The sequence below is a fragment of the Pseudorca crassidens genome, chromosome Y (genome assembly GCF_039906515.1).
Source record: "Pseudorca crassidens isolate mPseCra1 chromosome Y, mPseCra1.hap1, whole genome shotgun sequence".
NCBI classification, from domain to species: Eukaryota; Metazoa; Chordata; class Mammalia; order Artiodactyla; family Delphinidae; genus Pseudorca; species Pseudorca crassidens.
Window position 1 is genome coordinate 7342454 of NC_090318.1, and position 64972 is coordinate 7407425.

Below are 64972 nucleotides of genomic sequence, written 5' to 3' on the forward strand. Positions count from 1 at the left end.
TTGCTGAGGGGTGCTAGGGGAGGAAGGGGGAAACCCAGCACCTCTTAGCCAAGGGGATCGCCCAGTGTTTCGGTAAAAGGACCCAAGGCCACACCACTGAGTCCGGACCGGCCTCTTTTTCTTCGGGCAGTTGGTGGTGAGATTCATGTGCCGTGAGCACCGCAGGGAGGGTGCAGGCAGACGTGAGCCTGAACTTCTGGGAGGAGCCCTGCAAGCCAGGCCGAGAGCCCCGCGGTCTGACTGCTGTAACAGAAACCTTGAACCCGGGCCGACACGGGCCTGTTTGGCTTTTAAAACGCGGAAAGGGCTCTACCTTTACAGCTGTTTCCCGTCCCGCGCAAGTCAGAGGCCTGCCTTGCTCTGCGTCTCTCCCTCTCGCTGCCGCATCCTGCCCGCGACACCCCACATCGCAGGCCGGGCATCCTCCGGCCACGTCCCTTCCGCTGTTAAGCGCGTTGACATCAGCGGTGCCGCCTTCTAGGTCTCAGTGGCTGTGCCTTCCGCCCTTGGTCCAGGCTTCACGGAACGCTGGCCTCCCTGTCTTGCTGCAGGTTTTTCGCACTCGGCGTTCACGTTCGGTATCGAGAGCCACATAAGCCAGTCCAACATCAATGGGACTCTCGTGCCGCCGGCTGCCCTCATCTCCATCCTGCAGAAGGGCCTGCAGTATGTGGAGGCCGAGATCAGCATCAACGAGGTACGTGCACCCCCGGGGCGGGCCCAGGCCGCGCGCACGCTGCATCGTGCGCGCGCACACCCTGGATCGCGCGAGCGCTGGGAAGACGCGTCACCTTAGCACACGGTTCCCCGCCATCTCTCGCGGTCGGTTAGGGTTCCTTCTCTCTTTGCGCTAAATACTTTCTTCAGTGGGGGGTGGCGCTTCCGTTGTACCCAAGGAGCAATCTTCCGAGGCCCTTTAGGTGGTTGTGTCGTTTTCCATATCCATGCGCACATCGCCAGCTGTGGACTGACGTCACACTACGTTGCCAAATGGGAAAAACACGCAGCAGATCCGCAGCTGCTTTATACGCTCATCCCTGGGTATGCACCGGGGATTGGTTCCACGACCTGCCGCAGGTACCAAAACCCGTAGTGCTCGGGTCCCACAGTTGGCCCTCCTGTATCCGCAGATTCCACATCCGCGGATTCTACCAGCCGCGGATGGTAAACGTAGTAGTAAATGTGTTGGGAAAAAAAAAAAAAATCCACGTATAGTGGACCTTGCCAGTTCAGACCTGTGTTGTTCAAGGGTCAGGGGTGCTTCAGGACAGGTGTGGGCCTTGCACGTGCACAGAAAACGCCCACCCCCCCGGAATATTTTGAGCAGTTCAGTCGAAGAGGGATCCTGGGAAACATTTGCCTAGAATCTGTGCTTCGTGTGGACCCGACAGAGGGCACAGCCAGAGACCACGGAGGACAGATGAGGACTGTTGTGTTCGAGAGGATTCCAAGGGATGGTCTTGTTACCCGTTGAAGAGCTGCAGAGGAAGGGGGCAGTTGTATCCATAATTATAAATTTAAGTCACTCCAATTTGTTTGTGTCCCCTCCCTCTTTATAGATTGGGGCACAGTGTTCCCTCCCTCTTTATAGATTGGGGCACGATGAGTCCTTGGGCCAACTTCATACCAATTTTTAAATGGGCTCTTTTGGTTGAAAACAGTGCCCGTCTCCCCTGTTCTGTTTTGCTCTTGGGATCGTACTGTGAAGATACCCGGGGCCTCCTGTGATGTCCGAGGCCTCCCTTGCATCTCGGTCTGAGCCCCTCTTACTTTCACCGCACTTCCCGCCGTCTCTCCTTCTTTCTGCCCTCGTTTCTCCCACCTCGGTCTGGCACGCTGCTCTGCCCCAACTTCCCGTCTCCTGTCACGGTCCATCCTGCACAGCTGACGCCGTCCACTGCCCACATGCCCCTCTTTACCACCAAGTGTCCCCTTCCCGGGTCACACCACCCTCGGGCCCAAGATCTTCCTGAACCCTTCCAGTTTCCTCCATCCCCTCTCCCTCTGAACTGCTCTCACCCTTACAAGCCTGTCTTTTTTTTTTCTTTTCTTAACATCTTTATTGGAGTATAATTGCTTTACAATGGTGTGTTAGTTTCTGCTGTATAACAAAGCGAATCAGTTACACATATACATATGTCCTCATATCTCTTGCCTCTTGCGTCTGCCTCACAAGCCTGTCTCATGCATAGCATTTAGCTCCACTTTCTCTTCAGCTTTTAAAACTACGGAAGGAATGTGTCTTGTGTTCTGTCACGTGTATTCCTCTGCTGTTTTCCAAAACCCCACATCCTTAAAAACACCTGAGTGTCTGCCTACCCTGTGCTCTTTCTTGCCTAACAACGGGCAGTCTCCTCTTTCCTTGTCTTACATTGGGTGCCTGGGATCTTCCACCAGCAACTTGAGGCCCCCTCGCGTCTCTCTTTCCACAAAACAAACAAGTGTGGGGATAGGGTTACAGGACCCCAGAGGCCCCACCGGCTCTCAGATTGTGTGATGCTGAGTGAGATTGGATTTCCCTTCCCCCTGCCCCTGCGGCCCCCTGCCCCAGTTTCTACGTCTTTCATCCGCGGAGAGGCCCCCATACCTCTCTCTCTCGGCAATTCAAAGTCCAGTGTGTCCAGAGGAGAACGAAAGGTCATCTCATTTGTCACTTAGGTTTCGGGTAGTTAAAAGTGAGACAGTGTGCTTTTAGAGCTTAAACTAGAAGGTTTTTTGTCACCCTGGGCAGTTACAGCCTTTTGCAAAATCATCATCCACTTGGGGCTTGAATATACGAAGAAGGAAGGTGACGTAGAAGCCGGCTGACCAGTTGGTCAGCACTGGCCCCTCCATGGCTGGAACCCGGGCAGCTGTGAGGTGACTGGCTCCTTTTCCCCGTGTTCTCTGTTATTTTATATTGTTTCCCTGATTTTCAAGTACTGTGTAGTAACCTGTAGTCAGCTGGGGTGATGTTTCATTCACACGCTGTGTTGCTGAAACTTAGGTCCTTCAGTTCTTCCTGATTTATGAGAAAACAGGCTAAAACGTGTTTGCACGTCCCGTAGACACACTGAGAGGCTCTGAGTTTCGTGTGAGTGATATCTGGAGCGCTTTGTAAGGAAGGAACTCCCTCCTGCGTTGCTAAGTGTGTATGGAAATGTTTTCATTATCCACGGAAGCCAGAGACTCCGGGGAAGTTCGGAAAACAGGAATTGTAACTAAACGATGCTGTTGTTAGAGTATCGTGGCCGTGTTAGTCTGTGCGCTGATCCCAGGAAGTCATTTCAGATGGTAGCAGACGTGTGTGTTTTAGTACATCAGACGGACAGATGCATTAGGAGTCATGTCGTGAGCAGTGCGGGAATGTCTGATTTGGGCCTGCGGTCTCCGAAGAGACGTCTGTCCTATCAAAAGGGAGCAGTTCCACACCTGTCAGAGCGCCTGGGCGGGGTTTCCCACCCTCGGCACTCTTGACACTTGGGGGCCAGATCATTCCTTGCTCCAGGGCCGTCCTGGGCCCTGGGGGGTGTGGAGTAGCGTCCCTGGTCTCCACCCGCTAGACGCCAGGAGCACCTCCACAGTCATGACAACCAGAAATGCCTCCAGACTTGACCACATGTCCCCCGAGGGGGTAGAATCGCCCCCCTGTTGAGGACAGCGCGTCAGGGGTAGCCCTGTTGTCATGACAGGAAGTATCCGGATGCAGGTTGGTATTTACCGAGTGCTGGGTGCCCTCTGGCAGCAGCAGGCACACCGGGCCCTCCATGGACGCTCGCTCTTGCCGGCCCCTACCCGCCTGCGCGCTCTGGGATCCCTTGCCCTGGCTCAGGACGCCCGGTCCGGCCCCGCCTGCTCGGCGGCCCCGCGGCTCCCGGGATCCTGCGTGTCTGTCCCCGACGCGCACCCGTCTCGCTGGGAGCTGACATCTGTGCCTGGGCTCTGTCCGCAGGACGGCACGGTGTTCGACGGCCGCCCGATAGAGTCGCTGTCCCTGATTGACGCGGTGATGCCCGACGTGGTGCAGACGCGGCAGCAGGCCTTCCGGGAGAAGCTGGCGCAGCAGCAGGCCAGCGTGGCGGCCACGGCGGCGGCGGCGGCCCCGGCGGCCCCGACGGCCCCGGCGGCCGTTTCCCAGCAGAACCCACCAAAGAACGGCGAGGCCACGGTGAACGGGGAAGAGAACGGAGCGCATGCGATAAGTGAGTGCGGGGCTCCAGAGCTTCGCGCTCCGGCAGCTTCTCCCTCGTCTGAGTCTGGGCAAGTCCTGCAGACCCCTTCCAGACCTGCCTGCTGGGCGGTGCGTATGCGGCAGCGTCTAGGACTGGCTTGTTCTGTGGCCAGGAGGGCTTCGCGCTCTGTTCTCACTGAGATCCTTGGACGCAGCATTCTCTCAGCTTTAGGAGGTTGTGCTACTCTGAGGACTCATTTGTTCCACCTGTGATTGCTGTCGGGCACAAAAAGGAGGCCCCTGCGCCGTCCTCCGGCCTCGCGGACGAACTCTGACCTGACACTCGGAGCTCACGGTCACTGACAGGGCACCCGGCACAGACAGCAAGTGCCGTCTTATTTGGTGGTTGCAGCAGGGTCCCTGTTAGGTAATGGCCCTGAAGCGTCCGGCAGACGAGTCGGAGAGCATGAACCTTTACCCAGGGAGCCTGCCGGCACTTTGACACGCGGCATATCAACTCGGAGACGGCTTCAGGGTCTGAGCTCAGAGTGTGTGTGCGCACTGCGCACGTGCGTGTGCGTGTGTGCGTGCGTGTGTGTGCTTCCTCCTTTGAAAATCATTTCCCTCCGAGCAGCCATGCCGCCCCTGCGGGGGCGGCTCACCCCCCGCCCCGGCACAGGCCGTCTCCCGCTAGAGTCGAGATGCAGCTGCAGCGCTGCGCAGGAAGCCGGGGCAGGCAGCAGCGCGGGTTATGTTACAGCAGGGTGGCCTGAAGCCCATCTGTCTAGCGTCCGATGAAAAGACCTCCCGCCGGCAGGCCCCATGATCACTGTTAACGAGGTCCAAGATGACGGGACAGGGAAAGAAGAAGAAAAAATAGGTGGCTTGTACCCACAGGTCATTTATGGGCTGCCCACTCCCGTGGGATACATCCCTCAAGGCGCCCAAAATAAAGAAAACAGGAAGGAGGTACGTGTCCTTGTCTTTAGGCTTCCGCCCCAGGCAGCGATCCTAATTGGTGAGCTCTGAGAAACCTCTGTATCCGCCGAGACAGAAATTTTGCAAACTTATAAATTGCACCGTGTATTTTAAATCTTAACCTCTAAGGGAGTGTGGCCACGTGGAGACCGTCGCATGCCTTAAGGAACGCCGGTGGCTGGCAGGCCTTTGTTTCAGGAGTCCCTAAGCGTTACTTTTCACCCGAGGGCTGGCCAGCACCCCATCCCACGTACACCGTCCGGTGGTTTCCGACTCTCACCTTGTTCCGGAAACTAGTCCCACCTGCTCTTTGCTCCCATCTTGCTACAAGGCAGGCTGTGGCCTGAATGGAGTCTCTGAAGTGATCGTTCATTCTGATCTTCAAGAATCTTTTTTCTTGTGCCACAGAGGGGGAAAACGGCCACTACCCAGGGGGAATCTCTTCCGGGTGGCACTTAGCATGCCCTGTCACCCTTCCAGAGCCTGGACCCTGTGGGTTATATGGAGGGAGGACTGCTTGGGTTCAGAAACCTGGTGGTTCTGCTTGGCTTGAAAAGCATGGTACGCAGACGACTCCAGTCAGAAGATAGCACTTGAGTCCCAAGACTCTGAGGGGTTGAGGGTAGCAAGCTTCCAGCAGAATGATGGCCTGCCCCCGTGGTAGCTTCATAGGTAGGGCGCTTCACAGCTAAGCACCTCACAGGGTGCTTCCGGGTAAGACCCGTTGTCCCGTCAAGAGAAGGAACCTTCCGCCTGCTCAGGAGCTGGCTGGCTGTCATCTCTTCTGTCCAGTCTTCTTCCGGCTGTTGTTAGAAATTAGCCTCGCCCTAGTTATAGAGAGTAAATACCGGTTTTTATTCCTCTGTCAAATTTGGAGACTGTCAAGAAATGTCACGTATCTACTAAATTACACAGAACCCATGATTTGGTTGTCATCGCCATGGGTGACAGCAAAGGAGGTTGTTTGTAAAACCCACGCGCCCTGAGGATGTTTCCTTGGTATCCCTCAGACCTGTGTCTTTCCCTGTTTCCTGTGACAGATAATCATTCGAAACCAATGGAAATAGACGGAGACGTGGAGATTCCACCCAATAAAGCCACCGTCCTTCGGGGCCATGAGTCTGAGGTGTTCATCTGTGCCTGGAACCCTGTCAGTGACCTCCTGGCTTCCGGGTAAGGGTGTCCGGCTGGGGGTGCCCAGGGTCTGGGTGTCCGAGTCCTCCCTCACAGGACATGCGCTCCCCCTCCGTACCTTGTTGGTGGCATCTTCCCAGTGAGTGCAGACCAGGGCTTGGGGCGCCCCGAGTACCTCAGGCTGTGCAGAAGTGCCCGGTCCAGCCGTTTTCTCAGCGGGCTGGGGAGCAATGCACAGACATTTCAAATCACTAAGTGCAAAAAAAAGGTCGGGAAGAGAAAACCACTGTGAGTCAGCGATATCGAAAAGACGGAGGACCCCGTGCCGAGGATGCCCGACCTAGCCAGACAGCAAGTAGTGATGAGCATTGCTGGCCCTGGGACCGGAAGCTGAATGCTGTGTGTGTTCCTTGCACAGATCTGGAGATTCAACCGCAAGGATATGGAACCTCAACGAAAACAGCAACGGGGGCTCCACGCAGCTCGTGCTGAGGCACTGTATACGGGAGGGGGGGCATGACGTCCCCAGTAACAAAGACGTCACCTCGCTGGACTGGAACGTAAGCCTCCGCCACCGCCTAGACCCTTGAACGTCTGTAAACCACAGCGAGGGCCGCCGTGGTGCTGATGGAGCCGGGCAGACGCAGGAAGGGGGCAGTATTGTTGGTCAGCCCACCTGGGGGGCTGGCCCCCGTTTCTGAGCGCTCCTCCCGAGGCCCTCCGTGTTGGCGGACCTCTAGCTGGGTGTTCCCTAGCCACACGTTGGCAGGATGGAGTCTGGTGGTTTTATCGGGGAACCCGTTCTGCTGGCGCTCTGTGAGTTGTCACGAAGGAAAGATGACTTTCCCCCCTGACGCTTCAGCACCTGTGTTACGTGCATTTAACACGTGAGAGACACAGAGCTCTCTGACTTCTTTTTTTTTTTCTGATTGGAACATCTTTTGATTTTCTTGCCCTTTATCCTGTTTATGCATATTCTGTCATTTCACCACTCTTCCCCATTTGCACATATTTTTAAGAGCTCACCTAAGTCTCCAGGAGTCTCACGCTAACTTTTCGTACCGTATTTTCACGGACGTCGTCAGTGGTGAGGGGTTGCAATCTGTTTTCCTTGCCCCCTCGCCTCCTTGATGGTTGTATACGGGGAGCCTGTTTGGTCGCACGTTTTCATTGAAGGGCAGTGCGAGCTAAAGTAGGCCAGCGTGACTGATGAGTCTCGTGACTGGGAACCTGTTGTTGACGTCAGGTGCTGCCGCCCAGGGATAATGCGAGGGGCCCTTTTCCACTGCTGCCCCTACTAAGCTGCTTCTGTCGCTCTGTGTTTCTCTCTGGCCTGCAGAGTGACGGCACACTGTTGGCTACAGGTTCCTATGATGGTTTTGCAAGAATATGGACGGAAGACGGTAAGTCCTGATGCCCTTGTGTTGGGGTCGGAGAGGAGGTGCTTGGCCTGTTGTCATCCGGGGAACAGACTGAGGCCCGGAAGTCACCCCGCTTGCTGTGTTTGTGTTTTACGTACCAGGTAACCTGGCCAGCACCTTAGGCCAACATAAAGGCCCCATCTTTGCCTTGAAATGGAACAAGAAGGGGAATTACATTTTGAGTGCTGGAGTAGACAAAGTGAGTGTTTGCTTAAGATACATTGCTGTCCTCTGTAGGTGCCTGTTTATGTTTAATCTCAGATAACATCATGCTTTCTACGAATTCTGAGAATTCCGCCTCCCGTTAAGAAATCAGAGGGATCTGTTTTGTTTGCTCCTGTGGTTTTGGTCTTAGTGTTCATTTCTAGCACATCGTGTCTTCATGTACCGTAGACTGCTCTACAGACCTTTATCAAAGCTCTCCCCCGGCCCGTCACACCTTTTTCCTTGAGGTTCATAGTTCACTGATAGAAAGAAGAAAATCCCCAAATTGCGTTTGTCCGCTGCTTGAAGAAGCCCACTGGCGTGGGGTGTCCTCTGCATAAACTTACCCCACCCGCCCAGGGTGATCTTAGGAACACAAACGGTTTTCTCTCCCCAGGCTTCCGTTTTCCCAATCTGATGACTTGTTGCATCGCGCTGTAGACCGCAGGCTTCCCTGAGGGCAGGAGTAAGGTAGACACCCGTGCGAGGGGCGGGGCTCACTGGGATGATGTGGCCCTTTTCACAGAGGGGGAAATGGAGCCCCAGAGAACTTCACTAATTTGCCTCGGGACACATTGGTATAAAGTCGGATGGGAGACTCAGGCCCTGGACGCCAATAACAACTGCCCTGTAGCTTTCACACTCTGCCAGAGAATTCTTTGCATCTTCAGGTCCTCCCTGCCCCTGAGGCCGTTTTTTCTAATCATTTTGAATTTTCTACCTGATTATCTTCTGTTTCTACCAGGCGATGAACTGGATGGTTAGTGGAAATGCACATTTGGAATTCTAGTAGCCTCTGAGTCAGACACTATCTACCATGATTAGTCAACCGTGGCAGGAATAATAGTTGCTTTCTGTAAAGTGATACGTTCTCGGGGAGGAAATGTAATTTAGGGATGTTGACTTTGACCTTCAGCGTGAGCTTAACCCAAAGTGGCTAAAGTGTACTTCAGTTTCTTGAAAGCTTTTGTGTAAGGAATACTTTCTTTTGCCCAGTGCATATTTAACGTTACAATTGTTGATGGTAGTAGGTGAAATTGTATCAGAATTGTGGAAGGGTTTATATGTTCTCTGCCTTGCCAGATTTGTGAGTGGCTCAATTAAGAAAAACAGTTATACTCCATCAAACAAAAAATTGTTGGGAATTCCCTGGCAGTCCAGTGGTTAGGACTCCGCACTTTCGCTGCCAAGGGCCCGGGTTCAGTTCCCGGTTGGGGAACTAAGATCCTATTAAGCTCTGCGGCGCAGCCCCCCAAAAAAGGCAAACTGTTAATTGGTCTGGAGCTGACCGAAAGTTTCAGAGACACTCATTGCTCTGAGTACTTCCTCTGAAAATTACTGCTGTCGATACGAAATAGAACTAGTTCTTCTTAAAGTAAAATCTTTACTAAACGTCATTGACAGGGAGGTGTCCAGGTTCCAATTCAGTTGAAAATTCCAGTTGATTAAGAACTAATTCCAGTGGTCTTCATCGAGCTGCCAGATGGCTTCTTCCCTAAGTGTCTCCCAACATTAGTACGTTCTTAAGCATTTGTGATTTACTTTGTTTTCCGGGGAGGAGATCTTTTTTTTTTTTTCTCCTTATATATAGACCAATAAATCAGTGCCAGACCCCAGTGTAACCCAATTCTCTACTCTGTCTAGTGATCCCAATTCACGGAGTGAGTGACGGTCAGGGGAATTTTCAGAAATACCCATTTCTGCAGCTTTTCATTGGGAAAAGTGCCAAAAAGGTGTTTATCGTTACAGTTTTTTCAATAGTTTTTCATGTTTGGGGATAAGGGGGATTTCCCGCCAAAACTGGTAGTTTTGCGAATATCAGTTCCAGCTGCTGTGTCTGGTGGAGTAACCAGCGCATGTGGCCAACTTCATGAGTGTGACCCTCCAGATCGTTAAGTGTGTAAGAGACACCCTGGATTCCAAAGACACGGGTGAAAAAGAGAATGCCAGACATCTTGTTGATACGAGTATATGGATCTTATGTTGAAACGATAATATTTTCGCCATGCTGGAGTGAAATGAATTTTGTTAAAATTAGTTTTACTGGTTTCTTTTTTAATTTTTTCGTGTGGTGCCTGAACATTTTAAACTCCCTGTGTGACTTGCATGCTATTTATATAGTGTTGATTGGACAGTGCTGCTTTAGAAAAAAGAGGGGCTCACTGCATTTTCTTATATCATAAATTTTACTAGAGAAAACTTTGCAAGAAGAAGAGTAACTAACTTTTTTTTTTTTTTTGCGGAGCACAGACAACAATAATTTGGGATGCCCACACAGGAGAGGCCAAACAGCAGTTTCCGTTTCATTCCGGTGAGTATTTTTTTAAATTTCCCTTTTTATTCTTTGTCATTCAAAAATAATAATTCAGAGTCCTAGGAGGTGTCCCTTAAAGTAATGGTGAACGCTTAGAGGATGGCAGGCACGGAATATAGCTGGTAGGGAGGAAACCCTTCTCACAGGAAGCACTGCTCTTGAGGCCTCCAACATACAGATGCCCTTGGCGCTCGCTCGCTCAAAAGTTTCATTGCAAAGCTGCGAACCAGCCCCAGAACTGGTGTGGGCTCCCTTCTGCTGCTGCCCCAAGGGCGCTGTGTCAGGGGCGTCCCTAAGACCTCGCCCGGCGTCAGCAGTTCACCCAGGACGACTCCCAGGGCGTGCAGCTGAATTCATAGCGCAGATGTATTACAGTAAAAGGATACAAAGCAATGTCAGCAGAGGGCAAAGGCACATGGGGCGAGATCCAGACCTTCCAAAGGTTGTCTCCTGATGGAGTCGCGTAGGACGTGCTGGGTTCCCCCGGAAGCAGGCGGTGATCATGCGTGTGACAGGTCGTGTGAAGTCAGCAGAGCCTGTGCCCAGCATTTCTGGTTCGTAGGCACCCTGTGCCCGCCTGCACCCGAATGCTTCACTCCCAGGAGGAGCGTGGGATTCAGTATAAACCACGTTGTTTGCACAGACGGTGGAGGCACAGAAGCCGTTCTTACCAGTTAGGGCATGGTGGGAAGTCCGAATTCCCAGACTCGGGCCAACGCCGTCCTTGCCGCCAAGCCTTCCTACAGGGAGCAGCGTCAGGCCTGCAGTCGTCTTGCCTGCACGGATGTGTAGCTGCTGTTCTCAACCACACACGTCTGTGTGTGTGTTGGGTCCTCACCAGGCCACGTGGGGCAGCCAGGGGTCTAGGGAGTCCAGGTTCCCAGATTCCCCCCTGATGCTTCATGTTCCGTGGGACTGAGTCCTGTTGTTAGATGTGGTCTCTTATCTGAGGACAGAGGTGGAAACTAATAAACTTTTGGGAGAAGCTGGCTTGAAGTCGCCAGCAGGGCGTAGGTGCCGCTTCCCTTCACGGGAGGCGTCTGCTCCACTGAGAGGGAATCACTGAGTGTACAGGGTGCACGTTTTACTGTGTCAGGTGGCCCCGGGACAGTGTTTAGGAGGGGAGCAGAGGGGCTTTCCTGCTGGGTATTTCTGGGTGCCTGGCGATGGTCTGAACCAGAGGACTGGCCCCGAGGACTCCCCAGGACGGTGCATCTCCTCCGTGCCCAGGGAGGGCTCTACGCGGGGGACATGGTCCTGCAGGGAGCAGACTAAGAGGAAAGGTCCCGACCAGGCCTTGACACGACTGGGACACGTGCGTGGACGCCAGCATCTGTGACTCCACGCGGCACTCCGTTCCCTCCTGACGGAGGCAGGCCTGGGAGGCGCCGGCTTGCACCCCGCTACCCCGGAGAGGCAGCCCACCTCTTCCACGGCTGTCCTTGGGACCACACCGGACACACCTGCTGGGGCTGCCAGTGAATTTTCTTGTTGCTTTAATCTGATACCATTGATGATGTGGAAGTTGGTGGACGTTTTATAGAATATATTTCCCCACGAGGAAATGGGCAGGGCTCCAAGAGCAGGCAGCTTGGCATCCCGACCTGTCTGTCTGTGTCTGTGTGTCTGTGTCTGTGTGTGTGTGTGTGTGTGTCTATGTGTGTGTATGTGTCTGTGTGTGTGTGTCTGTGTCTGTGTGTGTGTACGTGTCTGTGTGTGTCTGTGTGTGTACGTGTCTCTGTGTGTGTGTGTGTGTCTGTGTCTGTGTGTGTGTGTGCCTGTGTGTGTCTGTGTGTGTGTGTCTGTGTGTGTGTCTGTGTGTGTCTGTGTGTGTGTCTGTGTCTGTGTGTGTGTCTGTGTCTGTGTGTGCCTGTGTGTGTGTGTCTGTGTGTGTGTGTGTCTGTGTCTGTGTGTGTGCCTGTGTGTGTGTGTATGCGCCTGTGTGTGCACGTGTCTGTGTGTGTGTCTGTGTCTGTGTGTGTGTGTGCCTGTGTGTGTACATGTCTGTGTGTCTGTGTGTGTGTCTGTGTGTGTGTGTGTGTCTGTGTGTGTGTCTGTGCCTGTGTGTGTGTCTGTGTGTGTGTGTGTGTCTGTGTCTCTGTGTGTGTGTGTTTGGAGCGGGCAGAATGTACAAAGCACTCCCCACTGTCTAGCTGCACGACATTTCTGTCACCCCGTAAGGAGACCCCTTGCCCGTGAAGAGCTCGCTCTCCCTTCCCCCTTTCCCCATCCCCGGCACCCCCGTCTCCAGGTTTTGATCTGTGTGTGTCGTCTCCATGTCAGACCTCTGTGCTGTAGACTCTGCAGACCAAAGCAAGTGAGCCTGGTGGGTTTCCATCCTGTTTGGCATAATCCCAAGACCATCCCTACCTCTGCTGCCAGGACGGATGCAGTGACAGGGCAGAGGCGTAGAACCCCAGGTGTGCTGACTTCTGTGCTCGCGTGGTGGGGGATATCTGTGATGAAGAGAGCTCTGGCTTCTGTTTTTCAGAGGATGATTTGCCCAAAATAGCCATCAGTAAGGTTCGTCTAACAGTTTTATCTTAAGAGTTCGTGTACCAAGGCTTCCAGTGGAAATTAGTATTCCCAGAGCATTCCCAAGGTCCATGCGACGGCTTTCCATCCCGCAGACCACATGCCTCTTGTGTCCTGAGAGAGCTTCTCAGCTGCGGTGTTGCTGCCCACGAGGTCGACCCGTATCCCGTTGCTGGGGCAGGAAGCTCTGTGTGTTCTCTGCTCTTTCTTTGCGTTGACAAGTGGTGTGGTAGAGACTGTCCAGGATGGAAGGAAAGAAACGGTGCTGTTTTTCAGGAGGAAGCGCAGGCAGGGAGAGCGGTAGGGGCACCTTTCCTTAGCATTTGATGGGTTGATCTGTGAAACCGCCTTGCCCCGTAGGTGTTCGCCATGAAGGCCTGGTGGGGCGCGTCCGCTGTTTACCAACAGCAGGAAGTGTCAGCTCAGAGCCTGACGGCGTTCCCCCGCTCAGCAGTGACAAGGAAGTGTTACCAATCGACTACTGATAACACGCGACGGCTTGGATAGGTTCTCAAGGGGGTTCTGCCGCATGGAAAAAGCCCGTCTGCAAGGGTCACGTGCTGGATGACGCCATTGACATAACATTCTCGAAATGACGAAATTTTAGATGTGGAGCCAGAGTTGAGGGGTGGTCCAGGGAGGGCTTGGTGTGCTGATAACGTGGCACAGGGAGGTCCTCGTGGTGATGGAACAGGGTTCCGGATCTTGACTGCGGTGGTCGTTACACAGGCCTGCGCGTGTGATCCAACAGTGCCGCACTGCACACACGTGGCGCGCGTTCACCTTCTGGGTCTGGGCGTTGTACTGTAGGGGCATAAGATGCCACCAGTGGGGGAGGGGTACAACGTGGGGCCTCTATTACATCTCTGCAGCGTCCTGCGATTCCGTAAGCATTTCAAAATTAAATTTTGTTTTTTAAAAAAACAAAGTAATGCTTGGCTGTACCTAGACTGCTGCCGACGGTCAAACCTCATTGGCCAAGTGTGGGCAGGGAGGCCACACAGACCCCCAGCATAGCTTAGCCCCACCCACACTGGATGGTGAGCTCCCGGGGGGAGGGCAGGGTCCCGGCAGCAGCATCGACGCAGAATGGGGCCAGACACCTGAGCACACAGCATCCTCCGTTTAGATGGCAGGGGTGCAGCGCACGTTAATTCTTAACGGCCAGGTGCTGGTCACCAGCCCCCGAAACGCCCGCCAGATTGTCCCTCTTCCAGGCGTATTAATTGCACACACCGCTGCAGAGGCTGGCCCGGGAATTCGTGATTTGGCTCCTGCAGTGTCGTAAACAGCAGCAGCTGCGGCTTTGCTCTTCGCGCTCTGGCTCCCGGGAACATCCTTCTGACCAAGTGGATCCGGTTCCTTTGTTCCACTGGGCACACGTAGGAAATGCAGCAGAAACCGTGGGCCCGTGCTGAACCGCTCTGCAGGGGGTGTGACACACAGAGATGCACGCCCTGGGGTGTTGAAAGAGCCTGCTGCCTCCCGGCCACATCCTCCCACCCGTAGCCTCTGTGTGGGGACAGAGCTGGACAGGGGAGCCAAGGGGATCCAGCCCTGCGGCTGTGGAAGGCTGGCGCGTGTGCACGGGTGCACCTCTTGCTTTAAGGCTGAGCACGGGAGGGGCAGTCCGAGTTAGCGTATCCTGAGGAAGCTGGATTCTTCTCCCAATTCAGTGCTGACCTGCCTGTAAGAAACACACGTGGGACATGGTCAGGGATCGATCTGTCGATGAAGATCTCACCAGGGGCTTGCAGGACTTAACCCTCTGTGTGTCCAGAAACAAGGAAGCGTGTGGAGAGAACAAGGATGCTGAGTAGTCTCTCGGGGAGGTCGGGAGAAGGGAAGAGGGCCGTCACCATCCCCCAAACCTCACAGAGCTCTTGGAGCCACTCGCCCCTGAGAAAGGCCCAGGAGCCAGAGGCAGCGTTCACCATAAGGTCACTTGCGTCCCCTCAGGCTGTCCCCTTGTCAACGATGAGCATCCTCCAGTTGGTGGAATGCATTCATTGTGTGGTGGGGGATTTTTTGGGGCCGCGGCACGTGGCCTGCGGGATTTCAGTTCCCCAGCCAGGGATGGAACCCGGGCCCTCGGCAGGGAGAGCACGGAGTCCTAACCGCTGGACCACCAGGGAAGTCCCTGTGGGAGATTTTCTCAGTGCGGATACCTTGAACACAGGGTATGAAATCTTTTTCCTCTCCTCTCTACCTAAAACACATCCAGTCAGCCCAGCACAGTGATATTCCTGGGAGCGGCAAGGTGCGGGAGAAGACGGCGTGCTTCTCCCCTACCCTGTCTCACCTGTGCCAGGGGAGCAAGAGACTGCGCTTATGCCGCCCGAGGTGTCACGGGGTCTCGCTCCGGAGGCCTCTGGGCATCCCTCCAAATGGGAAGGACAGACTTTCAGGTCTGTGGGGGACAGAGGCTGTGTTCACACTGGGGGTGCTGCTTTATCTTGTCCTTAGGCATCTTGACTGTGCTGTTACTTCTTCTAAGTCGCCTGAGCTCTGTGCACAACTGCTAAATGCAAATGTTCCCCCCTGACCATTTGCTGCTCCACAGCCCCTGCCCTTGACGTGGATTGGCAGAACAACACTACCTTTGCTTCGTGTAGCACAGACATGTGTATCCACGTCTGCAGACTCGGCTGTGACCGCCCGGTCAAAACGTTCCAGGGACACACAGTAAGTGCGAGTTCTGACTGTGGGGCTCAGGTTCGTGCGAATGTGCTGGGAGCTGGGAGCTGGCTCCTCTCTGCCCAGAGTTAAAGGATGCTGTGACTGCAGACCAGTTCTTGTGCAGCCCACTGCTCCTTGGGCTGTTGTAGCTATCTCAGGTGATTGGCTAACCCAGTTATCCATCTGGGAAGGCAGTGTAAAAAAAAAAGTGACCTGAGATGAGCCAGATGTTGGATTTTGCAGGAAAGACTTTAAAGTAGCTATTATTAGACTGTGTGAGGAAACAGAGGAAAGGCTGTTTGTAATGAGTGAATAGATGCAGAAGGGCAGCAGAGGAAGGAAAACTGTTCTTAAAACAGTCAAGGGGAGTCTCAGAATTGAGAGGTAGACTGTCTGAAGTGAAAATCTTAGTGGATGGTGGAGGGGTTGCAGAAATACGGTTAGTAAACCTGAGGAGAGACCACAGGGGCTAGCCAGTTTGAAGAACTGATAAAAGATTGAACAAATGAATGGAGGCTCAATGACCTACGGGACAGTGTGAAGAGCTCTAGCATATATGTGTAATGGAGAGAGAAGAAAAGAATGGAACGGAAAGATTATTTGAAACGATGATTTTGCCAAATTTTCCTAAATTTGGTGGAAAACAACATTCAATCCAAGAAACTCAAGACACCAGCTGACTTCTCACTGAATTCCTTTTTTTAATTAATTAATTTTTTTTATCGAGGTGTAGTTAATTTACAATATTATATAAGTTTCAGGTGTACAACATAGCGATTCAAATTTTTGAAGATTATAATCTATTTATAGTTATTATAAAATATTGGGTATATTCCCTGTGCTGTACACTATATCCTTGTAGCTTATCTATTTTATGCGTAATAGTTTGTACCTCTTAATCCCCTCCCCCTGTCTTGCCCCTCCCCCTTCCCTCTCCCCAGCAATAACCGTTAGCTTGTTCTCTGTATCTGTGAGTCTGCTTCTTTTTTCTTTTTTTTCTTTTACGCGGTACGGGGGCCTCTCACTGCTGTGGCCTCTCCCGTTGCGGAGCACAGGCTCCGGACGCGCAGGCTCAGCAGCCATGGCTCACGGGCCCAGCCGTTCCGCGGCATGTGGAATCCTCCCGGACCGGGGCACGAACCCGCGTCCCCTGCATCGACAGGCGGGCTCTCAACCACTGCGCCACCAGGGAAGCCCTGCTTCTTTTTTCTTATATTCACTAGTTTGTTGTATTTTTTTGGATTCCACATATAAGTGATAGCGTACGATATTTGTCTGACTTAGTTTATTCACTAAGCACAACACCCTCCAAGTTCATGTTGTTGCCAGCGGCAGAATTTCATTCTTTTCTTGTCTGAGTAGTATTCCGTGTCTGTGTGTGTGTGTGTACCACATTTTCCTTATCCACTCATCTGTTGATGGACACTTAGGTTGCTTCCATGTCTTGGCTATTGTAAATAACGCTGCTGTGAACATTGAGGTGCGTGTGTCTTTTCAAATTAGCGTTTTTGTTCTCTGGATGCATCATCAGATCCTCCCGCATAGCCCATGAGGCTCTTTGCAGCCTTTCCCTGGCAGATCCCTCTAGTGTGCAACGCCCCCGCCTCTACCCCGGTCCTCCTGGAGGACCTGCTGGCTTTGAGCGCCTCACACCTGCACTGTTCCCCACCTTTGACTCACGGCGTCCCTTGCCACTAACTTACCTGACATAAGTTGCGTTGTCCTTGGCACTTGCGTTCCCTTAGTACCCACTTCCTCCAGCATCTGTCCCTACAGGTCCCTGCTTCCAAAAGAAGGTTCTTTCAGAGCCCAGGGACCAGTTGTCCCGTTACCATCTTGTCGTGGCTATAAACAGACCCTTCTTTTTTAATTTTTCTGACCTAAACTTACTTCTCCTCTATGCCTAGACCGTCCCTGAGCTTTCACTAGGAAATCTTTGTGACTTGCCGTATGCCCCATTCGGGACTTTTGTGCCATCGCACCACCTGGCTCTTTAAACGGGTCTCATTGCAGCCCATCATTCCACACACGCTGTGAGCTAAATGTAGTTGAGCTGATTTCTTCCCGAGACCCCGTGAGCCGTTTCTGGGTGCTTTCTGGGAATTGTGACTTGGGCTGCAGAGGGAGGGAGAGGAAAGTCCACTTGCACCCTGGAAGATGAGAGGGGGTTCGACTGGGGACAGTCAGTGGGCACCAGCTCCCTCTTGCAGGCAGGTCCTTGGAGATGCGCCCTCGGGTTCTGTTCTCAGCAGTTACACTCAGAGCCTCCCACGCTGCCCTTGTCCCCGGTGCGCACCTCTCACCAGGCACCGCCTCTCTTGGTGTCCTCCTGGGTCCGCTTGCCTGTGCACACACACTCTGTCCGACCACCTCGACCTCCCGGGCTCACCCACAGGCCTGCTCCTTGTACTGCAGGCTCCAATCCCTCCCTTTTTTCTGGGCCTTCCACCACGGGTACCACATGGAACACAGACGCAGCCTTATCCCTCCCTGTCTCGCACCGTTCAGCACTCAGTGCCCTTAGCAAGTGGCGTGACCATTACCATTTATCATCCAAACCAGAGCACTTAGCAGCGTGGGATTAATTGGGAAGTTAATTATGGGTGTGAAATGAGTTAATTGTTAGGCTGCAGCAACAGGCATGAGGGAACGGGACGGGGCTCCACGGTCCCCCTACTAGAAATGGGAGGCCCGAGACCCGCGGCTGGCTCCCGCCGTCTCTCCCCGGCCCACCCCGCCGGGCACATCGTTCCCCGCCTCCACTCAGCTGCAGGCGGCTCCCTTGCCCACGGGAGCATTTGCCTCGTCCTCCAGGATTTAGCCTCGAGGTCCCCTGGCCTCCAGAACCGGAAGGCCGCCTGCGGCCTTGTTCCTTTCTGCGCCTCCCCCCCCCCCCCCCGTCCCCTTCGCACACTGGCCCGCCTGCTAGAGCTTTCCATATGGGCCGAGTTACGGCGTTCTGTTTACTTGGCTCTGTTTGCTCTGGAAGTAGCCAGGTAACGTGTGCTCGTCTGCGTGTGTGTGTTCAGGTCACATCGTCTTGGGCCTGGGTTTACCCCTCTGGCAACCTTGCTTCTTTACGTTTCCTCCCCCTCCACTCAGCACCAAAAGAGACATGTCCTGACAGATTTAGACAGAGCGGGCAGCTGCTGTATCAAGAGTGAGCAGGGAAATGACTTTCCGAGTCAGCTTTAAAATAACTTACAGGTCTTCCTGGTTTTACGTGCTGCCCTTACGCTGTGTAAATTCATTCGGCTTCCTTCCTAGTTGTGATTTTTTTCCTTAGAGAACTGAGATGGGGGTGGCTGGTTGTGTGTGGCACACGGCTGTACATTTTGTATCACGGAGCTAGGCGGAGTAAGGAAAGGGGGCATGTGCACGTGGCCTGGGCGTGTTCTTTTCTATCCAAGGTGGATGCAAGTAAGCTTTTTGCAGAGAGGACGGTGCGCTCCTTCCCCCTGCTGGAAGGTTGTATTACTGCGCCCAGGCCCTTCTTTCTTTTTGAAACCCTTTGCTCTCTTTCAGAATGAGGTCAATGCCATCAAATGGGACCCTTCTGGGATGTTGCTAGCATCCTGCTCTGATGACATGACATTAAAGGTAAAGCATTCTAAAAGGCTGAGCCGTTTGACCCCAGACGACCCCCTGTACTCAGTGCTGGTCTTAACATTCACTGCTCCCCCGGCTGCATATTCTGTTCTGAGCGCTGTTCCCACTTGGCAAATGGCAAGTCGCTGTCCTGCAGTGACCTCCTGCTTCATCCTGCCCTTCCTGCGGCCTTTCTCATGGGCGCCCCCTAGTGTTCAGCCGGCCCCTCTGCTGGCCAGTCTGCCAGCTGCCCACCCCGCTGGGCGTGAGCTTCCCAGAGGCGGGAACCTAAGGAACGCTCCCAGCAGGGATGGTGGAGAACCTCCCCCGGTGGGAGAAGCAGTCGTTGCTCACCTTGTCCCCAATGTGTTCTCTAGATCTGGAGTATGAAGCAGGATACGTGTGTTCATGACCTTCAAGCTCACAGCAAAGAAATATATACCATAAAGTGGAGTCCCACCGGGCCAGCCACCAGCAACCCCAACTCCAACATCATGCTAGCAAGGTAAAGGGGAGACAGCCCTCAGCCCGGTCTCGGTTCCTAAAAGTAGCCGTGCTCACTGTGGCTGAGCCAGCAACATGGCCGGGAAACGTTATTCATATCCAGAGAGCCCAGAAAATGTTGCCAAGTTGTCTTCCAAATGTGCTTACACCCTTCCAAAGAACGGAGAGGCGGCTGATTTTGAAAGGGCCCCGAGACATAAATTATCACGTGACGGCTAACTTGAGGTAAGGACGGTCTTAACCATGAGGCTGGTGAGAGGAATCAATACATGTCCGGGCCCCCGGCACTTTGCTTTCCTGATGGAGAAAGGAAACAATTCAGCTTGGACCTCGGGCTTGGTGTACTTGGTTCAACTTGGAGCTGCAGGTGGTGACAATGCTGAATGGTGGTAAAGTCTCCCCAGCCGCAGCCAGATCTGACCTAACCGTTTATACAGTGAACGCCCCCCTCCCGCCAGCACACCAGCATTGGAGGCAGAGGAGTGGCCAGTCAGTCAGATGCCAGAATTGGGAAGAGTGGTTGTAAGTCACCACAGTGGCCTCCGCAGAACTACGTCACTTAGGCTGCGGTCAGCAGACTTGTCCCCGCGCTCATTGGACCCCATGCACGATATAACGTTCCAATCCCAATATGATATTTTAACACGAACCTTTAGAAAAACGAACTAAAGAGATTCTGAGGCTGAATTTCCGGATTACTTAGGGGTCCGGAGACCGTGATCCAACAGAGCGTGGGTGTGTGTTTAGCTGTTTGGCCTGGGAAAGACCAGGCTTGCAAGGAATGTTTCCCTGCCAGGAAGCACGAGTGGGTTGGTTCTGTATAGGTGCAGAGAACAGGGTTGTGGGGAGAAGTGGCAGGTGGCATGGCCCTCCTATAAATGAGGGAGAGCCCTCCGTCTTTGTGGTGTAGCTGTGGGGTGGGCGGCCTCGCCCGGCAGCAAGGACTCTTGGAACTGAGAGGACCGACCCCAGGCCACCTGTTAGAAAACACTGGATGGAAGTCCCACATCGGCTGAAAGGCCTATCCAGAAAGACACGAAGGCTGTTACTCTCTTATTTCAAGTAACTGTCGTGAAATCCACTTAAATGTCTAGGGTACAGATTTTCTTTATAACTTGGAAGGTGCTTTGTATCACGTGGCACCCGTTACGAGCGTAAGCGGTCGTTCTACTTAACGAGCATAGAGGGACATGCTGCTGCCTGGAAGCCCCTGCAGAGAGAAGGAGCGCCGGGTGAAGCATCTTTGTGCTGTGTACTCTTCTTTCAAATTTGGAAATTACTGAAATTTGCAGCTCCCAGGAGTGCGATTGTGTATTTGGATGCAATTATATTTTAATTCTGTACTCGCTCGGTTTGGTATTTCCCCAAATACGGCTCTCAGCACTGTTTTAGTTGGCAACGATAGATGTTGTGTTGGTAAGTTGTGGGAGCACTTTAGAAAATGTAGTGAATACAAAAGTACGTATCATTCATATCTTAGAAAAACACACAGACAAATGAGTATGGACGTCAGTTTGTTTCCCTCGTAACAGCACCCAAAAAAAGGAGAAGATTTGTTTTACGACCGTGGCTTTGTTTTCAGTGTATCTGGTTCACGGTTTAGAAGAGGAAGAGTGTACCCGCTTGTTGTCTCGAAACGTAAGAGCCAGGAAGGGAGAGCAGCGCCTGCTGTCCGTGCCGCGTCTTAGGGAAACAGTCGGGACCCCGCGTGTGTTGTGGTGACGTTTTCTCTCCCGTCTTTCCAGTGCTTCGTTCGACTCTACAGTTCGACTGTGGGACGTGGAGCGGGGTGTTTGCATCCACACACTCACCAAACACCAGGAACCAGTCTATAGTGTAGCTTTTAGCCCCGACGGGAAGCACTTGGCCAGCGGCTCCTTTGACAAGTGTGTGCACATCTGGAACACTCAGGTAATTCCCTGATTCCCACTGCCCACTCCTCTCCAGAGGGAGCGCCCCCACAGTCGTGTTTTTGGTGGCCCACGCCCAGAACGGCAACCAGGGAATGAGTGTGTGCTCAGGAATGCCTCACCTCAGACGCGGAGCCGTGACACAAACCCCAGCTCCCCGGGTGGACCCCAGACCCGGTGCCATCTGCCCTGTGTTCCGTGGGGGCGGTCGGTCTTCCCCGCCAGGGACGCCCATCGACTCGTTGCTTTTTCTGAGTCCTTGGCGGGCAAGCCCTCCACCTGCCTCTTCCTTCTCTTGGGCATGAGCAGTCACCTTGGAAGATCGTAACCCAGTCATCTTCCCACCCGAGACGCTGCCCTGTGGGTACTGAGGTCTAGGTCAGAAGTGGCATTCCATCCGAGCTTTCCAGGGGGAACGGCCGTCCGGGGGGAGGCCAGCCGTGACCGCCTCTGCTCCACACCAGCTCCTGTAGCTTCTTCAGGGAACAAAATCAAGGACCATGGGGAATATTCGTTGGCTGTTGTCATGGCATTTTGATTTTTTGAAGGGAAGTGTTTTATGTTTGGGTAGCAGCAGGAATGTCCCTGTTGGTTGTGCTGTCACAGAAGTAAAAGGAGACGGTGTTTGAGTATACTGGGCTCTTGTGTCTCCTGCTAATGGAAGAGGGAAATGTGCTATGGGAGGGATCACTGCAGACAGCCAGCAATCCATCCTGTGTGGCCTCAGGATGGATGAAATGGCCTCTCCTCTCCTGGTTTTCTGGGGGGTTTTTTTTTGTTTGTTTCGTTTTGTCTTTTGTATTTTTTGGCCGCCCTGTGCAGCACGTGGGATCTTAGTTCCCCGACCAGGGATTGAACTCGTGCCCCCTGCAGTGGAAGCGCGGAGTCCTAACCACTGGACCGCCAGGGCAATCCCTCCCCTCCTGTTTGTTCCCACGCTCCTTCCCGATTCCTTTAGGCCTGGGTGGCATTTGGATGGATGTACTTTCTCAAGCCCGCTCCCCCTTGTGGCTGGAGCAGGGGGGCGGTTCGGGAGCCACGTTAGCTGGCGGGGCGGGGCGTTGGGGCCCGAGGGTGGTCCACTGAGACCTCAGGCTTCCCAGGAGCCGCCTCACGTGCTCATGTCTTCTCCGCGAGTAAGAGGCGACGGCGGCCCTTACGTGGAGCCAGCCTGGTGCCGAGCCCAGCTTCAGAGCCCCAGATGGGCCACCCGGAAAACAGACATTAGCGTGTAGCCGTCTGTTCATGGAGCTCTCGCTGGAAATAGTGATGGATGGATTTCTGAAATGACATCATCAGTTAGATAACTCCTGCTGTCAGCAAGTCATTAAATCATTTTACCCCTTTACTTACTTTTTTTTATAAGTCACAGAACTCTTTGAGACATGTCGAGGGTCTCCTTAATCCTCAGTGCGATGGACGCCTTCTCTAAATATAAACACACGCGAGATCTTGTTGACGTGCCCCTTCCCCGGCTGCCTCAGTCCCCCTGCCACCCTCGGTCGCTGGCCCCCGGGAATGACCCCTGGGAGGCGTGACCTCGGCTGCAACATGTTTAGGTCGACTCCGCGGGCTGCCGTAGGTCAGCTGTGCCCCCCGTGGCAGCAGGTCTGAGAGGCGCGTTACGGCCACTGAAAACTCCGTTAGCTTCTATGTTTGAACGTTTCTGTGCCGACACCCTGGGGGTCCACGTCGCCGCTCTGCATCGTGAGTGACGGTGGCTTTGCTTTGCAGAGCGGAAGTCTCGTCCACAGCTACCGAGGCACCGGCGGCATCTTCGAGGTGTGCTGGAACGCCCGAGGGGACAAAGTGGGCGCCAGTGCGTCGGACGGCTCCGTAAGCAGCACCCGTAGTTTCCGGGGGGGCGGAGGGCTCGGCGGTGGAGACGCGAAAAGTCAGACCCCTGATACCCGCGGGGGCTTCCGGCGCTGTGGTGGCCTCCGAGCGCCGCGGCCAGTGTGTTGGTGAAGGAAACTGCTGGGCCTCTGCGAGCAGCCGTCTCTCTGACTTCCTGAATGGCGTTTTCTCCGTGAAATTGGTGGTCCGCAGCCGGGGTGATTCTGCCCCCTGGAGGACATCTGCAGCGTCTGGAGGCGTTTTGGGTGCCACCGCTCTGGTCGGGGGGCTACTGGCATCTGATGGGCGGAGGCCAGGGCTGCTGCTCAGACCTCCTGCAGGGCACAGGACGCCCACAGGAGAGACGTGACCGGCCCCAAGGAGCGCAGGTGCCGAGGCTGAGAAACTTGCTCCTGCCTTGGCTCCCAGCCTGCTGGGCCCTCTGCTGATAAAGGCCCGACTTTGCATTCCACGGGTCTCCGGGGTCCCGGTGGCCCTCTGCTGATCCCCTAAGATGTCTAGCTTTTGGATTCACGCCTGCACTTGGAACTGCCATGAGCTGTAGGGCAGGTGGCAATGGGCTGGCTGGCCAGATGTCAGCCCGGCCCCAGATGTGTGCTCAGGTGTGTTTTGCCCTCTGCCCCGCCGTGTCGGTGTCTGGTCTGTGACACCCGCCCATGGCTGTGGCCACCCCATTAGTTCCCAGCATAGCCCTTGACCTGGCTGTTCCCCTCTGTCCTGTTTGCCTGGGGTTGGTTGGTCAGATGCTCAGACGTTAGCCTGTCGTTAGAGATGCTCTGAACCCTCTCTACTGTGTACCAATAAAACTTTGTAAAAAGTGGGTAACAGGCTGGATTTGGTCCACAGGCCGTTTGCCATCCTCTGCTCTAAAGGCGTCTTGTGTCGTGTCTCGAGATAACAGGAACTTTCTCTCTCCTTCCAGGTGTGTGTCTTAGATCTGCGAAAGTAAACACGAAGTATTTTAGAAACAAGAAGAGAATTCTAACGGACCAGCAGTGAATGTGTGGGGTTGTAGCACTATTCAAACACGATTCTGTCAGCTCCAAAACTGTATGAACTTGACCTTAGAGTGTACTTTGAAATCAACTCATCCCTGGCCACAGGAGTCTCTATTTTTTTGTAATCTTTATCAAGAAGTTTAAAACAAAAACATACACACAGTCATATCAAAGGGGGAAAAGAATGGTTTCCACCTGGAACATTCAGCCTGGGAAGCACGAAGCCACCAGCTAGACGGTGCACGGTTTGGTTTCCATCCAGAACAGGCTCTGATGGCTGAGAGGAAAAGAAAAAAAAAAAACTGTGCCAAAAAGAAAAAGGAAAAAAATGCTGTGATAAACCAAAAGGGGGGTGGGGAATTCCTCACGTGGTGGGTTTTTTTTTTTTTCTTCCTAAAAATTTGGACACTACAGTTACTCTCACCAGGATGTTCAAAGACCAGTTTGTACGGATGACACGGGCAGCTTTGTAATCCCAACACTTTCTATTTTCTAGACTCTTTGTCACGTGGTTTTTCTATGGGCTGGAATCCTGTCGTCTGGGGGCCTTGGGTCTGAGGTGGAAACTGTTTTGGGTTTGTTGCTTCTTTGCTGATGTCGCCTGCCCCCTCCACCTCCTTCCTTCCTTCCTTCCTTCGTGGTCTTGATTGGCATCACGCCCTCACAGAGTCTCTGACAGGCGGGGCTTTCTCGCCCTCCCCTCCCCTCCCCCCTCCCCCTCGCGCACTCTCTCCGCCCCTTCCTCATAGTTGCTTCCCATCTTAGGTCTCAAGGGCACTTTTGGCGCATAATAAGTGCTTTATGTAAGAAGGCAGGGCAGGGGGACTTTTTACTGGAGGAAGAAAAAAATAAGTGACTTATAAGAGAAAGAACCCAGAGTATTTTTGGAGAAAAAAAAATATTTTTATGTTAAAACAATTTTAAAATCCTAAAATGGCCATCAGACATAGAGAGCTTTGTGTGATTCATATTTAAAAAAAAAAATAAAGTTTAGGAAGACACAGGCAGGGTCTGAGGTAGCTTTTTCCCTTCACTTTCAGCCTGTCGAGAGGCAGTGAGGAATCTGTGTGGGAAGGGGCCAGCTCTGGGGTCGGCGTTGGGACTGTTCTACAGCAGAGAGGAAACTCCGGGCCCTTCCAGCTCGAAGACGACCTTGGCGTGTTTCAGGGTGTGTTGACCACATAGTAGGCAGCAGGAGAGACCTGGAGAAGCGTGCCTTTGGACCCAAGAAGTGTTCCCAGGACCAGCGGCGTGAAAGGGGCCGTCACAGCCGTCCACTGGGCAGGATGCCGCCTGGCATCGTTCGGGCCGCGGGGCCACTTGTGGTCCCCCCACCAAGAGCACCTCGGCTGGTCCTTGCACAGCTGACGGGACGGGCTCCAGGATCTCACTGGGTCTAATATCGACAAAAACGAACAGGGAGAGAGGTTTTCGGTCCTGAAGGTGAATTCCGTAGGTAGAGTGTCACTAATAATTTCTGTCCCCTTCATAGTTTCTTCCTCTTGCAACAGAGGAGGAGAAAGGTTTTCTTTTTGTAATAATGAATCTTTTTACTGTTTTTAAAAAATTAAACGTGGCTTTGTGTTCCTAGAGGAGTTTTCCTTTCATTGGATCAGGTGACCTTTGTACTTTTGTTGTCGTAACCCGACGCTGACCCATCTTTTAAATTAGCAGCGGGGGAAGCAGCGGAAGACAGGGCCTCTGGGTTCGTCCGTCTTCCTGCAGCCACAGGCTGGGATGGGGCAGGGGGCCGGGCCCGGGGGGCTGGCGGCAGGCAGGGTGCAGCCGTGTGTGTGTGTGCCAGCAACAAGGCCCGGTGTCACTTAGAGGGTGCTGTCTGTCCGTGGAGTCAAAAGGTAACGGGCAGAGCAGACCAGGCCCTCCTGCAAGCCTCGGGTTGTCCCGGGACCAGCCCCGCGAGCCAGAGTGCATTCATCTTCCTCGGATCATTTATGGGCCTCCGTGGATCTGTGAGTTACTCGAGCCCCGTCTGCAGGAGACCAACACGTGCCCTGGTTATGTGGGAGCGGAGCGTTTCACTTGGGACCTGTTGCCTAAACGCTTGGCCTTTAAGAAGATCAAAGTCCTCCAGGGTCTCCACTGCCGTCTGTGAAGATGGCAGATGTCCCCGGGCGCACTGGTAACGCCCTGCCACCAAGAAGGTACTAGGTTTGGGGTGCAGCTCGGGGGGGTCTAGACGAACACCATCTGGACCCCCTCACCCAATGGAAATGTGTCACGTCTGCAGGCATCTGCTGTCCAGGGTCAGGACACAGTTTGCGTTTGACGAGCCAAAGCCTGCTGGCGGGTGAAGACGGTCGGTTCGCGACACGATGCTCACCAGACGGTCGGCACCCAGGGTCTCCAAGCGCCGACTTTAGCCTCTTGGTAAATCTGAACCAGTTGGGACTTGCCGGGTTGGAGCCGAGGGCTGTGAGGCCGCTGACACGGGGCTCGATCCCGGCCCTGGCAGTGACCTGAGGCTAAGGAAGGCAGACCGTCCGCGTTCCTGGCGTCCTCGGCCGGCCACTGGGAGGGAGCCTCCCAGGGGCCCCAGGGAGGCAAGACGAGGAGGCAGCCAGCGCCCCTGGAAACCCGTCCCCACTCTCAGCAGGACGGCAGCTGTGCCCTGAGCCGCAGACGCTGCTTACCAGCTGCACCATGCCAGCCAGCGCTCAGCGGACGCGTCCCTGTCATCGGTGCCCCGTGGCTCGTGTTAGCATTGGGCGTCGTGTACAGCTTCTAACACTTGGAAGTAAAAGCCTCAGTCTCGGTGACCAAATGGGACCTCGATTCTGAAAGCAGGAGTAACACAACGACTCTCCCCGGGATTTTCGGTTGGGTTTGCGGTGACTGAGAACTCATTCTGCGCACACCTGGGAAAGGGATGCTGCCCCACGGGGCACGTCTGGCCCCACGTGACACCCAGAACGTGACGTTCGTTTTGTCTTTCTAAAAATAGATCTTGGAGCCAAGTGAAGTGCACTTTGTCAAACGTAAGGGTCTGCTTTTGTTCCTTGTTGTTTTCCCTTTTAACCTCTGTTCCACCTTTTTCTTTTTTAATCGTGTTTCTTGTCAAACGCAGAACCATTCCTCCCGCCGCTCACTGAGGTGAATTCTGGCTTCTGCGGATTTTATTGTCTGTGTCAGACGTGCAGCCAGATGTGCTTCTGTCCGCGTTTTCCAGATTCTGTTCCATCCACACGGCCCCCGTCTCGTGCTCCCTCCCGCCCCTCACCCTCACGCGCTCCCAGAAAGAGAATCACCTTGTGCGTCGTAGCTCATTTGTTTCAAGAGAGAATCAACAGATTATATTCAGTGTCTTGAATAAATTGCTCTATTTTGATAGAGAACTTGGTGGGTGTCTTTCTTCGTCTTGGTCGGCACCTCTGGGGCCCACGCTGACACCCCTGAGTGTAGACGGAGCTCTGCGTTTTCTCCAGGAATAAACGGGAGGGCCGCTTTCGGGGTCGCGATGGCAGGAGGGTCAGCTGCCCCGTTACGATAGAAAGGGAGCATGCTTTTTAGTACGTTTCCTTTGTGTTACTGTGTTTCAGGCTGGCTGTTGTAGAAAGTCAAAGCGGATGAATTTTCTCCTGTCAAGTGGGGTTGGTTTGCTGGGAGTTGGAGTTCAAGGATGAGCTTTGAGTAGTCAGCAGAACCTAAGGTGGTAGGATACTGGTGAGCGGACACTGGGCACGATGCGGACAGACATCTGGAAACGTTGACCGGAGTCTGCTCTGTGCCAGCCGCGGCCAGGTGTTTCCACTGACGCCACTTTCGTCAGTGAACGGATGTGACGTAGCTGAATTGAGCCGCTGTCCCCGTGGTAGGCAGACGCAACGAGACGGGCTGCGTTTGGCTGTACACATGGGTCACAAAAGAAGGTCGTGGTGTCGTTTCCTCTAATCGCAGCTCGATCCTGGGCTGGAACAGAGCCAGGGGCTGGCCCACCCCTTCCTCCCTCTGCCCCAGTGTTGTCTGGGGTTCAGCCTTGCCTGGTTTTGTTTTTCTCTTTTTTAAGTCTTGCCAAGTTGACCAAGCGTGTTCCCACGTGGTGGATTTGGGGTGAAGCTCTGAGCACCCCAAGCCCTGCTGCTAAAGCCACGGGGAGGCCCCGGGGAGACCTTTGTAGCAAGCACAGTGGGCTTGCACAGCGCGGGGCAGAGCTTCCCGGGATAGATGCGTGTGGGACGCGGGCTCTGGTGGCTTCAGCAACGATGCTGGTGGCATATTCATAGCTTCGAAGGGGTTTCTGTGTGCTGTGAAGGAAACTGGGTTGAGTCCAGATTGTCCAGCTTTCATCCTCAGATGCATGGAACCCATTGCCGCAGTGATTCTAAAAATGTTTGTCCGTCGAGGCTCCCACTTTATTTCGGGAACCCAAGCTTCCCCTCACTGCGCAGAGACCTTTTTTTTTTTTTTTTTTCCGGCTGCCCACATGTGGGTGCTGTTCCTAAGGTCCTTGAGGTGCTCCTTATATTCACGGAAAGGTTTCTGTGCACCTGTGGGTGCTGGTGGCGGTCACTGTTGGTGGAAGCCTGCAGATCACATGGTGAGATGCATGAAAAGGGCTGGGAGAGGGTGGGAAGCAGATAACGTACCCTTACAAAAAGACGCAGAAGTGGGTGGAATGTTGTTTTTCTTTTTCTTCCAGTCTGGCTCCTTTTTCTCCCAAGTGTCTTCATCCATTTGCAAGGTAAGCAAAGGAAGACGCAGCTCCACCCGGAGGACCACGTGGGGGTCGCGGGGAGGGGGACCCGTGATGGGGGAGGGCTTGGGGAGCCTCGGGGTGGGGGGAGGGTGGGGGGCGGTACCCATGGTGGAAGGAAGCAGGGACTGTTACAGTGTTACCTTCTCCTGAAACTTGAAGTGAAATCCTCTGGGGGATGGGGGACTCCTATTAGGAATATACTTACCCTAGAGCAAAGTTCTTGAGAGAAACGGCCACCAGAAAACACAACTGTAAACCTCGAAGAGGGTATCTTTGGAATAGGGGGAATAAGTAGACTCATTTAAACGTTTCTTAAGGTGTGGTAAATAAACTGGCCAATAAATTGAAATCAAACAGAAGCCACCTGATAGGAGCAGGCTTATCTTTGCACCCAAGCTACACTCCCAGCTACACCTGTCACGTGCAAACTCCTGGCTCTGGGTCCCAGTTCCCTCCCCTTTTCAAGAACCTTCCCATCTCCCATCGCCATCGGTTCCTCTCCCCTAGATCTTTCCACGTATCGTCCCAGCTACCATCTACAAAACAGTAACATAGCAGCCCCCTGCGGCAGCCAGCCTTACACGGAAGTTGCTGAAAGCCAGGCGTGGTCTGTCGTGATCTGCTGTGCTCGCTTGTTATTCCCGGGAGCGACCGATAGCATCTCTGTCCCCAGTGCCCAGGTGTAGCTTAGGGCGTGGCACGTAGCCACGGGAAGGTATCCACTCACCGGCTCACTCTGCCTCCATCCCAATCGAAACCACCCTGCCAGCTGTGACGCTGACACCCCATCTGCTGAGAGAGGTCCCTTTAACCAGATAGTCACAGCAGCCTGAGTTCTCACGTGCAAGCTCTGAACCTGACTGTGGCTAATGTAAAGCCAACAGAATGGGTGAGGATGACATTGAACACCTCGGGGGGAGCCTCTGGAGAACCAGGCTTGGGGGCCGTGTTCGGCTGCAGGACTGGGCCCATACACGTAACACCGGGTGCAGACGCGGCGCTGGGAGCTGCCCACACCTTGATACTGGACACTGGGCTGGCCCCTGAAAGCACACCCCGGATGCCTTCCGAAGCAGACACACCAGCTGCCGACCCCTTTCCAGCAGTGCTTCTGCACGGCCCATGGCCTTGGGCACCCGCTTCCAGCTTAGACTTGGGACACGAATCTGATTTTCTGCCAGGCCCATGCTTTGCTCTAGCTGCGAGGGAGCCTGGGAGAGTGAGCAGCTGGCAGCTTTGCTCTAGAGTGGGGTTGAGGCTGTGCCTCATTCAGCATGGGGAGTCCTCAGAGGACGGGCTTCTGATGCTGCGGGCAGATGGAATGTCGATGCAGAGATTAAGAACGCAGATGACACCCGGGAAGTTCAAACTCCTTCACACCTGCTGGACGCTTTGGGTCAAGGTGGCTGGGACGTCGGTCCATCTTGAGGAGCACGCAGCCCTGGGTACCACGGTCACAGTCATAGGATGCCCTGAATCCATCTGCGGCCATGTGACTCCAAAAACACAAATCTAGAAGCATCCTGGACAGCTTTTCTAGAGCAGGATGGAGTCCTAGTCTTGATATAAACGAGGGTCACATGGCAGAGCTGACTGCAGTGTCCTGAGGAAATGGTGCCTTGCCTTTCGATAGACTTACCTAGGTGGCTTGCGTCTCCAGGGAATAGTATACACAGTATTTTTGCCCCCAGATATATATGCACATGTATATGTTCAGTATCTATAGTATACAGATTTTATGAATAGCCGACCGTCTGCACTGCCCATCCCCCGGCCAGCGGCTCCTGCGGATGCGGAAGACCCCCCCACGGGTGTGGACCAGGGCCTCTGGATTTCGAAATCGTGCGGGTCCTAGAACAGATCTCTCATGGATATCAAAGGACGACTCTCTATATAATTATATATGTGTACTTTATATATGTAATCTATATTTCAGCTGATGGAAAGATGGAAACGTAGGCAATGATCTGAGCATAAGTCAGGTCCCAAGGATTCCTTAGACTCAATCATTGCTCAACACAACGTGGGGACCGAGGGCTAAATTGCCGGTCCAAGCCTGTCCTCCGCTGCCCCCTAGTGGTGGATAAGGAGCTTGCTGTGCAGCTGCTCCTCGGTGCTCCGTCGGTCCTGCTGCCTCTTCTCGTGGCCTTTTGGCATCATCACTATCTGACTCAAGAGCATTCTGTGGAGGTGCTGTTCAGACAGAATCCAAGGCAGGCTGGGAGCTCGGACACAGCTCGTTTATTAACTTTTCCAAGGACCTGGGTCTGGCATTTACATTACAGCCAGATCAGAAAAACGAATGTCAGTGGAGAGTGTCTGATCTGGAAAGCCCCGCCCTGCCATCCCCAAGCGCAGGCTCACGGATCATCCCTCCTACCACAAAGAGGATCTTGGGGAATACACTAACGTGGTGACGGGAGTGGGATTTGGGGGGATGCTACACCATGCAGTGCGCTGACTGCAGGCGAGATCACAGTCCTAAGGGATGAGAAACGTGGAGTCTGAGGAAGACGGGATCTGGACCTCTATCTCGTCCTCTCACAGGTCTCCCTGGGCTTTTGGAACAGATTCAGTCCCCTTTCCGTTGCGGGACACACTTGCAATATGGATTTCAATTGTGCTGGAGTCAGAACCTGGAGAGGAAAAAAAGACTGTCACGTGACGGTGTCCGTGTCCGAGAACGTCTTTCACAAGCTTCACAACCGTCTGTATTTAAAAAAGAAAAGTACATGATACTTTCACCTACACGTGGTTAAATCATTCCGAAGGACAAAAGTCCTACAGAATCACCTGGGGCAGCTGATGTATGACCTCCCTGAAGGGAGGTCCACCCTGTCTCCCTTCCTCCAGACCTCACCACTGGGCAGCTCACCGCATCTCAGCCGAACCCTGTGGGTGCTGCAGCCCAAACGGAAACAGACTGTTGACACGGGGGAGTTTCGGAGCCCTGGAACACGCTGTCTAAGGGGCCCGAGATCTCAGCTGCCCCAGGGGTCACTCGGGGGCAACAGGGCTCCGGGGTCGCCCGGCCACCTGCTCTCAATTCCACGAGGTGCCCCAAGGACGACTCTTACTAAAACTTAAGAGGAGGGATGTAGGTAACCATCAGTAGAGTGAAAGCAAACGTCACTCCAGCCAAAAGAGTAATCCTGGAGGTCTGTTTAATCACCCCAACAACACGCCTTCCTTTAGAAGGTGTGGGAGATCTTTGCAACAGATGTCTGAATTGTTCTTTCTACGGATATCACTCCACAAATATCCAGGCTCGCCTGCCGGGTGCCAGGTTCTAGGGGGGGTGTGTCCGGAATACAGCGAAGGAAGACGCAGAGAAGGGTGGACTTTTCAGCGGTGCATGGGGCAGGTGACTGCCCTTCAGGAACATCTCCAAATCCCAACTCCCTCCACCGAGAGGCCCCGCTGACGGCTGCAGCCTCCTCCCCTCACGTCCCTCTGCTCACTCACAACCTCAGGCACATGCTTCTCTTACATCCAAGCTCAGTGCTGCCCCAGGGCCTTTGCACATCTCTCTTTCTGCCCGCAAAGCGCTCCAGATTTTCTCATGGCTCACTCCCACACTGCATTCAGGTCTCCACTCAAATGTTACCTCCTCAAGGAGGTGTCTGGGACGCGTATCTAAAACCACTCTCCTGCCCCCTCTTGACGTGTTGTTCTTCGCAGCACTTCTCGCCGCCTTGAATGTTGTACAGTTCTTTGAGACTTTCATTCACAAATGCTGATATAATAATTATTATATAATCATACGGAGAGTCTCAGTGGACAGCGCCATTTGTCTACCTTAGTCGCCACAGTATCTGTAGTGCCTAAACAAGGCCCCGGCACGATAAACTAACGCTGAATGGCTAAATACCGTGGGGTCACCGCCTTGACGTCGGTGGGACACGGCGCAGGCACCGCAGAGCACTCACGGAGACTAACGTGTAAAACCGGCAGGAAGAAGCCCGCAGTAAGAAGAGCCACATGCAGAGTTTCCGAGGACACTTCAGGGGGAAAAGGAGAGGCCGTCAGCTCTCTGTGGGCTTGGAAATGCCTGGGGAAGCCGGAGCTACAGGAACAGGTGACGATATTACCCAAGAGGACGCAAGCGCGGGGTCTGCGGCGTGGCCGACACAGCACCGTCCCCACCACCACCCACACCCCACAGCGGCCTGCGGCCAACCACACAGGTCGGAGGGAGCCGCCCCAAGCGTGAAGAGCCCACCAAGGGGCGGGGAAGGAATTCAGACGACGGGGGAAGGGCCGGTGCCTCCGACGGGGAGGGTGGGAGCGGGGAACCTGCGCTTCCGGAGGGGTTCGCTGGCGCTTCCCCGAAGGCTCGGTTCTCTCGGCGTCGCTCGCCGTTCATGAGCGCGTCCTGGGCTCGTGGGAGCTTGTGTGCGATTTCTGTGGTCTTTTCAAAAAGCCTCTGGGTTGGAGGGTCACACGGGGGCTCGGGATCAAGATCTGGCCCGTTACCTGACGCTTTGGGACATATTCTGCCCCCCTTTTCAGAGTTCCTGCTTCCTTCCCCGTCCCCCGGGGCTCCACGGAGGAGACCCCTTTGTGTCACGACAAGGCCATGGTGGGGGTGAGGGACTAATTCTCTGTCGGTGCATGTGCACATCTGAGTGTGCGTGCAGGAAATGCAGCCGCCAGCGACCTCCCAGTGCCCAAGGGCCGAGCGCCTTCCTAGCAACTCCCGTCAGGGAGCCTTGCAAGCCCAGGCAGGTTCTCGAGAACTTCCTGGCTCCACGCAGACCTAACATTTGGGAAGGCATGTTGGATGCCCCGGTGCCCTCAGCTGCTGCTCTTGGATCCCTTAAAACCTCGAGGCCCTAGATCAGAAATCCCAACCAGGTGGTTACTTGCATGAGCCATAGAGAGCGTACAACCCCTGGGCCTGCGTCCCCTTCAAAGTGTTGAATTGGGTCCCGCCAGCCCGACAGAGTTGGAGGCCCTGGGGTGTGTTCCCTCCCACACTCCCCTGGCAAACACAACCTATGGCGCCACCTGGTGGTACGTGGAGGGGCAAGTGACGGCAGAGAGAATCACAAAGAACGAGGTGTATGAGAGAACAGAGAAATGGGGACGGTAACGGGGAAGTGTGGGAGAGAACAGGGAATTTGGGGATTGTGAAACTGTGATGGAGGATAAAGAGATGTGCAGAGACGCAATGGTGGGAGAGAGAGTACTGTGGGAAACGGCAGAAACTTGGTGGGAGGTGGGGGAGATACGGAATTGCCAGGCAGAACTGAGAATTATGGGGAAGAGAGTACTGTGGGAGAGACTAGCCGTTGTGGAAGAGAGGCATTGTGGGACAGAGAACTGTGGGAGATGACGGGCAATTGTCAGAGAGAAGGAATTATGCTGGAGAACAGAAATCTCTCCGAGAAAAAGAATTTGGGGAGCGGTGGAATGCAGTAGCAAAAGGAACTGTAGAAGACAAGAGATTTGTGAGAAACCATGAAGATTCCAGAATTGTGGCAGAAAATGGGAAATTGTGGGAGCAATAGGGGGCTGTGGGAGAAACACAGAACTCTGAGTAAAGCAAGGGGTTGTGGGAGAGGATGGAGAATTGTGGGAACAGCAAAGGATTGGGGAGAGAAAGGGCAATTGTGGGTGAGAGGGAATGGTGCAAGAACTAGGGTATTGTGAGAGACACGGAATTGTGGTAAAGACACTTGGGGGGAGAGAAAAGACGTGCGAGAGAGACAGACAGACAGTTACGCCCCCTCACTTCCATCCACTGTGTTCTGCATAGGCCACAAGCTTCCTACCTGTGGACACACTACATGTGCTCTCTTCTAACGACAGCCTTCTTCGTCTCCCCACATGCCCCGCGTCTCGGCCCTACCCCACTGACGCAATCCTTTATACCCTGTGGTCCATCTTGTCCACAGCCACACCCCTATCCCTGTGGCCACGCCCCTCTGCCACAGCAAGGGAAGGCCTGTTCTCCTCAACGCCCCTCCCCGCCAGGCCTCCGCCTAAGACGTGTCCCCTTTGTGACCACGCCCCCAGCTCCACTGCCTTCCCGCCGTGCCCCCTGCCGGTGGGCAGGGCTTGGGGGAACCTGGTCCAGGGTGACGTTGAAGGCTAGGGGAGCAGATCTCCTGAGAAATACACACCCCAACCTTTGAAGGCAATGATAAGGTTAAAGTATCCATCAGATCCTGAACTTTTCCCTTGTGAGCACAAAGTGTCCCTATTAAAGAAGGGCCGGAAATCTGACACTACGCTCCGTAAAGCTCATGGACAGAGGAGATAATACTTTAAGGGTTTCTGGTGCTCACCAGATAAAAACCAACCGGGTTTCTGCTTATTTGTGAGAAGTACCCTTTTTTCTTGACTTTTAGTCCCAAGGGAAATCATAAAGATGCGATTTTGAACGAAGTTGTCATAGAGAATTACGCACAGATCCCCTCAATGTTAGCTGTTGCCATGGTCACGAAGCATGATCATCCAATCAACTCTCCCACATCCATTCGCTAGGCTAGTCCTACAAGCAAATCTGAGTGCATCTCTCCACTTAAAAACCTTAACTGGCCTCTCGCTGGCCACTAGATAAGATGCCAACTCCTTAGCAGAATCTGTAAAAACCCTTCGTTATCTGTTCCCGACCTGCCTCTCCAGCTTCCCACAAATCCCACGCTGTGCCCACCCCTGAACAACGTACAGACATTCTGCCCTAAGTCTCCACACGGGGCGCCCTCCGGGCTTCCTCCCCTCCTGTTCCAGTCTGCGGTGCAAGACCCAGTCTGAACATCACCTCCTCCAGAAGCCCTCACCCATGCGCCAACACCAACAGAGGCCCTGCCTTTTCTGTGTTCCTTTAACGCGTCAGACTTTTTAGAATAAAATACAGTATTGTCTTTACTTAACTGACACTTGCAAGTTTCCTACATGATCCTTCCCAGGGACACGCACAGTCCACACACACCGCCCCGCCCCTCAGCTAAAACGCCGTTGACCATGTTGCAGAGGCTCGATGAATATTTGTTCAAACTCGGTTGACTTGTAAGTGCCAGACACCACGTCAGATACTTCCTTTCGGAGGCTCAGAGGAAGCCTGTTGGCCTCGAAGTGAATCCTAAAGTAGAGGCTTAAGGATATGATAAACCAGTCAAGCTTCATCTTAACCGATGCAAACAGGGAGAAGCCTAACTGTATTTACTGCTTCGAGTTTGCATCTCTGGGCTTTTCTCCCACATGTAATAGTACTTTCTGTATTATGAGTAGCTCCCTCCCTTTACTAAAGAGACTAAAAGCAAAGCGGCTGGGAAGGAGGAGAAAGGAAACGGCCCAAGACCAAGCCAGCCGTATCTCATTTCCAAGATTACCACTGTAGGCAGAAGGCTGCCGCTTCCTGAGGGTCCTGGCAGCGGCGTGTACGGCCTGTGGTATAAGAACAGGAGTCTCCTGCGTGGGGATCCTTCTGCCCTGGGCTTGTTTCCTGACACGTATCCACATCGTTTGCCCAGATCGCTCTGCCTTCATACTTTAAACGCAGATTGGAAATTTTCACGGACTCTTTCATTCTCTGTCTCGCCAACATTTGCTCCATGTCTCCGCTCAGGTTATGAATATGTAATGGGGTTTAGGTATGCTTACTAGAGTTAGCATTTATGGAATGCCCTCTGTGTCCCAGCACTATTTAAGCACATAGCACAAAGATCTATTTAATCTTACGAAAATCACTGTCGTTAGCACCCTGTTAGAGGTCAAGAAATACTGAGTGAGATTTGCAGGAAGGGCTGTAGTCCTCAGCTCACTTGGAGGAGGCCGAGATGGACAGTCCTGCGCCCAGAAGCCACGAGCCCTCCCTGGAGGGTGTCATCGTGGCTCCTGCGTAGCAAGTCCATTCCTTATACTTAGACCATATGTCACCTTGCTTCTAACAAGCTTGACAAATGTTGCTTTTATTCAAAGAAAGTGCTTACTCATTATAAAGTCTTACTAAAAAAATTGGTTAAGAAGATCTCAACTCTTTTTCCCCAGCTCTTTTGAGATATATTTGACACAGTACCCCAACTCTATGTTACTAAGAATTCTTTAAATCTTACGTCTAAGAAGTCTTTACAGCTTACAATTAATTACTCTTAGGCCTTTTAGAACTAATTTCCCATCAAAAATGTGTAATTTAACATAATTATTACAAACGACTGTTGGGCCCTTACCACGTGCAGTGGTCAAGCATGAGTGCAAGATGGTACATGGGTTGCAGGGTGATGCATTCTGGTTAAAAGCATTTGCAACCAGCCCCAGTGTAATGAAGTGGGAAGAGGGAGGGGCTCCAGGGCCTCAGTGGGGACAGAAGGAGGGCATGGGGTGGCCTCCTCCCCAAGCAGCATTTGTGGGAATCAACGCCCCGACCCCCAGAAGAGGTGCTGCAAACATGTGTCCGCTTCTTGTAAAGAATTTCCAGTCTTGTTACTCAATGCTAACAGCAAAATGTCTGCTCAAGAAGAATCTTTCAAGGGAATAAAGGTCTGCATAGACCAGGGACAGTAAAATTAATCAGTTATCATAACCATGACAGTCCCTGAGATTTCGTTAGGAATAAGGATCATAGGTCTAGTGATTTTTCTCTCTCATTACCCATCTTGATTAGAATATAAGTGAGCTTTTTGTAATAGTAAATTCAGAATACAGAGCAAATGATAAATTATAAGGTTACAGTATGTTTAATGAAAAGTACATATAATAGTTTATTTATATATTTTATAAATATATAAATTTATATAAATGTATATATAAATGTATATATATATTTATATATATAAATAGTATACATGAATATATAAATATAAAATGTATGTAATAGGTTTAGTAGACGGCAATCTTTAGAGAGACATTATTGGGGCCTTGAACTTTCTTCCTCCTTGTCGGCTGGGTTAATAGACATAACCCCAAATCCGATTAAACAGGAGTTTAAAAACAGGACCCATCTGAGGACCACAGTGCTAGAGTCTTGAAATGAAAAGGGCAGATCAGAAGAGCCAGCACTGGACGACCAGCATGTTCCCTTAAATGTCCCCGAATGAGGTGGACAGACCAAGCGGCATCTAAAAGCTGCTGAGGTCAGGTCGTACCATTCATTGTCTGACGGCAAACGTTCGCGACGGGTTTGAAGTGGCAGTTTTGCTCCTATTCAAAAGGCCGTCCAGCCCAAGGTGGAGCCGCTCATAATTATTACAAGGCTACAGTGCTTAATAACTAGAGAAAAGGTACCACTGTCATAGTAAAAGGAGAGGTGGATGACGCGATGAGACCTAACGCTGTCACTTTCCACTCTCGCCTTGAAGCAGGTTCCAGACATCAGGACGGAAATGCTATGCACCAGCCACGTGGCCGTTGATAAAGCACTTCCAGGGGAGCCGGGGCCCCGCCGTCCACCTGCCTTGGCGGAGGGGCTCTTACCTTCAGACAGCAGGCTCACGGCCTCGTCGGAAGTGTGCCCGCCGGCCCGCACCTCCTTCCTGGCAGCGGGGCTCTCCCGGGGCTCATGGGAGCCCCGCAGGGACGGGGGACTCCGCTCGGCGGCCGAGGTGCTCATCGATTCCCACTGGATCTCCTTCCTGGGAGCCTGAAAAGCCGGGCGGCAGCCTGTCCAGCCGTAGAAGGCCAGGGACAACAGGAACCCTTGGGCTGGATTCAGTATCCCCTGGCAGGGAGGACAGAGAGACAGGGGTGAGTCAGGGTGGGACGGTGGGAATCAGAGCACTGGGTGCTCCCAGGGTGACTCGGGGCCCGCTGGGCTGGCCTCACTGCGACCTGCCCCACTGGCCGGTGTGGGGCGAGACAGATTGGCTGGCGGTGCTGCGCCCTCAAAGGTGCCCGAAGACACGGGAGGTGGCGTGGGGAGAGGACCTGAGTCAGACCAGGGAGGAGGCGGGAGAGGGAAGGCCCTGCGCGGCCCAGCCGGGCTGTCTCACCTCTGGCCCGTGGCCGTGCTCCCTCGCAGGGACTCGGGGCCCTGCCCCTCGCGCCCCTGTTAGGATGTGACCGCACAAAGGCACCTGAGCCTGTCAGTCCAGGAAACTCTGCTTACGTGTGGTCCCTGCACGTGACCACGGCACGGGCAGGGGTGGAGGCAGGCAGTGTGGGTCTTACCCTCCTGCGTCAGCTTTCCCCCGACTCTGAAGCAACATACATTTTAATTCTGTGTAGGGCACCGTGCATCTCTCCACGAACAGCTCGTGTGTGGATTTTTGTATTTGGAAATGCAATATGATGAAAACACTGAGGGAAGCGACCCATGCTCTTTCCACCTTATCATGATTTTGTGTATTTCTCGCCAATATTTTTTCATGCACGTGTTACTAGGTAGTTGAAATCAGTATAATTATTAGATCTTGCATGTTTCACGGAACACTAGATTTCACAATTGTCATTTTTTTACACTGTCATCTTCGACATCGGCATAAGATTCCTCAAGATCAAAGACCATCATTAACTTAACCGTTCCCTTTTGTTTAAAACAATGTGGGTTACCTATAATGCTTCATAACTACGGACAGTGTTATAAGCAATACCTACATCCCTATGGTTTTTTCAGTCTGAAACATTTCTTCAAGAGAAATTCCCTGATATTTTAAATCAGCCTGAAAGGTTTGATTCACTTGCCAAGTTGATTTACCAGAGTCATGTCCATTTAATAACGACCCCAACACTGAATGAAAACAGCTAGCTCGTGGACCCAGGCCAGATGTTAGCATCCCAGGAACCTATTCAACTCCCTGCCTATTTAAATAACATATAGATCATACTTCTGAGTGGTTTTATCCCTTCTGTTTTTTTTTTTTTCTTTAGGAAGAACATTTTAAATTAAGATAGACCTACCATCATGAACCATGTGGTCTCGGCTGCATTTCTGACCTGTTTCAAAGAGTCTCCATTGATATCTGGTTGCATTTCAAGATAGAATAAAAGGCTTTCATTGATGATATTCGACACCCAACTGTTAGAAAGAAAATGGCCCACAGGTGAAGAGAACATGTGACATAATTCTTTTTTTTTTTTTTTTTTTGTGGTACGCGGGCCTCTCACTGTTGTGGCCTCTCCCGTTGCAGAGCACAGGCTCCGGACGCGCAGGCTCAGCGGCCATGGCTCACGGGCCCAGCCGCTCCGCGGCATGTGGGATCTTCCCGGACCGGGGCACGAACCCATGTCCCCTGCATCGGCAGGCGGACTCTCAACCACTGCGCCACCAGGTAAGCCCCCACAATTCATTTTTAACGCTGGGGGTCAGGGACCATGCCTCCCGACACCTAGAAGTCCTGGGGCGGGGGCAGTGCTGCTTAGCAAGGAGGACGCAGCACACCAAGAACCTGACGTAAGACATGCCACCCCTCTCAGCCCAAAGCAGAGACCAACATATCCTTCCGATGGTCGCACTCAACACCACATCAGGTGGAAGGTTCTAGCACATGTCAAATAACCCAGAGTTCATCCTTCCTCTGAAGAGTAAGCTAATGTTTTGATGGAGACCAAAACAAATCTTGACATTTTATGTTTGAATTTTTTGAGGTTATTCTTGGCAGGGAGGTGACGTTTGAAACCACAAGCTCAGTGTATTTTTAGAGGGAGCTAATGTACGTCTCTCGTAGGAGACTGTGCAAACAAACCTGCTTGCATCACATCAATTATTAACACCACAAAGGCGTGCTCTGTCTTGCGAAGCATTGCTTCACCACAGCGAAGTGTTTCCTGATTCCAGTCGATTTTGCATTGGTCACAGGTCTATGCCCAGCACACCCACTTGAAACGCTGGGGCAGGACACCTGTGGTGGGAGGGGGGGTGGGTGGGGGAATGGGGGTGCGTGGACAGTTGAGGACAGGAAGATTGCTCTCTACCCTTCTTTTTTTATTATTATTTTTATTCTTTTGGCCATGCCACGCAGCTTGTGGGATCTTAGTTCCCCAACCAGGGATGGAACCCATGTCCCCTGCAGTGGAAGCGTGGAGTGCTAACCACTGGACCGCCGGGGAAGTCCCACTCTACCCTTCTTGCCTGAGCGGTGAGTCATAACACTAAAGATGGGTCCTTGCCCTTGTATCTTGTCAGATACAGGAATCCTGGTGTCAAGACTGATGCAAGGACTTCCCTGGTGGTCCAGTGGTTAGGACTCCACGCTTCCACTACAGGACGTGCGGGTTCGATCCCTGGTCGGGGAACTAAGATCCCACATGCTGCGTGGCAAAAAAAAAAAAAAAAAAAGCCTGCTGCCAATGGGTGGACTTAGAAGGCACTTGATTTAAATGCTAACCCCAGCGACGGGGCAAAACTCCGGAGGCATATGGGTGGGACGCATCAAAACTAAACTCGGGACTTTTCGTTCTTAGGGCTCTTTATGTAGTTTGAGTAGATGTGAATAGCTTTCCAGAAGTTCACGGATGGTAGACTTGCCTTCCTGTCTCGCAAGCATTTCCTCCAAAGGCACCTAGCACAAGTTTCAAAAATTTCCTCTCCGAAGACTCTTGCCTTTGGAACTTTCAGGTCACACTTGGAAAAGCAAATGACAGGCGGTTTGCATTTCCCTTCCCAGGGACAGTTTTTTAAAAAAAGAAGAAAGGTTACCAAATAATGAAAACCAGCATTATTTTGAAAAATCGGGTCTTGATCACGTCTCCCATCCGCCTCTCGTTCTCCGTGTAAACTCCTTGACTTCCTTTTAGTAAAGAGGCCACTGTAAAGAGCAGAGGGGAACAGCACGTCATTTGGTTATTTACGTTTCCCGCGTGCAAAGGAAGGGCAGTAAAGCAGGTGGGAGCTCCGAAGCAGAGCCAGGAGGCCGTGACGCCCAGCGAGACCCGGCCGTGCTTTCCTCACCACCTGCACGTGGGACTTCTCGGAGACTCACGGGAATATAGAGTTTTTAAACGTTTACTATGGAATCACTCTAGATTTACACAAGATTTGCAAAGACAGTACCGAGAGTTCCCGTATACCTACACCCAGCTGTCCCCAGAGTTAACATCTTACACAACCATAGTCACATTGGTCACCATGAAGAAGTCAACACTGGTACAGTGCTGTTAACTACACTCTGGATTTTATCTGGGTTTTACTAGTTCGGGAACTATATGTGTTTACGGTTTATATTTTTTACTATAAAAATAATGCATGCTCACTATTGTAAAATGTTGAAAGATTTGACATTTATCCTTGTAGACAAGTTGGAAAATACAAAAAAGTTTAGAAAAGAATTGATAACCCGTAGTTCACCCAGAGACAACCATCGTTAGCATCTTAGTGTATTTCCTTCCGGTCTTTATTCTATAAGTCATTTTCATTTGTTTGATGTAATCAAATCACTATTTTTTAATGCAATTTTGTTAAAAAAAAAAGCTATATTTAATAGACTAGCTTTTTGGGGGGAGGGGTTTTTTGTTTTTAATTTTTATTGGCGTATAGTTGATTTACAATGTTGTGTTAGTTTCAGGTGTACAGCACACTAGTTTTAAATGCAGATATGCAAAGAGCTGCAGTGATTTTTCTCTCCCTAGTGGTAGAGCACTTCACTTAGGTTCAATTTCTGCAACCCACAGCTGATCATCAAGTGACCTTTCTGTTAAGGTGTGTTTCTTTCTTCTCATTCTGCCCGTGAGGGACCCACAGGGCGGCATGAGGGGCCTGGAGACTTGCCTCGGGGCACGTTTCCTTGAGGACGGGATGGGGGCTGGAATGCAGGTCCCCTGCCTTGGCCGGGAGGTCTGTCCAGTGCATTCTGCTGACTCACAAGATCCCTTTCACCCAGTTCTTCCTGATGCATTTGACTCACTTCCTGTGCTCTCCTTCCTGTTTACTGCCCAATGGGAGAAGACACAGGCCCAGACATCACGGGGAGGGCCCAGGCTCCCAGGACGGCTCAGTCCACATCCATCCCTTCCCCTCGGCTGCCCTTTCCTTTCCTGATCCCGTCTCCCCTCCGCAGTTTTCCAAGGCCACTGGGGTCCTCTGGGGCACGCCCATGGCAGACTCAGGAGGAGCCCAGACAGAAGTGAAACGTCTCCTGGTCCCGGCTTTGAGCTAGCAGACGTTGGCCAAGGACTCGTACAGCCCATAATTGAGTAGGCTCGCTCCCTCTCGTTTATTAAACCCCCTCACTTTCCCCACCTGTACTGTGCTCCTGTCTGGAGGATGACACATGAGGTCCATGGTCCTAGATAATGATCAGAGCCCGTGGCCTGGGGCCGTAGCCGCGGCCTCGCCCCCAGAGCACTTCCCTGGGTTTACCTGCAGTCACTGTCTTTCGGAACAGGATGGGGTTGGCCACGAGGACGAGCAGCAGAGGCAAGTACGTGGTGACATAGTGGGGGATGGCGTGCTCCAGACCCCTGTCACACCTGAGGGAGGAAAGCCGGGTCATTCTCCAAAACACCGGGGCTCTGCCTGAGATACGCCGACTCATCTGCAAGTCGAGACAAGAGGACCAGATCGAAGGAAACACACAGATCGGCTTCTGACTCTGCCCGAAGGAAACCTGACTCGTATCTCACGTCTGCGGACAAGCATTAAATCACAGAAGAAGGAGGGTCAGTCACGGTTCTGTGTCTCGTGAATCAGGGAGCTTTTAAAGTTCCCTGCTGGGAAAAGGTGAAGAGGGCAAAAGGCGCTCTGGGGTGGTGGATCCCCCCCAACTCCCCCACTGGGTCTCTCAAACAAGTGGGTCTCCCCCATTTGTCTTTCAAACAAGACAAAGGCGTTCTACGAACCTGCTGGGTTTTCGGCACTTACTACAGCTGTCAGCTAAGCCTGGCTGACATCACGCATAGGATCCAAGCTCTGTCCTCGACTATCAAAATACCCGAGCCTCACACGGCACAGGATATCTGTTGTCATGGTGACAGGTAATCATTTCAGGGGTTCTTTTCGGGGAGGGGGACCCGGATTTCTACTGATGGGTCTTGAGAATCATCTATCACCACAGGACACGGTGGGTGCCACACACAGGTATGCTACCGAGGCCGGGGCTATCAGTTAACAAATACATAGCGTAGAGGAGAACGGCAAAGAGGAAGAGAGAATCCAAAGCAGAGGGGATGTTGCCCAGGCCCGACCCCAGACGGGGTGGAAAAGCAGAGGAGGGAACAGCTCCTGTGGCCACGGAAGGTGGAGTGATAAAAACGCTACTGCTCTCGTTTTCATAGGTATGAAGTGCTCACACCAGAGGGGAAAGTGGCTGAAAGTGCATGGAAACAGGTAAGAAAAATGCAGTGCCCATCTTTGTTGCCTTAAGGATGACAGTACCACCTGAGGATGGTGCCTTCTTTCTGTTTTTTGGTTTGCGTGTTTTGTTTTTTACCCTGAAAGCCGTATTTTATTGGAGTATGGTTGACTTACAATGTTGTGTTGCTACCTTCTTTTATTTTATTATTATTATTTTTTTTGCTACCTCCTTTTTAACAGAAGCTTTCCTCTTGAGCTGTGAAAGCTAAACTGTGGTCGGGAAGGGCTTGAGGGGAGAAAGGGAAACAAGAGGGGGGAGAGATGAGATTCGGGTGCCTGTACTGAATGTAAGGAACAAACGAGAGAGGGTGGGAGCCTGCAGAGCGCCGAGGGCTCTGGGTCGTCGTGGGCTCTGAGGGTGGATATGAGGAAGGATGGAGATGCTTCAGGGGGCGGCCTGGAGACCGCGGGGCACCTTGGCGTTCCTGAGTGTCCTTGCAGCAATGGCTCCCTCGCGCTCAGACGCAACGTCCCCAGGATCTCACAGGTGGAGGCCAGAGATAAAAACTCCCTTTCCAATTAAGCGCATCCCTCTGTAACAGCTGCTAACTCTGTACTTGTCCTTTTAGGGTTCCTGGGGAGAGTGGGCTGTTTGGAGGGATCTACACAGAGGCCACAAAGCAACACCAACGTGGAGACATCTGAGTGAGTGGCTACAAGAAATCGAAAAAGAAGGGGCAGAAACGGTCTACACCACAGGTCAGCAAACTTTTTCTGTAAAGGAGCAGATAGTCAATATTTTAGCCTCCAGAACCCTCATAGCCTCTGTCAAACTACTCAGCTCTAATGTGTAACTGGCCATAGACCATACATACACACATGGGCACGGCTGTGTGCGAATAAAGCTTTATTTACAAGAGCAGGGCAGAGGGCCGGATCTGTCCTGAGGGCTGCGCTGTGCTGATCCCGGGTGTACACTGCCCTGAAGTCACAGACAAAGAGACAATGTCCAACCTCTGTTTTTCAGCTTTCCATTGAAAATTAGAGTATATATCCTTGGAGGGACCTTGAGGCTTTACAAGTGGTTGCACTGATGGGGTTTTAAACTTGAAGAAATGCCTGAGACAATTTCAGAGGCCACATCGCCCAGTGTCTGTGTTCAGAACAGCACAGGATGGAGAGAGGTGAGAAAGTGCAGACAGCAGAGGCTTAAAATAAGCTTGTCAAGAGCGAGCGACCCTTTGTATCTTCCAGCCATCTCCAACTCATTCTTGGGACGCTCAACTCACCTGCTCGCCCAGAGGAAGCTGGTTTGAAGAATGAAAAATAAACAGTGGGCAGGGGAAGGCTGCGTCCGTCTGGAGGGGGACAGGCCTGGAGGCTGGCACACAGGCTGGTACGGGGGAGCCGTGGCCCCAGCTTTGCATCCACACCGCGCACAACACCAACCCACACGCAGGGGACAGGCAGAGGCAGGGACGCTAACTCAAGGTGCCAGCCACTGTGCTCTCAGCTGCACAGATCCAGGACGATGGCCTGCCCGCCCGCTCGGGGTCAGTGCCTGGGCGTCTCCTGCAAGAGAGGCGGGGGGGGGAGGTCCAGGCGTCGGGGGAGTGGGCTTGCTGGGAGCCCCGGCTTACCTGGCCACGGAAGGGTAGTACAGCATGAATGCTCCCTCCACGCAGAGCAGTGCGGCCAGGCCCCAGGCCATCATGTGGTAGAGCAGGATGGTACTGGGGGAAGAAGGGGCAGAGGGGCGGCCACGCCTGAGGTCCAGCACTGACCAAGCCCCGAGCTCCGCGAGCGGCAGGAAGATGCACGCAGAGCAAACCCTTGGCAAACAGCTGCCCGATTTTGCCTGGGAGGTTTTTATTTTTCCTCTGATTGAGGTGAAATTCATATAACATCAAACTCACCATTTAAAAATGAGCAACTCGGCGGCATTTAGGACATCTACAGTGCTGTGCAAGCACCCCCTCTATCCAGTTCCAGAACATGTTCATCCCCCCAGAAGGAAACCCGGACCCACTCAGTGGGCTTTCCCCGTCATGCTTGTGCCCCCGGCCTTGGTAACCACTCATCTACCCCCCGTCTCTGTGGATTTGCCTGTTCGGGACATTTCATCCAAGAGGAGTCACACACGACGTGGCCTTTTGTGTCTGGCTTCTTTCCCTCAACCTAAGCCTTTCAAGATTGAGAGGAGGGGACTTCCCTGGTGGCACAGTGGTTAAAACTGCACACTCCCACTGCAGAGGGCCCGGGTTCTATCCCTGGTCGGGGAACTAGATCCCACATGCATGCTGCAACTAAGAGTTTGCATACCACAACTAAGGAGGCTGCATGCCTCAACTAAGGAGCCCGCCTGCTGCAACTAAGGAGCGCTCATGCCACGACTCAGGAGCAGGTGACCGCAACTAAGGAGGCTGCCTGCCACAACTAAGACCTGGCACAACTAACTAACTAACTAAATAAATAAATAAAAGATTGAGAGGAGTGAGGCACGGGTACCTCATAATTCCTCCTAAGTGCCTGGCTCCCCCAGTAGGCAAGCAACTCCTGGCCTCTGTCCTTCCTGAAGTCACCTCCGTACCTAATATGCAAGCATCTTAATGCTCAATCCAAACCAAGAAGGTCTCTAACAAACGTGTGGTGGTTCGACGATCCAGGACAGCGGGGAGGTGTCCCATCTTGCCTCCTACCCCCCATTCCCTGCATAGTTCACATTCTCTCATCGTTACCATCTCCATCCTTCACCTCTGTACTCCCACACACCCCACCCTGTCCCTCTGAGAGATTCAAGGCAGCCAGCCTTGCAGGTGGGGTCAGGACGATGGGCCACCTGAGCCCGTGCAGAGCTACCTCGCTCTTCCAAGACAGCCTTTGTTTGCCTCTTCTGTGCAATGGGACGTGGCCCGGGGCTGCTCCCTCAGAGGTGCCCACTGTTACTCAAAACTCTGCCAGATGGGACTTCCCTGATGGCGCACTGGTTAAGAATCCACCTGCCGATGCAGGGGGACACGGGTTCGAGCCCTGGTCCGGGAAGATCCCACATGCCGCAGAGCAAGTCAGCCTGTGCGCCACAACTACTGAGCCCGTGCGCCACAACTACTGAAGCCTGCGCGCCTAGAGCCCGAGCTCTGCCACAAGAGAAGCCACCTCAGCGAGAAGCCCGAAGAGTAGCCCCTGCTCGCTGCAACTAGAGAAAGTCCGCGCGCAGCAACAAAGACCCAACGCAGCCAAAAATAAATGAATAAAATAAATTTTTAAAAAAACCCTCTGCCAGACGCCTGGCAGAGGGTGCAGCCCCTGGCCCATCAGGACTTTAACCCTGCGGACCCGCCGTGGGGACAAAGGGCGTGGTCAGGGATGCGGTGAAGGACGCCCTTCTACAAGGAGACAGGAGGGAAGAGAGATGGCCCAGAGGGCATGCTTCAGGGAGGAGACACTGCACAGCCGGCCCACTGGGCGGCCACGCGGACGCGGCTGCACCTTCGCCTCCCCTGGCACTGCTGGTTCTGGAGCAGCCCTTCCCTGCCCGTCCGGCTTTGGGAGCGTGCGGGGGTCTGTCCTGCCCACAAGTCACAGGCTTTGCCGGACACTCAGGAAACTAAGGAGCAGCTTTGCACAGGGGCTGGGCCGTGGCAGGGTGGCATCTGCGTTCCAGACGCCAAGCCTGGGCTGCAGGGAGCCGCTGGGGTCATCTCCTGGGTGGGAGGGCGAGGCCAGCTCGCGCTCCCCAAAGCCCGGCCCTCGGTTCCCCTCGGCCCCAAACGCCCACGAGGGGGGGGAAGTCAGAGCCGGCCGCGGGACCCAGGCCGCGGCCACGTCAATAACCGATACAGCCAGAAAGCCGTGGCGGATCGATCCGGAGCAGCCCCGGCTGAAGACCCTCATCCCTTTTTCTGACGGCAAGCCAGTTTTCACGTGCGGGCACGCGAAGGCCGCTCCGCCCCCCACGACCCTCTTTGCTCTCACACTCCCCTTTTCTTAGGGCAAGCAGAGCTTCTCCCGGGATCTCAGGTGCCGGTCGGCATGGCTAAACCGTGCGTCTCCCGCACCTGGAGCCCAAGAGGCAGTTTACATGTTAACTTTCAATCTGCCTTAATGACATTGCTTAGGGAAAATTCTCCCGCGCCAAAGGAAACAGCTAAATGCTGGAAGGATCTAGAAGGGAATGTGGAGTTTAATCCCGCCATACCGGAGGAGTCTGGCCCCCTGCCTGGGAATTCCTCGGGACCCCTCTCCACCGGCTGCAGGTTCTTCATTGCCACCTACAGCATCCACTCCGCCCTCGGCTCTGCAAACAAGCTGGCGATTCAGAGAGGGGCTCCAGAGGCTCTGGACCCGCACGCTCAGCTCTGGCTCTAAACCACCCCGGGCTGGCCCCTCAGATACCTCACCCTGGGAAGCGTGACTTGTGCTAGGGACGAGGTCGGTGCTGGGTCTCCGTGGCTAGAGAGCACCCGTCTTATTTCTCTGCTGTGGGCCCGCTCCTTTTTGATGGGAGAGCCCACTTCACCGCCGACGGTCTTCCCAGCCCTGGAACCCTGCCCTTGGGAGGCATCTGGGTGTTTGGCATCCCTGGAGGGCCGCCTTCTGTTCGATGGGCGGGTCCTCGGAAGCCTGGCGTCCTCTAGTCCCTGCACATCCGCAGACTTCTGCCTATCCTAACGCCAAGCTCCAAGATGAATTCCAAACACCCGCCGGGGTGTGAGGAGGGCTTCCTGATCGCCTGTCCTGGCTTCTGAGGGCTCTGTCTGTTCTCCGGGTCCAGAGAGCTGTCACTCAGCCCTGTCCAACTCCAGTCCCTCACGGGTGGAGGTGCATTTCCTATGACAGCAGGAGACATACTCTTCTAGCTTCTGTTCGGTGCTCCAAGGTTCCTCTTATCTCCACAACTGAGTGGTGGTCTATGAGACCTCTAATTGTATCCTAGCTCCGATCCCTCCCAAACTGAGTGAGGGAACCATCCCACTTGCACTCAGCTTCTGGGACAAGGTCTCCTCGTGCTGCCTACCCAAAGTCATTCTCCCTTTTTTCCTCAGCAACAGAACCTGGATGTCAGGCAGAGCAGCAGCACGCTTGGATAATCAACTGTATTTCCTACCTCCTCTTACAGCTAAGTGTGGACAGAAAACTAAGTTCTGGCCAATAACATGAAAATGTTATTGTTGTGTAAAACTCTCATGGACAGCAGGCCTGCTTAAAACAGGTCCCTGCTTAAAGGGATCTGGCTCAGGGGACAACAGGCCCCTTTTGCATTGCCCCCTACCTCCTTCCTGTTTTCTGGAATGCTGATGTGATGACTGGAGCTCCAGCAGCCATACTGGGCCATGATACCTTGAGGATGGAAGTCACATAATAGAATGGTGGAGCAGAAAGAGAGAAGGAGCTTGGGTCCCTGATTTCCAGCATAAGAGCCCTAGATTGCCTACCTCTGGCCTCTTTTAGCGTGAAAGAGAAATTCCTATCTTAAGCCACTATTGTTTTATGTATTTTATGTAGCCAAAACTAATTCTCACTGATATACCTGGTTGGCAACCTTTAACCTTAACTGTCTTCCCTACAGAATTTTCACAACCAAGTATACCTCGGTTTTGTACAGATGTGTAAGAGCTTGGGAACTAAGGCAAAAAGGTAGAAGAAAGAAACGCAAAACTGAAGAGAGTACTAAATTTCAGGCCAGAGAGACAAAGTGAATGATGATGTGATACATGTAAGGAATACCAAGGATCTCAGAGTGGTGATTCACTAAGATTGCCCAGTGTAGTCTGTAGCTTAATATGGTCTTTATTTGGTTACTCACGTTGGTTTCAAAAGTGAATTTATTGAACCCGTGGTGCTGGGGCAACTGGATATCCACCTACAAAAGAATAAAGGCGGACCTATCCTCACCTCCACACATAAATTAATTCAAAGATCTAAATAAAATTGTTCAAACGATAAAACTCTTAGAAGGAAACAAAGGTATAAATCCTTGTGACCTCGGGTTAGGCAATGGTTTCTTAGATGACAGCAAAAGCACGAGAAATAAGAGAAAAAAACACAAAAACTGGATTTCATCAAAATGAAAGACTTTTATGCTTCAAAAGGTACCACCAAGTAAGTGAAAAGACAACCTGCTGAATGAGAGAAGATATTTGTAAATCATATATCTAATGAGGTACTTGTATCCAGAATATATAAAGAACTCCTATAACTCAATAATAAGAAAGACAAACAGCCCAGTTAAAAACTGGAAAAAGGAAGCAAAGAGATATTTCTCCAAAGAAAGTACACGAATGGCCAATAAGCACATGAGAAGATGCTAAACATCATTAGTTATCAGGGAAATCAAAACCACAATGAGATACCACTTCACACACAGCAGGATGGCTAAAATCTCAAAAAACCAAACACACAGAAAACAAGTGTTGTTATCAAGGATGCGGAGAAACTGGAACCATTACACATTGCTGGTGCAAAGGTAAAATGGTACAGAGTCTTTGGAAAGCAGTTCAGCAGTGCCTTACAAGGTTATGCAGAGTTACTATATGACCCAGGAATTCCACTCCAAGGTGTATACCCATAAGTATATGGCGAAAACATATGTCCACACAAACACCTGCATACAAATATTCATTGCAGCATTATTCGTAGCAGTCAAAACAATGGAAACAACCTAAAAGTACAGTGACTGATAAACGGGTAAAAGGCAGATAGCGAAACAATGGAGTATTATTCAGCAACGCACAGGAATGAAGAACTGCTGCGTGCCACAATATGGATAAATCTCGAAAATAACAGGCCAAGTTTAACCAGCCAGATACAAAACGCCACACATTGTATGATTCCAGTTACAGAAACTGTCCAGAACAGGCAAATCCAGAGACAGACAGTAGATGTGAAGTTACCAGGAGCTGCGGGAGAGGGAAGAATGGGAAATGACTCGTAACCAGTACAGAGATTTGGGGGATGAATAACACGTCATAAAGCCAAATAATGGTTATGGTTACACAATTCTGTGGATATGCTCACAAACAATGGATTTTATACATTTAAACAGATGAACTTTATAAAGCTATTTAAAAAGAAAAAAGCAAACAAGGGCTCCATGCAAAGGGGGCCTAATGGAAGTGCACCACGAACTTGGTCGGGGACCCATCCTTCCTGGGCCTGGAGCCCGGAGACCAGGACACCCGCCGTGCCCTCCTGCTTCTCTTTGGCACGTAGGTTCTCTGTGCTTCTGTCTCCTCCATAACGTGCACATCCCAGCTCCAACCCCAGCTCCCAGTTACCGAGCGCCTGCTACGTGCCAGGCTCCATCCATAACCATCCACGGGTACTATCACATTTACTGTTTCCAGGAACCTCCTGAGGTGGGTACTGTTTTACAGCTGAGAAAACGGAAGTCCAGAGAGGTTCAGCCACTTGCCAACAGTCACACAGCTAGTGAGTGATGGGGCAGGAATTTGAACCCACCAGGACCCAGGCACTAACCCTTCCTGGGTTCCTCCCAGGCAGCCCCTGGCAGCTCCAGAACCCTTGGGCTCCGTATTTAGCATCCTGTATCAATACATACATCTAAGAACTTTTCTCCTAAACCTTTAGACACCATCAGAATTTTTTATTTTCATGCCAATTCTTATTTTTTTTTAAGTCTTTGTCGTGTTCCAAATATTTAATCTATTGAAATACTGTTTTCAGGGTTTTAAAATCCTGTTTTTTTCTGGTAGGGGGCACCTGGAGAAATCCTCGATATTTCGATTGTGCCTTCAGCCTTTTATAAAAATGAGCTGAACAGACGTTTCTCGGTGGAGGGGTCAGCTGAAAGGTTCTGATCAGCTGTGTCTGCCGTACAGAGATGCAGCGCTCAGCGGTGTCTCCAACCTTCCCTCAGGCAACAAACTAGGGCAGAAGCCAGCTGGCTTGCTCTGAATACCTCAGTCCCGCCGATCTCCGGATCACCAGGTAGGCATCGACCGCATAGCAAAACAGCCACCAGAAGCAGGCGCTGTACAGCAGCTGGATCCACATCTGTAATCGGGAAGAGCCGGCGTCAAAGCTCCTGGACATGGGTTTCCGTGAAATGAGCTGGCAGACGCCCACTTCCTCTGACGTCACGGGGCAGCACGTGAAAGCCCTCCGGAGAGGCTTGGAAACCCAGGCCGGCATGTGGCCTGGGACGGGCGTGCGCCTTGGTGCCCTGTCTGCTCAGCTGCACCGGGTCCAGCGAGCCCCGCCTTGTGCTACGCTTGTGGTCAGAGGTAGAGGGCTCAGGTGTGCGGCTTGGCCTGGCATGAAGCTCTTTTGCTGAGGACCAAGGAGGATGGGCAGGAAGGACCTTCCCAGTAGAAGGAAGGCGGTGGCGGGGGGACTCCGTACGTTAGAAGCGGCACGAGATCTATATACTAAGACAGAGGCTCCATCGGGATGCAGCTGGGAAGCAACAGAGGGGAGGAAGGGAGAGATGCTGACGGCTGTGGCACAGATGGCGGGTCAACAGGGTACCAGTGTCCTTTGAGGTCATTCACTGGAGTGTTAACTTGGCGGACAGAGCAATATGGATGGACAAATGGCTATTTTTAAATATATATTTTGTTAAGTAAATACATCCATTAAATCAGTAACTTTTTTTTTCTTTTTTCCTTTTTTGCCCAGCTGGTTTTGATTGTGGCTGGATCTAAGGTAAGGATTGAATGTGTGTTTAAGGGTGGGGATGGCAAACATACTAGCACAGTGGTTCTAAAACTGGAGTGTGGGTCAGAGGCCCCTGGAGGGTTTGTTAAATCACAGACGGCCCGCACCCCAGGGTCCCTGGTCAGTGGGGTGAGGGCTCTGAGCGTGTGCATTTCTAAAAGCTACAGTGGGCTAGCGGGAGGGATGCGACCACGCTTTGAGGACACAGCGTAACGGAGCGGGGCAAAGGGGAGGGAAGGGGGAGACCAGGGGAGGTACACTTACTGCACTCCCCATGCAGAAGGCGGCGGGCCACACGTCTGTCCCATTCACGGCTGAGATGTCGTCCACGAAACTCGGGAACCCTAACCACACCGTAGACCGGACTGTGATACCTAAGGGAGAATCAGGTGATGCTTTGTATCTGCTCCTAATACAAATCTAAAGGTGACTTGTTGACTCTGTAAAAATGATGGATGGACGGATGGATGGATGGATGGATAGATAGGCAGATAGACAGATAGATAGGAAGGGAAAGAGAAAGATGTGAGGGAGACAGGGAGGAAAGAAACACGCTGGTGTGTGCAGAGAGACAGAGAAAAAAATAAGACTCAGAAAATAATTATTATGGTAGTGGAGCAATCCCAGGCACTTTGATTTCAACTTCAGCCCCCATTAGCCACAGTGCTGTCCCTAACGTTGTCTGTCTGTTTATTTGGCACCCAGAAGTGATTATGTGAATAACAATTTATATTTCTTGGCTATATTTTTAATGTCCAAGTTAACTAGTCCTCACGTAAAAAAGAATGATTGAGAAAGCACATTCTGAAGTTTAAAAAGATAGTTCTTTCATTCTTTAAAAAATATACATTTAAGATTTTCACAAATTAGCTCTTGATAATCTACTTTTGCCATTTATTATTTGTGAGTTTTCCTTGCTATTTGACCCAAATATCTGATTCTCCTCAACACAGTATACACACGTAAGGCATATATTAGGGTTCTCTGTTAAGTAATTCGATAGATAGCCTTTGTTTAAGCATTCACTATGTAACACCCCGCTCAAGGGGACCTGTGAGCAGTACAGAGTTACACACTAGTGTTGTGTGTGTATTTCACATACAGAAATATACACTGTGTCACATGCTACCAAATATACACTGTGTCATATACCACTAAAAGGGTGAGTATGAACACTAAAAGCCTAAGATATAGCTTCTCATTCTTAAGCACAGATAACAAAAATAATGCTTTGCGTCCACATAGTGCTTTGTCGTTTTCAGTCCAGAGCTCTGCTTTGAGCTCGATAAACACTTTTTTTTTTTTGTATCTATATGAGGTGATGGATATTTACTAAACTTGTTGTGGTAATCATTTCATGATAAATGTAAGTTATTATGCTGTACACCTTAAACTTATACAGTGCTATATGTCAATTATGTCTCAGTAAAACTGGGGAGGGAGTTCCCTGGTGGTCTAGTGGTTAGGATTCTGTGCTTTCACTGCCGTGGCCCGGGTTCAATCCCAGGTCAGGGAACTGAGATCCCACAAGCTGCACGGTGTGGCCAAAAAAAAAAAAAAAAAAAAGAGATATTTAAAAAAAAACTGAGGGAAAAAAACCACCCCATGAGATAGGCATCTGTATTTCTTTTTTTTTTTTTTTTTGGCGGTACGCGGGCCTCTCACTGCTGTGGCCTCTCCCGTTGCGGAGCACAGGCTCCGGACGCGCAGGCTAGGCGGCCATGGCTCACAGGCCCAGCCGCTCCGCGGCACGTGGGATCTTCCCGGACCGGGGCACAAACCCGTGTGCCCTGCATCGGCAGGCAGACTCCCAACCACTGCACCACCAGGGAAGCCCTGTATTTCTTATTTTTCAGCGAGGAGGTCTGGTCACCAAGCCTTCCCCTGACTCCTGCTTCTGCCCATTTGCCCGCAGTGTCATGCACCTTCCTTCTAAAGGCCAAAGGATATACGAATATTACTTTGCTGACCCTCAAAAGATGTTTGCATGCAGCTCTATTTTCAGATATTCAAGTTACAGAAACTAGATTATTATTAAGATGCTTTTCCAAAATGCTTTAGCAGAATCAGGAAGAAAACCAATTTTTTATTTTATTGTCCTGCACCAAATTGATTTTATCGCTATAGCTTCCTGTCTTACTCCTCGAGTCTAAGCAAGTGACTAGAGGTTCCATAGCATTTATCTGAAGCCAAGATTCTTGAGTGTCTCCAATCACACAACCAGGAACAGGAGGACCAGGCCCTGGGACACACAGCCACCTGTGCCCAGAGAAGCACTCAAGGGGCCCCCGAAGCTGCTGCCCCCTCACGGCACAGCGGTGGAAGGCACTTCAAATACCGCCAGCAGCCTTTCCTTCAAGAGCAAACACGACTGAAAAACACAATTCCAAAATGCCAGCACCTGTCAGCCAATTACAAAACATGGACAGTATTTGGATCCTGATTTGAAAAAACCAGTTGTAAAATAGCATTTATGAGACACCTGAACATACACCAGTGATATTAAGCAACTGGTTTTCATTATTTTGGGGTGATAGTGATATCTGTGTGATATGTATGTTTTTTAAAAATTCTTATCTTCTACAGCTATATATTGAGATTTGTGTGGGTGAAATGATATAAATTCTGGAATCTGCTTCAAATTAACCCAGTGGAGAGTGGGATACGGGGATGGGGTATAGATGAAGCTAGGTGATGGGTACAGGGAGTTTGTTATACAATCTCTCTACATTTGCATATGTTAAAAAATTTCCAAAATAAAAAAGTTAAAATGCTTGGCAATATCTAGCATAGAGGTTTGTAAAATGTGCCGTGCTGGAGTTGAAAGCAGGGGTCAACGAAGTCTCTGTAAAGGGCCAGAGAGAAGATATCTTAGGCTCTACGGGCCAGTTTCTCTGTTCAGCACTCACTTCTGCCCTTTTAGGGCCAAGATGCCCCCAAACAAGGCACAAGTGCAGGGCATGGCTGTATCCCCATAAGACTCCACTTACGGACGCTGCCATTTACATTTCATGGAATATTTACATGTCAGAAACAGTCTTCTTCTTTAGATTTTTCTAAAAACACTTTAAAATGTAAAAACTTTTTTAGTTCCTGGGCCATAGATAAGAGGCAGCAGGCAGGATGTGGCCTAAAGGCTGCAAGTTTGCCCATCTGTGGTATAAAACCCAAACTTAGATAGATAAATAAACAAGTAAGTAAATAAAAGTGTAATAGATATACATATATATATACATATATATACACATATATATACATATATATATACATATATATATATATACACATATATATATGTATATATATATATATATGGGTTTCTTCCTGATTCTGCTAAATCATTTTGGAAACGATTTTGTGTGTGTGTGCACGCGCACGAAATATTAACTGTTAGTCTCTCACTAGTGGTACATTTAGGGATGCATTGTATTTTCTGGGTTTTCCTTCACAGCACCGTCTAAAGTTTCCCTATAAGTGCAATAACAAATACATCAAACTGTTTAAAAAACAAAAAAAACAACGGTCCCCCGAAGGAACTTTTACCGACCATCTTGTATCGCAGAGTCCCCTGGTCGTCCAGTCCGGCCCCTGGGGAGCCGCCTCCGGCTCGGCCCTCCTACCCGTGGGCCGGGCGTCCTTACCCGCGTGGCGACCAGGTCCTGGGCGGGGGCCGCGCGCGCTCATCCACGCCCCCGGCCGGGAGCGACCTGCGGGCCGCGCGCCCTCAACCGCGCGCGGACGGATCCCCACCCGCGGGCGCGCCCTCACCCAGGCAGCCGAGCAGGTCGCAGGCGGCGGCGGCGCGCAGGATGCGGGCGGAGGCCGGGGTGCGGGCCGTGGCCGGCGGGGAGGCTGAGGGGAGGCCGGGGCCCGCGGGCCGGCGCCCGGGCAGCAGCCGCAGGAGGCCGAGCGCCAGGTGGAGCGCGCCGCTGCCCAGGCACAGCGCGTGGAAGGCCCGTGGCTGGAAGCTCAGCACCAGCTGCGTGGCGGCGTCCCGCGTGGCGCAGCAGAAGGTCCCCAGGCGCGGGGAGGCCATGGTCCGTGCTGGGGATGCGGCTCGTGTCTGCCTGGACCCCGCCGGCCGGCCCGGGTCATGTGCTGGTCCGGCCCTTGGCGGGGGTGGGGAGGGGGGGAGCCGTCATGTGCCCTGGGCCTCTCCGCAGCCCCCGCCCGATCCCCCGCGCTGGCAGTCAAGGCGCCAGGCTTGCTGGGGGCGTCGCGCCTCTGCAGACGCGTCACGAGGGTGATGCTTGGTCGGGGGCGGGGGGTGCGGGGGAGGGGCGGGGGAAGGAGCGCGCCGGGGTGGGGAAATCAGCTCTCTCCCCTTTCACCAAGGCCTTCCCAAGGGGAGGCGTGGGGCGTTGCTAATTCTCCAGAGTCCAGAGCCCCCCCTGCCCCCACCACCCCGACACCGCCGTCTCATCTTAACTCATAAGAAAGCATGCCTCGTGCCAGATCTGCCCGGTGTGGGACTCTGCCGTCCCTAGTTTTGATCCCTTACAGGTTCATAAACTGTGACTGCAGTGATTGGCATTAAAATACTTCTTTTTTAGGGTCGCTCTCCCATACGGAAACGACCCCCTAGAGCTAAGATTTTCCCTGAAAATCAACAAATCTTGAAGAAAGGGGAAACTGCTTTGCCCAGCTCCACACACACACACACACACACACACGCACGCACGCACGCACACACACACACACACACGCACTGTGCACCTTCCAGGGCTCTTCCATTTTTACTCATCTCAACAATGTAGGGTTAAGTTTTTCACATTGTAAAATTACTCGCTTTTGAGAGTACCTCTGTTTAGGAAAAAAATGTTCAAGTTTATTCAGATTTTCTTAACTTCTTTCCTTTCTAGATGAATTTCAGTATACATTGAAAATCATGCTTTATTCTCTATGTATAAAAGTTTCAAAATGATATTAGTACTAATGATAATATACTGAGTGGACTGTTTTCTTAAAAACACTTCAGGGTTGAAAATAAAAGAGCCCCCTCTAGATTCTGGCTTTACTAACCAAAGCTTTATTTTTTAAAAAGAACCCCACCCCCACCCCCAGCTCCATCATATTTATTAACAGCAAACCTAATAGGCCTGTTTGCAGCCAGGAGCAGACACACTTTGACCTCTCCCTGCAGTACATGAATTTTTCCAACCAGAGGTGAGGCGTCCCTGTTGTTTTCCTCTGTCTCCTCCCACCCTGTCTTCTCGTCTACATTTCCACCACCAGCTTTGCAGTTTTAAGTAAGACAAAGTTTGGGCTCAGGCCCTCAGCCTTCTTCCCGGCAAACCACAGGACTGGGCTTCTGTTGGGACCCGTGAAAGGCAGACGGGAGCTGCACTGCCAGATGGAAGCAGAGCCTTTAACCAAGAGCTCCAAGTGCCACTACTTCAAAAGGTCTGGCCCGGCGCATCTGTAAGCAGGGGCAGCTGCTTTGATAGAAGTCCGGAGCAGACCGACATTGCCAAACCTTAACTGCTCTTGGATTTTACGCCCTTGCTTGCAAAAACAGTAGGAAACATCATAGGGCTACTCCCCAAACGCTGGTCTGCGCTCCTTCAGGAAGCGTAAATCTCAGTATCTGTTTTGAACAGTTGATCTTCTATTTCCTTAGCTCTTGGAGGGCAGAAGCGGCTTCTGGAAGTTTGTGTGTGGAATGTGCTTTAAAAGATAAAAATGAAGAAGGAGAGTCTGTTCGTCTGCTCCAATGCCAAAGGTTCCGGGAGCCAATCTGTGCAGAAGCGTCACTGCGTTTCAATCTCTGTCGCAAGCCCAAGCTGCAGGTACCCCGCCTCTCTGCTTCCCACGTGCACACCTGCAGGCCCTGGAGGACTCAGGTGCCCAGCGTCCTCCAGAATGGAGGTTGCCTACAGAGCTTCAAGAGGATAAAAAGCGTTGCCGTGGCTTGTATCTTGGTCTTCAACTCCTTTTCTGCCTCCTGGGGAGTTCAGTAGTTCTGCAAATATTCCACACGATGGATGGGTTTTGAACCCAGGCTTAGAAACCAAAGAGCCTCCTGACTTGTGGTTTTTGTTGGCAACTGACCTCACCTGGCAAGACCTGAGAGTCTTGGCTTCTGAAGGAATCTTGTCCTTTCCTCTGAAGAAACAACAGAAGTGGATGGATTGAGAAGTAGCGCCTCAGTACAGCTTCAGCTCTGCAGCGGTCACAGAACGAATCTGTCAGCTACGCCGTGTCAGCCTGGGAAGAGATGAAACCGAGCAAGCCCTGGAAAGGAGAGGGTGGGATTTGTGTCCTGAGAGGAAAAGGGAAACTAAACGAACATGAATATCATCGCTACCCCGACCGCCTTCCGTGAGCTGGCAGCATTAAGAACTTCAAGTCTTGCTTAACTCGTACCCCCATCCTTGTGTCCCATCTTTTTATCTCTAGGTTCTGTACAAAGCACCAGAAGAGGTGAGGAAACCTATCCAAGGTCACGGAGGTGGTAGAGCTGATGCTCAAATCCAAGCAGATTACGCCGTAAGGTCCAGAGGGGAACTGGAGATTCATTTCCCCGTCAACGTGAATGTCTGCGAACTGGTCAGACCAATGAAAGCACTTTCTCCACTCACCATCTTGAAGCAACAAGAAGTCCGCTTTTGAGAAGTTGGAAGCAGGTCGCAGATGGCCGAATTTGAGGCCATCAGAACGTGACTGCACTTTCAAGGAAGTTGGGGGTGGGGGCAGTGAATAGGATGGACACACACATATATGTGTTGCCTGTTTCAGACTTCGTTTAAATGGTATGTTTCCTTTTGTGGCACAGTATACTAATCTAGTAAAATGAGATGAAGTTATTTCTGGGCAGGCTCTTTGCTCTGGAGTCCTGATGCACATGAGACTGTCAGATCTCAGGTATCTAGTAAAAGACGAAATCCGCTCATTAACCACAGGCTTTGGCTAATTTTGAAATGACTGCTTCGCTGCTACTCAGGCAGCTGTGAGCAGAGGCAATAGGAAACCCACAGAAACCTCAAGAGCTTGGCTTGTGGCGAGAGCTCCCGCGTGTCTGCAGAGGACGCAGCCTTACGTGCAGCTGGTCGCACACACGGCAGAAACATTTGTCTGATACACACCGCAGAACAACAGCTCAATCTCAGAGGGACTGAAAGGCAGTCACAGAGAAAGTGCGGGTCAGTCAGTCCCCTGAGGGAGCCCGTGGTTTCAATGTGATGGCTCTTCCCCCCAAGTCTTTGGGTCTCACTGTGTTGCCTTTAGTTGGACATCTAGAGTAAACCGTGTGCAATAACCCCAGTCTCTCAAACTCATGGCAGCTCTTTAGTCTATCACAGGGGTCAGAAAACGTATTCTTCAGAGGCCAAATGGTAAGTATTTTAGCCTTTGCAAGCCGCATGCTCTCTGTGGCAGTTACCCAACCCTGCCGTGGGACCCCCCAGACTAGTCATCGGCAGAAGGTAGATGGATGCGTGTGGCGCTGTACCAAGAAAGCTTTATTTACAAAAGCAGACAGCCGGCCCTCGGGCTATAATTTGTCCACCGCTGGTCTTTTCTGTCAAACTAAGCAAACCAAAATAATAGTAAACTAAGAAGTATGTATGGGCTTTTTTTTTTTTTTTTTTTGGCCACATGATGCGGCGCGTGGGATCTTAGTTCCCTGACCAGGGATCGAACCCAGGCCCTCGGCAGTGACAGCCCAGAGCACCAACCACTGGACCGCCAGGGAATTCCCTGTATGGGCTTTTGTAAGGTGTGGTTACTAGATTTTTAAAGAGTATTTGATTCTGCTTTAGAAAATAAGAAAAACTCTGCAAAGAAACAAGTAGCTCGTGAAACACGTGAGACCAGAAGCCTCCGAACATTAGTGAGCTTTTCAATTGGCCATCACTGGTGACACCTATCCTGGCTACCCTTTCTCTCAGGGCTTTAAATTGTCTTAATGTTGTGATTGGAGCATCTTAATCTGGTCTCAGGGATAGCCTAGCCAGTTATGAACTTGGTGGCTACCATTGAATCAACGTGATTTCCCACAGAACACTTTTGAATCATAAAGATGTTAAAACAGTCAGGAAAAGGAAAAATTTCCCGGTAACTTTGTAGTGAGAAACCTGGCAGTCACTACCTTACCCTAGAGGTCAAGGTGAGTGTCACCAGTGACAAGCAAGTGGATGTCAAGTACCCCCTGATGGGATGCGCTGAGGGCGCTGCCATCACTTCTGCAAGTTCCTCCCGAAATCCATAACCCAGTCTGGTCGTGAGAAAAATGTCAGACAAGGCCACATTGGGGGACATTCTATGAAATACGTGACCAGTCCCGCTTAAAATTGTCCATGCCATGGAAAACAGGGAGAGGTGGAGAAACAGGCCAGAGGAGGCTAAGGAGATGCGACAACTAAGTGCAGCAAGGGATCCTGGGACATCAGTGCACAAACTGGAAATCCAAATGAAGTCGCAAGTTTAGTTACTAGTAAGGTAATGATGTTAATTTCTTAGTCTAGACAAAAGAACCATAGTTACGAACGCTGTATTCAGGGAAATCAGGTAAAGTGTGTACAAGCTTTTTGTGTATTATCTTCGCAACTTTTCTGTAAACCTAAAATTATTATTATTATTGCTATTATTTTCTGGCCGTGCCGCGCAGCATGCGGGATCTTAGTTCCCGGACCAGGGACTGAACCCTCTCCCCTTGTGGTGGAAGCGCAGAGTCTTAACCACTGGACCGCCAGGGAAGTCCCAACCTAAAATTATTCTAAAATTTTAAAAATTTTATTGTTTTAAAAGCCAATCACAGGGCTTCCCTGGTGGCGCAGTGGTTGAGAGTCCTCCTGCCGATGCAGGGGACATGGGTTCGTGCCCCGGTCCGGGAAGATCCCACATGCCGCGGAGCGGCTGGGCCTGTGAGCCATGGCCGGAGCCTGTGCTCCGCAACGGGAGAGGCCACAACAGTGAGAGGCCCGCGTACCGCAAAAAAAAAAAAAAAAAAGCCAATCACAGCGTATCTCACCTTCTGAGATGCTCCACACTCTGTCTGTGGAGTGTGTTTCTCTCCAAATAAATCCAATTTTTACCTATCAAAAAAATAAATATAAATAAAATAAAAGCCAATCACACGATCGTGCCTGCAGGCCTTCTACAAGGCTAACTATGCAAAGGTAAAGAAGTATCATAAGTCAATTAAATTTTTAGAAACTTGCTCTGTGTGCCCGGAAGAAATCTCTACATTGCGGTTAAAATTCTACCACCTTTCAGAAAGCCTGTTTCTGATACTTCCTGTTATTTCTACTGCTAGTCAAGTACTTCTACATTCCTTGAAATTCAAATAGATTCAATTGAAACAAATATTTTGGCCAGCAGCCAGTGAAGGAATTTCCAGCAGCCGAATCAGTAGCCCTCCAACACCAAAGCAGTAGCGGCTTCCGTTTTCAGGGCCTCTCCTTCCCATGCAGCCCCCGAATTGTTTCAGCTCTGAGGATGCACAGATGGCCAGTCCCTTTCTCCTCGTGTGTGTGGTTGCAGTTGTGCTGGGAGTGAGAGGCGGAACGGGATGAACGTTACCGAGCTCCCACAGTGTCCGGACTCTCCTGGCTGTCGTTTTATTCCGTGCTTCTCACGGTGTGCTCTCACTAACGGGACACACCACCCTCGGAGTTTGTTAGAAATTCAAGTTCATCGTGCCTTCTCTGAGAACCTCTTATAAGTATCTCTATTGGTTTTTTCCCCCCCTCAAACTGTGGCATTTGAAGCTAGAAAGGCCTTCATTCCCTAAACACTCAAACGATATCGTCGTGAAGGAGCAGAAAGTTCATGCTGCCTTTGGGAAAATCAGTCCGTTCAAGGATCTCACGGAAATCTCACGCATGTAGAATCTTTTTCTTTTTCTCCTTTTTGGTTGCGCCGCACGGCATGTGGGATGTTAGCTCCCCGACCAGGGATTGAACCGGGGCCCCCAGCACTGGAAGCGCAGAGTCTCAATCGCTGGACCTCCAGGGAAGTCCCTAGAATCCTTTTTTTGCTGCTTGGAAATTGCTTGGGCTGGTTTTCACTAGAACCCACATGCCGCAATTTTATGCTACGATTTCGTTGGCACTGCTATCCCCAAGTTGCAAGCAGGTTGGGTCGCAGAAGGCATTCAAGATTTGAAAAAGATGTTCCCCAAATGTAATTCTCCAGATGGAGGTAAGGCTGCCAGGCTGGCCTCACAACTCCTGTTCTCTCAGGAGCCCGGAGCCCGGCCCCCGGGGCAGAGCTTTGATCTCTGGCCCCTGACCTCAGCTGAGGGTCACTCAGGGGTGGGTGGTGGACATGGCCCAGGCAGGGGGCCGCTTTTTATTCTGCCCTTCGTCCCCTCACCCCTCCCTGAAGTCTCCCTAACTTTGAATGTTGAAACAGAGGCTGAGCTCTTGGTTTCTCTGAAAGCCCTGGGCTTTTCTTTGTAAAGCAGAGGACCGCACCAGAGACCCTGGGGAGAGAGAACTAATACTAGACCCAGCATGCCTAGGGCAGCCACTGAGAACTTGGGTCCCCGATTAGAACTCAAGAAGGCAGTGACAGCAGATGACTCACACCCCCTCTATTCATTCCGCAGGGAAAAGTGTTCTGTCTGTGGCAAGAAGTCACCACCATTCAGAATCTCTCCTGGGATCACAGGGAATGAGACACCATTCACCTGAGTAGTAAACCTGGATTAGGCCTGAGTTTGTGGTTTTAAGCCCCTGAATTTCAGGATGGTTTGCTGTGAAGAGATGTCATTTTCATCTTCTTCTTATTATTTTTTTAAATTAATTTTTATTGTAGTAAAATTGCTTTACAATGTTGTGTTAGTTTCTGCTGTACAGCAAAGTGAATCCGTTATACATATATATATATCCATTCTTTTTCAGGTTCCTTTCCCACATAGGTTATTAAAGAGTACTGAGTAGAGTTCCTTGTGCTATGCAGTAGGTCCTTATTAGTTATCTATTTTATATATAGTAGTGTGTATCTGTCCATCCCAATCTCCCAATTTATCCCTCACCCCCTTTTCTCCCCTGGTGACCATGTTTGTTTTCTACGTCAGTGACTCTACTTCTGTTTTGTAAATAAGTTCATTTGTGTCATATTTTAGATTCCACATGTAAGTGACATCACATGGTATTTGTGTCTGACTAACTTCATTCAGTATGACAATCTCTAGGTCCACTGAAGTGACATTTTCAAGTGTACTTGGAGAGTCAACCCACTGCTCAGCCCCCTTGCTGTGATGCTGTCTCGGCCCTCTGCTCCCGTGGGCCCAGAGAGCCCAAAGCAATCAGTGCTATTCTGTGAAATACAACCTGAGAAAGAGATGCCAGTGTGTCTTTTGTAGGTATCCCAAATCTTTTTTTTTAAATTGCAATATAGTTGATTTACAATATTGTGGTAATTTCACGTGTACAGCCAAGTGATTCAGATATATATATATATATATATATATATTTCAGATTATTTTCCATTATAGGTTATTACAAGATATTGAATATAGTTTCCTGTGCTATACACTAGGTCCTTGTTGTTTATCTATTTTATGTATAGTTGTTTGTATCTGTTAATCCGAAACTCCTAATTTATCCCTCCTACCCTCCCTTTCCCCTCTGGTAACCATAAATTTGTTTTCTATGTCTGTGAGACTGTGTCTGTTTTGTATATAGATTCATTTGTATTATTTTTTAGATTCCACTTGTAAGTGATATCGTATGATATTTGTCTTTCTTTGTCTGACTTACTTCATTTAGTATGATAATCTCTAGGTGCATCCATGTTGCTGCAAACGGCATTACTTCATTCTTTTTTATGGCTGAGTAGTATTCCATTGTTTTATATATATATATATATATAATATATATATATATATATATATATGCCACATCTTCTTTCTCCATTCTTCTGTTGATGGACACTTATGTTGCTTTCATGTCTTGGCTATTGTAAATAGTGCTGCTATGAACAACGGGGCACATGTATCTTTTCAAATTAGTGTTTTTGGGTTTTTTGGATATATACCCAGGAGTGGGACTGCTGGATCATATGGTAACTCTATTTTTAGTTTTCTGAGCTGTTTTCCACAGTGACTGAACCAATTTACATTCCCACCAACAGTGTACAAGGGTTCCCTTTTCTCCACACCCTCTCCAGCGTTTATCGTTTGTAGAC

General features: G+C 51.6%; 2 protein-coding genes and 1 long non-coding RNA gene across 12 annotated transcripts in view; 2 read left to right on the plus strand and 1 right to left on the minus strand.

Annotated features, from left to right (window-relative positions):
• LOC137217792 (F-box-like/WD repeat-containing protein TBL1X) overlaps positions 1 to 25862 on the plus strand; it is a 230092-nt gene extending 204230 nt beyond the window's left edge. For 7 of the 8 annotated variants that reach the window (XM_067724736.1, XM_067724733.1, XM_067724737.1 and 4 more), the window contains 13 exons: positions 552 to 697; positions 3932 to 4181; positions 6169 to 6301; positions 6681 to 6822; positions 7602 to 7665; positions 7785 to 7882; positions 10138 to 10198; positions 15300 to 15421; positions 18941 to 19015; positions 19381 to 19508; positions 21253 to 21418; positions 23152 to 23253; positions 24197 to 25862. In XM_067724736.1, coding sequence (XP_067580837.1) covers positions 552 to 697; positions 3932 to 4181; positions 6169 to 6301; positions 6681 to 6822; positions 7602 to 7665; positions 7785 to 7882; positions 10138 to 10198; positions 15300 to 15421; positions 18941 to 19015; positions 19381 to 19508; positions 21253 to 21418; positions 23152 to 23253; positions 24197 to 24223 — 1514 coding nt within the window. In that variant the 3' untranslated portion in view covers positions 24224 to 25862. The remainder of the gene's footprint in view (positions 1 to 551; positions 698 to 3931; positions 4182 to 6168; positions 6302 to 6680; positions 6823 to 7601; positions 7666 to 7784; positions 7883 to 10137; positions 10199 to 15299; positions 15422 to 18940; positions 19016 to 19380; positions 19509 to 21252; positions 21419 to 23151; positions 23254 to 24196) is intronic. The other variant, XM_067724738.1, reaches the window with a different exon arrangement.
• Positions 25863 to 31212: 5350 nt separating this feature from the next.
• Positions 31213 to 57084, minus strand: LOC137217793 (G-protein coupled receptor 143-like). Its single transcript, XM_067724740.1, has 9 exons — positions 56606 to 57084; positions 53102 to 53211; positions 52080 to 52174; positions 45799 to 45891; positions 43226 to 43335; positions 41567 to 41675; positions 39829 to 39946; positions 38407 to 38650; positions 31213 to 31622 (listed from the first exon to the last, which is right to left on the minus strand). The coding sequence occupies exons 1-9, from the start codon at positions 56871 to 56873 to the stop codon at positions 31528 to 31530; spliced, it is 1242 nt and encodes a 413-aa protein (XP_067580841.1). The 5' UTR covers positions 56874 to 57084; the 3' UTR covers positions 31213 to 31527.
• LOC137217795 (uncharacterized) lies at positions 40816 to 53055 on the plus strand. 3 transcript variants are annotated; one of them, XR_010940254.1, is made up of 4 exons: positions 40816 to 43839; positions 44140 to 44191; positions 44788 to 44917; positions 51874 to 52786. It is a non-coding gene; the product is annotated as an uncharacterized lncRNA (long non-coding RNA). The 3 variants fall into 3 exon arrangements; XR_010940253.1 differs by adding an exon at positions 52799 to 53055 and having other exon boundaries at positions 40816 to 44917; positions 51874 to 52108; XR_010940252.1 differs by having other exon boundaries at positions 40816 to 44191.
• Positions 57085 to 64972: the final 7888 nt, after the last annotated feature.

What these genes read in the sequence shown, in the direction of transcription:
- LOC137217793 (XM_067724740.1), bottom strand. Translation starts at nt 56,873, where the DNA reads ATGGCCTCCCCGCGCCTGGGGACCTTCTGCTGCGCCACGCGGGACGCC. An exon ending in CCTTCTGCATGGGGAGTGCA is followed by an intron (nt 52,175 to 53,101) that starts GTAAGTGTACCT and finishes TCCCGATTACAG; the next exon opens with ATGTGGATCCAGCTGCTGTA. An exon ending in ATGCTGGTTTTCATTATTTG is followed by an intron (nt 39,947 to 41,566) that starts GTAACCTTTCTT and finishes TCTTTCTAACAG; the next exon opens with TTGGGTGTCGAATATCATCA.